This window comes from Salvia splendens, chromosome 17, assembly GCF_004379255.2.
Source record: "Salvia splendens isolate huo1 chromosome 17, SspV2, whole genome shotgun sequence".
NCBI lineage: Eukaryota > Viridiplantae > Streptophyta > Magnoliopsida > Lamiales > Lamiaceae > Salvia > Salvia splendens.
This window is the reverse complement of record NC_056048.1, coordinates 5,713,875-5,775,386: the sequence shown is the minus strand read 5'-3', so window position 1 is coordinate 5,775,386 and position 61,512 is coordinate 5,713,875. Positions and strand designations below refer to the sequence as shown.

The window sequence follows — 61,512 nt, the reverse complement described above, 5'->3', positions numbered from 1 at the left end:
GAATGAATTTGCATTCATTACAACATTTCATCCAATTAATTAGTTTTATTTCAGAAAATAAATCAAATTTCAAAACTAAATAGAACCTCCTCATTTTTGGCAACTCTTCTTTGTCTCAAAACCCTCTCCACCGCTAAACCAACATGCTGCCATTTTTTTCGCCGTTAGCTAAAGTCGTTGCCACCAGCAACCCTCTTTCTTTCTCTTTCCCCGCTTCTAGGCGACTCCCTCAGCACGACTTCTAGGCAACTCCCTCAGCACGACTTCTAGGCTACTTCCTCCTCACGGCTTCTACGTTTGTACGACCACCACCGACATTACTTTCCCATTTAGGGAGCGATGCGCAGTTGCCTCAAAATTTTTTTCTCAATTCCTTGTGTCTACATGTTTGAGACTCTTCCTCGTTTCTGCATGTCCCACCCCTCACTTGAGGAGACCATTCTGGAGTTGAGCCTTATGCGGTTTTGTTGCTCTGTTCACGTCTAACACCCTCACCTCTAATGATTTGTTGAGTCAGGTTTTTGAGCTTATATTTGTAGAGCTTAATTTATTTAGTATTAACTATCGGTCATTATGAATTTGCAACGTCAATTGCCATTATTTTTGTCATTATATTATAATAAAGTCAAAAATAAATTTTGCAACAATACAAAGAATTAGTTTAAACGTTAAAAGCCTGGTTTTGGCTATGGATTGGTTTATGTACATTTTATAGTGATGCAAAAGATATTGCGCTTATTTTCAGTAGTAATTCCCATATTATTTAGTGCAATTAGTCGTTTCCACAATTTTAATTTTGTGGCAGTTATACTTTTTTTATGAATGCCTAGATTAAACAATTTTAATTATTTTATAGCCGTTATATTTTTTAATGGCTGCACTATTGAAATAGTTTTAATTAGTGTATAACGGCTGATAATTGTTGATGGAAGATTTATTAGATTCTTGCCACATATTTATAAATATTTAAATGCATACCCAAAACTTATGAAAATTCTAAAACATGTCAAAACTCGCCAATTATATTAGTATAAATGTGGAAATCGCACATTCTACGTTCAAACCTTCCTACAAAAGAGGCTGCAAAAAGAGCGTAGTTCCATTAATAGAATGGTAATCACGATCACCAATTCAAGCATGGCCTAAACATAGTTAGGATCAAATATTTGGAGCAATGCCAAAAGCAATTACTTGTTAATTTGTGAGAAGCAAAATCTGATGGAGAGTTTATTGAGAGAGCAATGGGAGGTGCAGCACAAGCATGCGCCGGAGGAGGCGCTGCAGCGGTGGAGGGGCCTCTGCGGCGTCGTCAAGAATCACAAGCGTCGCTTCCGATTCACCGCCAACCTCTCCAAACGCTACGAGGCCGCCGCCATGCGCAAAACCAATCACGTAATCCATGTTATCCTTTTTTTCATTCATATTTATTAGGATTTTCTACTGTATATCAGTTTTATCTATCTATTTTCATTCATATAATATTAGGATTGCCGACTACATATTAATTTGATATTGTATATTTTGGGTTACGCCTTGCACATTCCTAAAAAGTTTTGAACTAATTGAGGTTCGACAACACTTATATGTTGCTTCTAACTTCTCTTCATTCTCGGACGTGGGATGAGTTTACAACCCATCCATCTTGAAGTTGAATCTTGGTTTGATTTCAGGAGAAGTTCAGAGTGGCACTTCTCGTATCAAAAGCTGCATTTCAGTTCATACAAGGTTAGGATCGTCGACTGTACATTAGTTTGATTTTGTATTTATTTTAGATCATTGCCAAAATGCCTCAAACTAATTGACGTTTTCAGGCATGCAGCTGAGCGACGACGATTACACCGTCCCCAAACAAGTCAAAGACGCCGGTTTCCAGATCTGTGCAGAGGAGCTCGAATCCATCGTGGAGGGCCATGATCTCAAGAAACTCAAGGAGCACGGCGGCGTCACAGGCGTCGCCGACAAGCTCGCCACAGACTCCACCACCGGCATCCCCAGCGAGGACAGCGACTCCCTCGACCGCCGCCGCAGCGTGTACGGCACCAACACCTTCCAAGAGAGCGAGCCCCAGAGCTTCTGGATGTTCGTCTACGAGGCTCTCCAAGACATGACACTGATGATCCTCGGCGCCTGCGCGCTCCTCTCCCTCGTCGTCGGCATACCAACAGAAGGATGGCCTAAAGGCGCCCACGACGGCGTCGGCATTGCCGCTAGCATATTACTGGTTGTGTTTGTCACAGCCACCAGTGACTACCAGCAGTCCCTGCAGTTTAAAGATTTGGATAAAGAAAAGAAGAAAGTCTCTGTTCAAGTCACCAGAAATGGCTATAGGGAGAAGATGTCTATCTACAGCCTTCTTGCTGGAGATATCGTGCATCTCTCCATTGGTGATCAAGTCCCTGCTGATGGCCTCTTTCTCTCGGGATTCTCCCTCCTGATAGACGAGTCGAGTCTAACCGGAGAAAGCGAGCCGGTTGTGATCAGCCTCGACCGCCCTTTTCTCCTCTCCGGGACAAAGGTTCAAGACGGATCGTGTAAGATGTTAGTGACAACAGTTGGGATGAGGACTCAATGGGGTAAGCTGATGGCGACGTTGAGTGAAGGAGGGAACGATGAGACGCCGTTGCAGGTGAAGCTGAATGGAGTGGCAACCATCATTGGGAAGGTGGGGCTGTTGTTTGCTGTGGTGACATTTGCTGTGCTGGTGCAGAAGATGCTCAGCCATAAATGGGGCGAGCACACGGCGTCAAGATGGTCGGGAGACGATGCTCTTGAGCTGCTGGAGTACTTTGCCATTGCTGTCACTATTGTTGTTGTGGCAGTCCCGGAAGGGCTGCCTCTGGCTGTCACGTTGAGCCTTGCGTTCGCGATGAAGAAGATGATGAACGATAAGGCGCTGGTGCGCCACCTTGCTGCATGTGAGACCATGGGATCAGCCACCAATATCTGCAGTGATAAAACTGGTACACTTACAACGAACCGTATGACTGTGGTGAAGTGTTGCATCTCATTGGCTGTCAAGGATTTGAGCAGTGAAGGAAGTGCTTCCGAATTGCGGTCTCAGCTCCCGGAATCTGTGTTGAAGACTCTGCTTCAATCAATCTTCAATAACACTGGTGGAGAAGTGGTGGTGAGCAGGGACGGGAAGCAGAAGATTCTTGGAACGCCGACAGAGGCAGCTATTCTCGAGTTAGGCCTGGCGTTGGGAGGGGATTTTCAAGCAGAGAGACAAGCATACAAAGTAGTGAAGCTTGAGCCATTCAACTCCACAAAGAAGCGAATGGGGGTGGTGCTGGAACTCCCAGAAGGAGGTCTCAGAGCTCACACGAAAGGTGCCTCGGAGATAGTCTTGGCTGCTTGCAACAAGGCCTTAAACTCAGATGGTGAAGTTGTACCATTGGATGAGATATCTATCAATCGTTTGAAGACAGCAATCGATGAATTTGCAAACGAAGCTCTTAGGACTTTGTGCCTCGCCTATATGGAGCTTGAAAATGGATTCTCTGCTACTGATGACATTCCTGCCTCAGGATACACCTGCATAGGGATCGTGGGGATCAAAGATCCCGTGCGCCCTGGGGTCCCTGAGTCCGTTGCATTGTGTCGTTCAGCTGGAATATGTGTAAGGATGGTTACCGGAGATAATATCAATACTGCCAAAGCTATTGCTAGAGAATGCGGGATACTAACTGACGATGGTATCGCGATAGAAGGTCCAGTTTTTCGCGAACTGAGTTTGGAGGAGTTGCACCAACTCGTTCCCAAGATCCAGGTGATGGCCCGTTCTTCGCCAATGGACAAACATACATTGGTCAAACACCTGAGAACTACGTTTAATGAAGTTGTGGCTGTCACTGGTGATGGAACAAACGATGCTCCTGCACTTCACGAAGCAGATATTGGACTTGCAATGGGCATTGCTGGGACTGAGGTAGTATGAATCCCACTGTTTTCTAAACTCCAATCATTATTTGAGTCTAACAAGTGAATGATTTCAGGTAGCTAAAGAGAGTGCTGATGTTATAATTCTGGATGATAATTTCTCCACGATCGTGACAGTAGCCAAATGGGGGCGCTCGGTCTATGTAAACATTCAAAAGTTCGTGCAGTTCCAGCTCACTGTAAATGTCGTTGCACTGGCCGTCAACTTCTATTCTGCTTGCAAGACAGGTGAATTACACAACACATCTTTTTATACAAAGTCTCTCAAAGATAATTCTTCATCACGCAAATTTCAGGAAGTGCTCCTCTAACAGCTGTTCAGCTCCTGTGGGTGAATATGATAATGGACACACTTGGTGCACTTGCACTTGCAACCGAGCCTCCTAACGACGAACTGATGAAGAGGCCTCCTGTCGGGAGGAAGGGAAACTTCATTAGTAACATCATGTGGAGGAACATATTAGGCCAATCTCTTTATCAGTTCCTTATCATCTGGTTCCTTCAGAAGCATGGAAAGACTTTCTTCTTCCTCCATAAGCACATTGACTCGGACTTGGTACTAAACACGATTATCTTCAACACATTCGTCTTCTGCCAGGTACTTATCTATCTCTTTGATGCTTGTAATTCCATCTTGCATTAGCTGCTTCCAACTTGTGTTTATGTTGCAGCTTTTCAATGAGGTGAACTCAAGAGAAATGGAGAAAATAGACGTGCTCCGAGGCATACTGGACAACTACGTCTTCGTGATAGTGTTAGGCTCCACGTTCTTCTTCCAGATCATTATCATCGAATGCCTCGGGACATTTGCAAGCACGACGCCCCTCACAATCATGCAATGGTTCTTCAGCATTTTTATGGGATTCTTGGGAATGCCTATTGCTGTTCTTTTGAAGAAACATTTTCCTGTCCAGCCTTAGTAAATGGTACATATAAAGATCCTCCATAGAAGCAGCCCATTGCTTAAGCAAAAGAATTAGGTAGGCAATCATAGAATATAATATGTACTCAACTTGCATTCAGATTAGCAAATAGTAGAAATTACTCTACAAGTTTATAATGTACACTTGTATACATTACAACTAGATATCAGTTCACCATGCCATAACTAAATGTCTTTTTTCACCTTTCAGAAACAACAGTGTTTCACATTTTGTACATTATATTGCAGTTATGACATCACACCTAATGTTTTTGGGCTTCACTCTCAATATGTAAATGAACTCTTCAAACAGATAATTAGATCTTTCAAATCATCTTCTGCTACTCAGCCATGATAGTTTATATTACAAAATAATTTCTAGATAAAAAGGCTGCGTAACATAAATTCAAGGGACTATGAAGTATAAGGTCAATAAAAAGGCTATGAAGCATTAATTCAAAGAGAAACAATCTTCTGTAGATAAATATTGATATAGTTGAAATGGAAAAGCTTAATCAAATTCAAATGAGCAAATCTGGATTTTATTGTGTAAAGCATTGTGCATTAGTATATTAAAGCAACTATTGCTATGCAGATATTCTTAATTTATTCAAATTGTACGAGTCGTGGCTACGAATATAAACATATAGAGTTTGATTTCATTCATTGAAATTTATCAAAAAATTGTCTTTGAATTCCTCTGATAATTATGTCACACTAATATTTCAAATTTGTCAATTAAGTTGATATAATTAGAGGTTAGAGGCCAGTATGCTGTACACAATTCATAGACGATATTCTTCCGAGTATTAAGACACGGACAAATATAACTAGCGTCTCACTTTGTGTGATGCATGATCCAATTGATTTTCTATTTGCACTAATTCGAAACTATGAATTCACATTTATGAAATGAGAAACAATATCATTATAACGATTTCTAAACTTACAAATGTGTAAAATAACAATTTATTATACCAACAAAACTCATGTCATCAAATAAGTTTCAAAACTGAAAATTGCACAAAAAACAAACGTCAATTTGAACACTTTTCGATCGCTACTATAAAAAGATCAACCACAAACACATGCCGATTACAATTAAATATTTAATGAAAGAAAAACGGAAGGCATGATTAACGTGTGCAAATCCAACTTAGGATATCCTAATTTACATGTTTCAATTTATTTGCTTAAATCTTAGTAGCTCATTATCGCCATATCAAGACACATAGTTAGTTAGCTTTAGTTTATACGTGCATGAAAACATAGCAATTTATAAATACAAATAAATGAACAGAACAGGAAACTGATGGATTAATTAACATACAGTTTTTTTCAAAACCAACTTCAGATTTTCTATTTTTCATATCTGTGCTTCCTATGAATTGGATCATGCATAAATCGATTTAATTAGATAATAATATTATAAAATTATATACTCTGATTTAAATGTAAAACACAGCTTCAAAACTTATGGCCATGCTTTGTGCTTGAAATTCAAATTGTATCCAATATGCTTTAATTTCTCGTTTTAGTTATCCACCATTTTTAATTAGCAAAGTATTTTGCTTTTTGTAACGCACATTTGTTGGACAGTGCATTAATATTATTGTGCAATCTCATATAAATGTTGACTGTTTTGGTCTATATTGAAATCAAATTCAACAAAAATTTGGGAGGAAATAAAAAAGAATATAATTATGGAAAAATATTGAATATTTGACTGTAAATGGCAAAATAAAGGAACGAAGACCATCATATGAACAAGATTATGAAGCCTATTCCTTGTTTTGACTTCATAATTAAATGCTAACATATACACATATATACTCAACTGAGTATATATACATATTAATCATCCGAGAGTAAATTAATCATTAAGCATACAATCTACTAATAGAGCAAAGTGTATTCGTCTACTACATTCATAAGAAAAAAATATGGCATCTCTTAAATGGTGCATCTTCATATTTTTGTTACTCTTGTCATCAATTTCTTCCATTAGCGCAGCCATAATCGTGGTTGATCAATCGAAGCGCGGTGGTTTCACAACCGTGCAAGCTGCCATTAATTCCGTTCCTCCCGGCAACACCATCTGGACTACCATTGACATCAAACAAGGCATTTATAGGTTAGTAACAATATTCAATTTTCTTTTTAGTTTGTTCTGACAAAAATATCACTCTTATATATGATGTTGATTTGTTGCAGGGAACAAGTGATTATTCCTGAGGATAAGCCATTCATAATCCTGAAAGGAGCAGGAATTAAAAACACCATCATTTCGTGGAATGGTCATGGCGCCATTGACGTAACTGCTACTTTCAGTTCTGAAGCTAACAACACCATAGCCAGAGACATATCGTTCATGGTAATAAACACATGCACCACGTGCTAAAATGAATTAAGTTCATTAATTCCGGTTGGATGATTAGGTTAAGTAATTATTTGGCATGTGCAGAATTCTTACAACTCTCCCCCAAAAAGTAATAGAAATCCGATGGATCAAGCGGTGGCAGCGCGGATTAAAGGCGACAAATCAGCCTTCTACCGTTGTGGATTTTTCGGATTGCAAGACACCTTGTGGGATGTTCAAGGCCGACATTACTACAAAAGTTGCACCATAGAAGGTGCCGTAGATTTCATATTTGGTGCTGCCCAATCCTTATACGAGGTAATTAGTGTTTTCAAGATCTGTTCGAGCAAATTATAATCAGGAGATTTAAGCTAAAACCAATTGAGTAGCTCATAAAACTTATATACTAATAATGTTGGATTGATAATCGATAATATGTAAGTGCATGCTAAAAATGTTGGATATCCGCTTGTAATTAGTGACAGATAATAGTCCGTCGGAAAATCTGTCAGAAAATTGTTTTTTTTTTTAATTTACAATTTCTAAATATTCTAATTGCAAGTATGGTAATTAATTCGCAAAAAGTTGGGCTTATCCCAAATTTAAATACAAAGGCAATACATCGATTGTTTGCAGGGTTGCACCATATCAGTAGTTGCGGGGTCCGTAAACGGACCAGGATTTATCACAGCTCAAGGGAGAGAGAACCCTAATGATAGGAGTGGGTTCGTGTTCAACAACTGCAATATAGTTGGAGATGGGAAAGTGTATCTTGGAAGACCGTGGAGAAGTTATGCTAGAGTCCTCTTTTACAACACACAAATGTCCGATATCATTGTTCCTCAAGGATGGGATGCTTGGAAAAACACTGGCAACGAGTAACCACATTATTTTTCTCATGTTAATTTAGAGTTATTTGCTAGTAAATATTTGAGTTTAAGATCTAATCAACATTCAAATATGTATTTGCAGGAATCAACTATCACTATCTGAGTATAAAAGTAAAGGTCCAGGTTCGATGAGTTCCAGAAGAGTGGGATGGGCGAAGAAGCTAAGTGAAGGAGAGGCTAATAAGTTAGCCACCATTTCCTTCATTGATAATCATGGATGGATTGACAATGTGTTTTAAAATCTCAATTAAATACATACTACTAATACAAGTATTATTTAATGCTTGACTTTTTTTTATATTTTTTTAATTTAATGCTTGATTCGTACGTATATGCATACTCTTGGCCATATATTTTCGTATATGAGATCAATTTTTGTTCTACCTAGTGTACTTATAATTCTTCTTACTTTATGTTTATTTTATATATTTCTTACAATAATTCGGCTATAAATTATGCAAGATACAAAAAGATAAGAACTCTGAATTTAAACTTTATGGAAATGATGAAATTTGTATTGAAGATATTAAAACTGATCTTAATACAATAATTAATGTAACTGACATATCTTTAAAATAGATAAATGATATTGTATATCATGTTTTTCCTAATTCAAATTAATTCATAGAATAAAATTTTTTATAAGAGCAAATTTGGTAGTGTATCCATTATGTTATGCGTAAATTTAGGATAACATCAATTTAACTATAGTAAGATAGTCATGCTAAATTAACTTAACTTAATTAGATATAGTGATACATCTTTATAATTAAAAATTTTCTGAAACAATGTTAAAAGTGTAATGAATACTTATCCCTTTCGAATTAATTTAATCAAATTAATATGCGTAAAGATAAATTAACAAAAATTGTATATACAAAATGCCCTTAAATTTTAAATCGGTTTTTATTTGAATCGGTTTTTTTATTAACTACTCCCTCCGTCCAGCAATAGGAGTCCCAATTCTCCTGGGCACGGGTTTTAAGAAAGTTGTTGGAGTGTGTAATAAATGGTGTGTGATAGTTGAATTTGTGACCCACTTTAATTGTTTTAAACTCTTTTTTGGTGTGTTGCATACAACATGCTGCCATTTTTTTCCCTTGAACAATGCAGCAACGTTTTGCATATGAGGCTGTACATTTAATGTCATACAATATGCTGCACATTTAATTTTATGTAACCTGAATTTAATTTCAGGCTGCAAAAAAAAAGTCACAATTAATGGGAAACTAAATTTAATAAGAACACTCAACATAAAAAAATGCCTTCCATACATAATTGAACAAAGTCAGGTGAAATCACCTCAAAATACAAGGGGGGAAGTGAATTTTTCAAAGTTCCCTCTACAAAGTTTTTGAGGGAAATTTGAGTTCTAACAAGTACAAATCCTATGCTGCTATAAATGCCTCAACTACATTCATTTAAGACACCTCCTAACAACTCAAAATCTGAAATTCTGCCAAAAAAACTCCCAAGAATGAAGTAAATTCGGCTCCCTCAGAAAAATTTCATCATCGGGATGGATATTGGGCAGAGGGGCTGTAATGGAGGCAGCAGAAACTCATAGCATCAGTAGGAAGACAGTCTATAGGCTATGGAAGGCAGCCAAGGAGCAAATGCAAAGGGGAGAACCTGCAATGATGGAAGGAAAGGTTAGAGGATACCATCATGTAGATAGATTAGAGCTTGATCAAGATAAAGTTAGAAACTTATCTACTCTTGAAAGATCTTCCCTGAGAAAAATGGCAGTAAAATTGAATGTGAGTAAGAGCACATTAGGTCAGTGGGTGAAGCAAGGTAAACTACGGCCACATACAAATGCAATCAAACCTGCCCTCACCAATATGAATAAGATAGCAAGAGCTAGATGGAGTCTTAGCCAACTTCAGCCACAGATAACTCAAGGTGGAGTGCAGTTTCAAGGCATGCACAATGTAGTGCATATAGATGAAAAATGGTTCTATATGACCAAGGTTTCAGACAGGTACTACCTTTTGCCGGATGAGGATGAGCCATATAGGTCATGCAAATCCAAGAGATACATCACCAAAGTGATGTTTATGTGTGCTGTCAGTAGACCACAGTTTGATGCCAATGGGCAGGCAACTTATGATGGTAAGGTTGGAATATTCCCCTTCACTGAAGTACTCCCAGCTCAGAGGAAGTCAAAAAACAGAGCAAGAGGGACCATGGAAACCAAAGCCATCAATTCAGTCACAAAGGCAGTGATGAGGGACTGCCTTATCCACAAGGTAATCAACTTTTTTCCTTGCTATCAGACCTTAATTATTCAAAAAAGATCATCATGTAGCTATGTTGTTGTTTTTTATGCCAGATCATACCTGCAATTAAGGCCAAGTGGCCTGTTGGGGCAAGTAAAGACATCTACATTCAGCAAGATAATGCAACCCCACACATAACTGCCATGGATCCAGAGTTTCAGGCTGTTGCCAAATCAGATGGATTTGACATCCAACTGATTTGTCAACCACCTAATTCTCCTGATACTAACATCTTAGACCTGGGATTTTTTAGAGCAATTCAGTCACTGCAGCATGAGAAACCATGCAAGACTGTGGATGAACTAGTGGGGAATGTGTGTAGCTCATTTACAGAACTGTCACCACAAACTCTCAACAAAGTTTTCCTAAGCTTGCAGGCTTGCCTCACTGAAATCCTACACTGCAGAGGTGGAAATGGATACAAGGTCCCACATATCAACAAGGACAGACTGCATAGAAATGGGGGACTCCCCAATGTGCTGGAAGTGGATGAGGATGTTGTGAGAGATGTGTTGCACTACTTGCAAATGCCAGAGAATAATGTTGGGTCAATGTATGATATTGGCCCTCTTTCAAGTGCATTTGGCATCTAGGTCAGCATAGGTGATGTGTATGGAATAGGGTAGTCTGATTTTTTTGGTGTGTTGGTCAGCCCCTATGTTTTTTGGGTTAGGGTTTGATGTTTTTGGTTTTTGGTATACATACATAGTGCAAACCAGATGTAATGCACATGTTCAGGATAATCTAATGGCTCCCTCAGAAAAATTTCATCATAGGGCAGTGTCAAAAAGCCTCCAAACCTGATCAAGGGGTGGCTTTTACAGAGCACATCAACAACCAACCACAAACATAGTCCAACACAGAATGCAGTAACCAACACATATTCCATCAACTTAGGCAACAATTCAGCAACATGAAACCACCTCAGAAAAATGTCATCATAGGCATTGTGAAAAGCCTCCAAACCATATCATGGGGTGGCTATTTCACACACAACAGGAATCACAAACATATCCCAACACAGAATGCAGCAGCCAACAACATATTCCATCAACTTAGGCAACAATTCAGCAACATGAAACCACCTCAGAAAAATGTCATCATAGGCATTGTGAAAAGCCTCCAAACCATATCAAGGGGTGGCTATTTCACACACAATAGGAACCCCAAAGATAGCCCAACACCACAGGAGCAACAAACAACAAATTCCAGCATGTATAACAACAATGCACCATATAGCAGTAGGGTAATCAGACAAACATCACATATTTCATCATATAGGAGTCGAAAGCATAACAAAAGAACCCTAAATACAGCCACCAACAAAAGAACCCTAAATACAGCCGACTACAGAATCTCCAAACCCTAGCCAGGGGGTGATTCTTACACAACTCACCATGTTAGATGAGATCTTTCATGCCGGGTAAGAGAATCAGGAGGATCTCCTTGAACCACTCCTCTTCCTCAACAGGTCGTCTCCGTCTCTTCACTCGCGGAGCTTCAGGGACCAAATTGGAGTCCGGACTCTCGTAACCCGGCGTATCAGGGACAATAAGCTCAGATTCGAGCATGGGATCCGGCGTATCAGGGACAATAAGCTCAGATTCGAGCATGGGATCCGGCGTGCCAGGGACCACGGTGGAACCACCCACCATCGACGGCATACCTTCCAGATCTGGGGTTTCAAGGTACATTGGGGGCTGGGACTCGGTCCAGGGAGGTATGTCGACCGTCGGAGTTTCAGGAACAACCGTAGACATCGAATCATCCGCCTCCCACGAGTAAGTAGGGATAGGCGACAGGTGGGTCGCAATTGGCGTCGGGATCGACCCTTCCGACGGGTCGAACGTCCACTCCGGCGCCGGATTCGGACGAGGCCAACGTGGAAGTTGGATGCGATTTCCGACCGAATCCAACCCATAGATGGGGGATCGGGGTGGAGAGGGTGCATTATCCATGGACGGTCGAATGAGGAAGATGAGGAGGCGGTGATTTGGAGGAGGAAGATGAGGCGTGGATTAGGGTTTCCACGGAGGAAGAGAGTGGAACGCGATTGTGAGTGAGAGAGTGAGAGAAGGAAATCGAGAGACTGAGAGTGTAATTGAGAGAGTGCCGACAATAATTGGTGTATGGGGGGGTGTTTTTTTAATGGCATTTTTGGTAAATTATGAATTGAGGGAGGGTGATTTATTTATCTAAATATGGTAAGTAGAACCGGGACTCCTATTCCCGGACGTCCCAAAACGGAAAAACGGGACTCCTATTGCTGGACGGAGGGAGTATTATTTATATACTAAATTACCCTTTTTATTATATTTGCAAAGTCAAACACTACTAAATCACAACAATTATATATGGTATGAAATTATTAACAATCATGGCAATAAAAACGTTACATTATTTGGGCAAATTTCATAAATTGAACTTCTTGACTTCTTAAAATTTCTATCTAACTAATATAATCATTAATTTAAAGGTGATTCAACTCAAGTCCTCTGCACGAGACATAAGATGTTTGCAGACACAATTTACATCATATTCTTTTGGTCATTATATTTGTTTTGTTAAGCTTTCTATTGTAGGAGTATGAAGCATTTTATTATATTGTAGGAGTATGAAGCATTTTATATATTTTTGTGTAATATTGAGCTTTTAAAAATTCCTTTGCAACTTGAAAAGATACTTCATGAGTAATTTACAAATCTATTTAAGTAAGTTCAAATAGAGTTGACATTACATTTTATTCATGTTCACATTGCTGCTGCCCAAATCCATCACATCGTATGTGGTTTTGAAACTTCCAAGTGTTGCTTGGTAGATGTATGCCGCGTTACGGTAAACTTGAACTCAAGACTTTTGATTTTTGACCTCGGATAATTTACCGCAAGAATAACACACGCACACAAATAAAATACTCCAATGAAGTTGCAAGTGAGAAATGAGTGGACTTATAAATGGGCCAAGCAGGCTTGGTAAATGGGCTCATCTACTTCCAATTAAGAAAACCCAACTACATTTCTAGATTCTTTTTTTTTATTATTAAAAAAGGAACCAAAATCCAATTTATGAACCAGCAAAGGAAAAAGAGGAAGAAAAGAATGGAGAGACAACCTCTCCTCTCTCTCTGCAGCACTACTCTTCCCATTACTCAAAGCTCTGTGTAAGTGCTTACGTTTCCTCCCCATTCAACTTTCTTCTGTTGTTATTCGCTTCATTTTGATCCATTTTGCTTTTTTTTTGTATCTATATCTATATATACACTAATTGCGTTACAAGTAGATTTACTAGATATTCTCCGAAGCAAGTCGATGATCTATATCCTCCTATACTTGTACGTATCGTACGAAATGCAGACGACTTTGATCGTAGTGAATTGAATTAATCGACTGCAGAATCAGCCAATCCGCATTGCTGGATCAATTTCGCTGGATCGCTGCGCTACTAATCGAAGCAACTGAAAACGTAAACAGTTTTGAGAGTAGCGTCATCTGAAATCGGCGTCAATGTCGTGGGGGCTGGGCTGGAAGCGCCCTACGGAAGTCTTCCACCTCACATTGAGCTACGGCCAGGACGCCGACACTATCGATGACGCATCGCCGAGGTCATCGCTGTCGTCACACTCCTTATCGGGCTCATCCCCTTCGTCTCAGGAGGATGCATCCTCCGCCGCCTCCACCGTCGCCGCTCCTGTTGCCAGTACCAACGCCAATCAGGATCAGTTAGGGTTTAAGATCGAACTGGATTGGAACGCCGCCGATGACGAGGATCAAGTGGCGCTCAAGCTGCAATCGCAAGTGATGGTCGCCCTGCCGACGCCGCAGGATTCTGTGGAAGTTGAGCTGACGGAGAGGATGCAAAATGGGGATTCCGTGCTTGATCTGGAGAACAGTGAAGGTGAGCGAATGGAGACTGTGAGTTTAGAGATGAGGGTGGTGAAGAGGAGGGATCCGCTGAAGGGGGTTTTAATGTGGAAAGCGGCGGGATCAGGGCAACAGACTGATGGCGGAATGGGGGTGTTGGTGAAGCTGATGAGGTCGAATTTTGCCAATGGGGCTGCAGATGGGGTGGCTACAGGGTCTGAATGTCCTGATCATTGGCGAAATGTTTCTGTTGTCAGCCTTTGTGGTCTTGGATTATCAGTAAGTGTTTTCTTTGTCAAATACTTAGGATAGTCATGCTTTCTGAGCGACCCGAACGCCAAATTAACAACACAAATTCTGATCATCCCCATAATTTACGCATATTTGTACATAATGAAATTTGATGCATAATGAATTTACGCATCTTACTGCATGATATGTAATGTAACAATGTGTAAGTTTGTTTTTGTTCCAGTGATTATATCTCCGACTTTTTTTAGTCTTCTCCACCTGTTATCTGCTTGTGTCTGGAAATGCTAATGTTTGTGTTTCTTAGTTTTCAAAGTCTATATTCTTGTAGTTTTTGAGAATAGTTTTAACTTTTAATTCTTATACGTCTCTTTGCTTTGCTTACTAGCTCCACTTTCTGGTGAATCCTGGATATTTCCTTTCTCCCTTTTTCATTTTATTTAAATTTGTGAAGATTGATACGAGCACATGTTTATTGCTAGTGGCGGAGTCAGTATGTTTGTATCTCCTTATACACATTTAATTTAGGAATTTTTAAGCCCAGTTATCTTGGAATTCAGTTTTGGATTACTTTTTGTAATCATGTAGGGTGTCTCTTCAAAAGAACTTTGACAATGTAATTGCCTATATTTACTTGAGTTTTATTATATTCAGGCATTGCCCGTTGAGATAACCCGTCTTCCTCTTCTTGAGAAACTTTATCTTGATAACAATAAGCTGTCAGTTTTGCCATCTGAGCTTGGTGAGCTGAAGCACTTGAAAGTTCTTGCTGTAGACTATAACATGCTCGTTTCCGTGCCTGGTAAGAGTTGGATTCTTTTCCTGGTTTCCACCCCTTTATATGATGGAGGATTAATGTTAGCTACCCTAGCAACTAATCTGGATATAAAAATGAATTATTATGTGATACAAGCAATAGCATAACCTAACAGCTTGTTCTAATATCCTTTGTAATCTTTGTTGGGATGCAAGCAGTTGAACTAAGGCAGTGTGCTGGTCTTGTTGAACTGTCCCTGGAACACAACAAGCTGGTTCGCCCTATTCTTGATTTCAGGTCAATTTTTCACCTGTAGCTTTCTTTGCTTAAGGAATACATTTTGGTGCCTATACTTTTAAAGTTCTTTTTTTAATTGGATCTGTTTACTTCTATTTGTAAACATTGAGATTTCACTTTTTTTTATTTTTACTCTCTCTGCAAAAACCTAGTCCCTCTACTTTTATTTATTTTAAAGTTAGTTAGTCCATTATTATTCATGTAGCACAAGGACGTAGTCTTTCACACAAATGAAAGTATAGGGTGTCACTCAAATTTAACATGTAGGCTAGTATAAGGGCTTAGTTTTAACAAATAAATAAAAGTGCACATACCCATTTCCAATACACTTCAAAGCATAGGGACTTGAATCTTTATTATGCATTTTCCATGCTTTAAATATAAAAAATTTCCCTGGTGATATCTTGGATATTTTTCCAAAGCTTAATACTTGTCTTCAGCTCGTTGACAGGGCTATGTCAGAGTTGCGTGTATTGAGACTTTTCGGGAACCCCCTTGAATTTCTTCCTGATATTTTGCCACTGAATGAACTTCGACACTTGTCCCTTGCAAACATTCGGATTGTGGCCGATGAGAACTTGGTAACAGTAAATGTACAGATTGAGGTATGATGATGAACCCTTCAGTAATTAGTACTTAGTAGCCAAACCAAGTGTAAAGGCTCTTAAGTTGAATTATACTTTCTTTTTCTTTTTTTGATTCAGATGGAGAATAGTTCTTATTTTGTTGCATCTCGGCATAAACTGAGTGCCTTCTTTTCTCTCGTATTCCGTTTTTCTTCTTGTCATCACCCTTTGCTGGCATCTGCTCTTGCTAAGATAATGCAAGATGAGGGGAACTGTGTGGTGGTGGGAAAAGACGAAAATGCAGTACGGCAGCTCATAAGTATGATAAGTAGTGAAAACCAGCATGTGGTATGCTTCCGGTTCATAAATAAATGCCGATTTTTGTTGGCTAAAATGTCTTACTTGCATTTTTATTTTTATTTTATTTTTGTAAGGTCGAACAAGCTTGCTCTGCACTTTTAAATCTTGCTTCAGATGGTTCAGTAGCAATGGAACTTATGAAATCTGACATCATGCAACCTATTGAGAGAGTGCTGAAATCCACTGGGTCAAAGGAAGTTATCTCTGTCTTACAAGTTATGGTCAAGTTAGCTTTTACATCAGATATTGTAGCTCAGAAAATGCTGACGAAAGATATTTTGAAGTCACTGAAGTTATTGTGTGCTCACAAGAACCCAGAGGCAAGCTCCACTAGTGTTTCTTTTATGTGTATATTTTCACATCATCTCTTGCCAATGGTTTAGCTCAAAATGAAGGTTTTCTGATTTAGGTCCAAAGGTTAGCGTTGTTTGCTATTGGTAATTTTGCCTTTTGTTTGGAAAACCGACGTGCACTTGTCACATCAGAAAGTCTGCGCGAACTTCTTCTGCGACTAACAGCTGCACCTGAGCCACGTGTATGTAAAGCTGCAGCCCGTGCTCTTGCAATATTAGGTGTGTTCTTGCAAGAATATTTTAATGATCTAACATATTGGGGCAGGGAGTCTTGCATCTCTCACATTTGTCATTGTAGGGGAGAATGAGATTCTGCGCCGTGCTATAAAAGCAAGACAGGTTCCCAAGCGAGGATTGCGCATACTTTCAATGGATGGTGGTGGAATGAAAGGATTGGCGACAGTTAAGATGCTAAGAGAAATCGAGAAGGGCACTGGAAAGCAAATTTATGAGCTTTTTGACCTTATTTGTGGAACATCTACCGGTGGTATGCTTGCTGTTGCTCTTGGAATAAAATTAATGTCCTTGGAAAAGTGTGACGAAATATACAAAGAACTTGGTAACTTTTCTTTTCTTTTTTCTTTTTTTTTCCAGAAGGAGCCTTATTTTTTGCTTTTCTCTTTAGTCTCTCCCGGCCATATTTTATCATTATTATTCTCCTTCTCTCACATAATTACTTTTTCTCTCATTTTTCAAGGTAAACTTGTGTTTGCTGAATCTGTTCATAAGGAAAATGAAGCAGCAACATGGAGAGAAAAACTGGATCAACTTTACAAGAGCTCATCACAGAGCTTCCGTGTTGTAGTTCATGGATCTAAAGTTTGTTATACTGCTGTTCTCTTCTCTTCCCTTCCATTCCTTTAATTTCCAAATCTCGCACAATACGTTTTGTCTATTCAGCCATTGTCTTTTAGTCCAATGAAAAGACACAATAAAGTATGTTATACTGCTGGTTGTCTCTCTTCTGGTACTCCATGCCCCCTATTTGTAGGTTTTATGCTCCATTCATACTTTTGGGGAATGGAAGTGTTGGTGGTGGAATGATTCCCCCACACCAAGCAATCCTCTTTTTTTACTATCATCTAGTGTCTCCCAAACCTCCATACCAATCACCATTCAGAATTCATCATGAGGTTCCATATTAATTGGAATTTTCTTCCAGCACAGTGCAGATCAATTCGAGAAGCTGCTGAAGGAGATGTGTGCTGAAGAGGATGGAGATCTCCTGATAGAGTCAGCTGTTAAAAAGGTTCCCAAAGTTTTTGTTGTGTCTACTCTGGTCAGTGTCGCACCTGCACAGCCATTTGTATTTCGTAATTACCAGGTTTGGTGCTTTCCATTTAGTAGCTGTTAATGGTTCTTCTTCTTGTGTCTGAGGGGATTCTTTTAGTTGCCTTACAATGACAATATCTTCTTAATCCCAGTACCCTGCTGGAACACCAGAGCTTTCTTCTGCAGTTTCTGAGAACTTGATAAGTGGGGTACAAGGAGTTGTGACTACTGGAGCTCAGGTTGGATACAAGAGAAATGCTTTTATTGGAAGTTGCAAGCATCAAGTATGGCTGGCTATAAGAGCGTCATCCGCAGCACCATATTATTTAGATGATTTCTCTGATGGTACTTTCCTTTTTTGTGCCTTCTGGGACATCTATCTTGTCTATTTTCTCCATACTATAGATGGATCTCAACGGAAGCTTTCATTGTCTACATTTTTTTGAACTCTTTATGCTACAGGTATATATCGCTGGCAAGATGGGGCTATTGTAGCTAATAATCCTACAATTTTCGCCATACGAGAAGCACAACTTTTGTGGCCTGATTCTAAAATTGATTGTTTAGTTTCAATTGGCTGTGGGTCTGTTCCAACAAAGGTATCAAAGGACTCTCTATTTCCCTTCAGATACTGATATGGATTCCCCCTCTCCCCCCCTCTTTCCCCAGCCATTGGGATATTGCCTGCTGTTTTCTATGCTTTACTTCTGTCAGATTGGTTGTGTTTTCCTTGTGGTGTTCTAGTTATATTATGATTTGAAGATGTTAACCTTCCCAGCAATTGGTACTCAGTTCTCTGTTTTTCTGCCCTGTTAGGTTCGCAAAGGTGGCTGGCGCTATTTGGACACTGGACAAGTGTTGATTGACAGTGCTTGCTCTGTTGACCGTGTGGAGGAAACTTTAACTACATTGCTTCCTATGCTGCCAGATGTACAATATTTTCGATTCAATCCAGGTAAAGTTTTAACAGAAACTTATAGTGCATTGCTGTGGTAAGATTACTAAGCAAACTTCTATTTCTCGCTAAAGATTTGAAATATGTCATTTGAATAATATACATTTTGACATATATATAGGTCCTCAACTCTTCACCTAAAGTGCAAAAGTTTATTACTCCCTCCGTCCCACTCAAGATGGCCACATTCTTGAGTGGCACGGGATTTTAGGAAGTGTTGTTAGGTGGAATAAAGTAGAGAGGAAAAAGGTAGTAGAATATTTTAATGAGGAGAGAGGAGGATTCCAAAATTGGAAAGTGGCCATCTTGATTGGGACGAATAAAAAAGGAAAGATGGCCATCTTGAATGGGACGGAGGGAACGGAGGGAGTATTAGATAACCAATTCACAGACTCATAATCTTTTTAGTCTCTTCTATTGAGTCAACAAATGTCATGCCATTAGACTCTAAGCTCAATACCAAGGCATAAATCTCTCTCACTGTAACACGAGAACTAATTCCCACTTTATATACTATTGTAGATTGAATATAATCTTGCAATCAAGATATTAGACATCTTATCTTCATATCTTGTTAGTTGTGACAGACAGAAACATGATACTAAGATTTAACAGAAATCAGATCTATATGATGGTTCAGGAAAAATATATATCATGAATCAATTCTGTTACTATCAAAGTAGTTTGTAATTTTCAAGTTGCCACTCTGTGTTTAGAAGGGTACATGAATAGATTGGATAAAACAAATTCCGGACAGGCAGCAGATAAAAGAGATGAAATGTCCTAGGATTTTAAAATTAGAAAGAAAGGTTCCTGATTCATTTCATATACTTTTAATGCTGATGTAACTTTGTTAGTACAAGAAAAACTTAATTTGAAATATTGAGGAGCGTATATAATCAATAATTTAACAAATTGATCCTAGGCCAAAATTGTATAACTAACTTGAATGCATAATTTCTGGCTAATTATGGATCCATTCTTCCTTCTGAGTTTGAAATATCTGAGGAATGCATATATATTTCTTATCGGAGTAGGCTCCACTTATTTTGTTTAATAGTTATCCCTAAGTATGATTGATTGTACAGTTGATGAACGTTGTGACATGGAACTCGATGAGACTGATCCAGCAGTCTGGTTAAAGTTAGAGGGTGCTACAGATGAGTACATTAAGAATAATTCTATGTCATTCAAGGATCTAGCTGAAAGATTGCTCGAGAGTACTCTTGATGATAAATTTTCAGATAGTGTTAAGTCTCAGCAGTTTTTTAGAGCAAATGGTACTAGTCTCCTTTAACTCTGAATCATTCTTTAGTCTATTCCTTAAACTTTTGAGTTCATTCTATAAATGATAGCGATGGTTTTTTTGTATGTGATAGTGTCAAATGACAACACTGCTTGTTTGGGTTGGAGACGCGGTGTACTTCTTATAGAGGCTTCAAATAGTCCAGATTCTGGTAGAGTTTTTCACCATGCACGGACACTTGAGGCATTTTGTGGTAGTAATGGGATAAAATTATCACTTGTCAATGGGACATTTGGGACCATGAAGGCTTCTCCAGGATCTGCACTTCCAACTCTATTTACATCACCTTTGTTTACTGGAAGCTTCCCATCAAGTCCTCTAGTTTACAGTCCTGACATGGGCCCCCAGCCAGTGGGTAGAATTGATTTAGTACCACCTCTGAGCTTAGACGGAGTCCATTCTGCAAAATCAATTGCTTCACCCCCTGAGTCTCCCCCTAAGAGGAGACAGCTTGCTGTGCCTATTCTATCATTGCATGAGAAAATACAAAATTCACCTCAGGTTGGAGTAATTCATTTGGCACTGCAAAATGACACAAGAGGCTCCATTTTATGGTATGTTTATAACCCATCATTGCTTCTTTATAATACAGTTTCATCTTGTTGGATTTATTGTTAAATCTTTTTCTTCTTCTTCTTTTTGAATTAGTTGGCAGAATGATGTATTTGTGGTAGCAGAACCTGGAGAATTAGCAGAGAAGTTTCTGCAGAATGTGAAATACAGCTTGCTATCAATGATGAAGGGAAGGAAGAGGAATTACACATCAATAATTTCCAACATCTCAACTGTTACTGATCTTGTTTCTTGTAGGCCATACTTCCAGATTGGGGGTGTGGTCCACAGATATATAGGGCGCCAAACACAGGTAGATCCACTATTTCTTTGTGTTACATAATTATTTTTCACTTGGATGAAAATTTGATATGTTTGGTATGATATTGCGAAGGTCATGGAAGATGATCAAGAAATTGGTGCTTACATGTTCCGCAGAACTGTTCCTTCCATGCACTTGACTCCAGAAGATGTCCGTTGTATGGTATGTGTACAGATCTTTCTGTTATGGTAGCTTGATAATGAGTAATAAAAATTTATTTTGAGTCGTTTATCTAGGCTGCCATTGTTAACTGGAGTATGATAATACAAACTAAGATAACTTTTAATATTATTATGCACTTATTGATTTATTTTCTTTCTTCTTCACTCCATTGAGCTGGTAAATTAATATTATGTCTTGTTTGATTTCATCCTCTGATGGTAACTTCTAGAAATGTTGGGGTTACTCAAATATTTGAGCTCTCTTGAACCCTTTAAGGCTATAAGATGTTTGATCACTTTGTTGTCAAAAGTTCCTTGGTAAATTTACTTAAAAGTTGTTGGGTCCAATCAAACATTTCAACTCTTGAACTTTAAAAATCAGTTTCATTTTGAACCCTCCTCCATTATCCCTCCTGTTAATGTTAATGTCCTTGAGGTCTGTCCAACAGATGTCACATTTATATCGTTAGAGCATATACCTGGCTAAAACATGTTAAAATCCTGAATTTGGTAGACTCCCTTAGAACATAAACCCTAAATTGAAAATTTGCCAACTTTCTAAAATCTCTTCATTTCGAAAAAAATGAAGGTAATACCTAGAATCGCTTTTGTCAGAAACTTCAACATTGACTAGATGAGGTTTTCCCACAAAGAGTGTATTTCCAAGAACCGTTTTTACAATTGTCCAACACAAGGGGCTCTTGATTGCTGAAAATATGCATAATTCTCTCACATTAATATGTCCAATTGATAAGTACAAGAATGCCATAATGCTGACTTGTGTATCTTGCAGGTTGGATCTTGGAGGGACAGAATTATAATTTTCACAGGGATATATGGTCCTACGCGAGCTTTGACGAAAGCATTCCTTGATTCCGGTGCCAAAGCTGTGATATGCCCTTCTGCTGAGCCTGAAGAATTGCAGCTGACATCATTTTATGGGGCAGGTGAATTTAGTAGTTATGAGAATGGCAAGTTTGAGATTGGATTCGAGGAAGGAGAAGAGGAGGACCCTGAACCCTCCAGTCCAGTAAGTGATTGGGAAGACAGCGACCCTGACAAAAATGGGGTGCAGCCGATGAGTTTATGGGACGACGATGAGAAGGAACTGTGTCAATTTGTGAGCAAGTTGTACGAATCAATGTATGAGGGTGGTGCCAGAGTTGATGTTGCTCTAAAACGTGTGCTTGCGTCACATAGGAGCCTCAGATATTCGTGCCACCTTCCGAGCAATCTGTAGATGGGAGAGGGTACTGTTGCTGTTTGGTGTCCAAGGTATCTACTCCCATCTTTCTTGTAATACTCTGTACTACATAGTCAACTATATTAGAGGAGAATATTATACAAGGAAAACAGACCGCAACTTAGAAGAGAAGAAAAGAGATGAAACAAAAGAGGAAATGCACATTTTTGAGTTATAATACTTATAAAAATTTTTAGAGCTGACTTTTTTGTGATCAAAGTTTACAGGTATGGGTATGCTTAATGTGTGACTTGCGTAGGCAGTATTTGTGGAATATGGTAGTAAAAAAATGGCACAATGTGATTAGATCTTGGTATTACAATTACTACAAAATCCCAAATTTCGATTATACTATTTGAATAGTTACATTTATAAGTTAAATCAAATAATCCAACTAATGAAAAATCAACATCATGCTGAAAGCGCTTGCCAGATATAGGTGTATTATCTTGCCAATTATGTAATGAAACTCAAGAAATGTTGCCACTTTCTCGCCAAGAACAACCCTATTAATAATAATATATGGTGTCTTTCATAAAATTAATGGAAGAAGAAATAGACCATTTTCCTAGTATCTAAGGAGCCCTTCTTTATCTCACTCTTCCTCTATAATATTTTTATCCCACTCTTCTTTAAAATTCTTGAATTTATCATTCACATTCCTGATTTCAAAAATAATAGTTTCATTATCCAACTATAATCTTGATGTGGAATAATTTATATTGCGGTGAATTTGTTGTTAGTTTTCATCGTTATTTTCTCAGAACTGAATTTGTGTGAGTTGTGCAAAATATTGTTAATTTATTACCGAGGAGGTTGCTGGTGCGCTACCATAACTTGGATATGCTGTCGTCTCACACCACACCAATAATTCAATTTCCGATTTTGAGTATGTTTGCGACTGTTATTTTAATGCTCAACTGGTGACAAAAAGTTGAAAGATATGGATATAATGAGTTGGAATTTAAATAGATTAATAGTAGGTTTTGATAATTTGATTCCGCTTCTCTCGGTTGCAATGGATTGAATGAAATATACTCCCTCCGTCCCGCACTACTCGCACGTATTTCCTTTTTGGGCGTCCCAAGTTACTTGCAATCTTTCAATTTTTAGTAAAAATTTTCACCTACAGCCGTCATTTTTGACTTTCCTATACACTCATTCCTTAATCTCCGTGCCGAAAAGGAAATGAGCGAGTAGCTCGGGACGGAGGGAGTATTATACTACTATTGGATCAAGGTCACATGATTAAATGGATATAATATTATAGTCTACCATAACATTATATTGGAAGAGATTAGATATAATGAGTTGGATTACTTGAAACATGCGTGTTGTTGGACCAATAAACTTACACCTATATACGTATAACTAACTCCACCGACCATGGGCGGACCAAGCGTATTGGGGAAGGGGCTTAAGCAGTGAATAATTTTTTATTTTAACTTTTTTTATGAATAGTTTTAAAATTTGTTCAAATTTAGTGTAAATTATAATGTAATAGCCCCTACAAAATATCTAAATTACTAAAAAATATACTTTAAAACAAAAATTTAAAAATTTCAACCCTTATCGATAAATATTTCTGCGTCCGCCACTGCCACCGACGGTCAATTATTATTTTGCTAAACTTCCTTCTTTAGGTTTTAAACTTCAACTTACTCATTTTTATTTTGAAAATACAGCTTGAACTAATTCAATTTTCTAACTGAATAAAGTTTATCTCCATTAACCATTAAAAAGTTTATCTTCATAATTCCAGCTGGTTTGAGGGTAAAATACACAAAAAATAAAAAGGCCACCTATAAAATATTTAATTTCCACTTAAGTATATGCTGATTTATTAGATGGATTACGCTCAACATTAAAAATTCCCATGGTGCAAACTGCATCACAGGAAAATGAGCCAACTTGTAATAATAGTACGGAGTATTAAATATAGTGAAGAAGCTGGAGTTACTCGATTTAGCCAAATATATTGATATCCAATGACCAATCGATATTTATCCTTCCTTGATAGTACTAGATAATTCACATTCCTTAAAATTACAAAACTTTCTAGAAAGAAGTGTTTTCCAAAAAAAAATAATTCAGATGCCGTTTTTGTTTGTGTTACTACTAAAAATTTAATTATGATTAAATAAAAGATAAAATTACCTGAGATATTATTTTAGAAATAAAAAATCCACAAAACGCTAAAGCATAGTTTCAGGGATGACGAATAAAACAACAATTTATAATCGTCATGATTTCATGATAGATGCCAACATTATACTGGACATCTGTATTCTGACGTGGTACCCGAATTCAGTACCCTAAAACAAATTAAAGCCATAGATTGAGAAAACATTAAAAATGGTGGACGTAAAATTACACAACAAATTGATTTCTAGTTTCTACCACATCATTTCAAAACTAAATTTCACAGTCAATCATATTTTATCATTTCTTTTTGAATAATCACTTTTTTTTTATTATTATTATGGATATATGCTACCAGACTGAATACGCTTAAAGCGTCCAATTTATAATCGTCAAATTTGTAGGTTTGTAACCTACTTGATGTATGCACTTTCAATTAGTCTATTTAATCCCAAAAAGGAATCAAATGGGTCACGAAATGATAACAAACCACAAATTTGAAATTTTCTTTTTGGAATCAGTGTGTGATTAATTGAGTTTGAAACCACACGTTTTTTTAAGGGGCAAAACACGGTGTTAATGCCGACTCATTTCCACATCTTTTATAATTATCCATAATCCACAGGCTGTCAATAATACATACACCTTCACTCTATATATGTATAGTATTTATATCGATTTATATTCACAATATTTGATCTTGTTAGTAGATCATAAGAGCTGAATTTCCTCATAATTTGAAGCTAGTTGTGTTATTTCTCTTATGTAGAAGTGAAATGAATTGCAAAAATCAAGAATGTTCATTGCCTCTTCCCCCTTCATTGCCCTCTCGTAAAATAGGATTGTTAACAAGTGGATTGAAGAAGAGGGACCATTGCTTCTGTGCTCACAATGCTGTAAACACTGGTTGGATCGTCTCTTCGATGAGGCCAACCGAGCTGAAAGTTAAATGAAACAAGATTTTTTTAAGGTGATTTGGTGAAATGCAGGGAATGGCTTCTCCAGTCTTCAAATTGAAAGGCCGAGGTCAGAGAGGAAACCGCCATCAATCCTAATTCCCGGGGTTCGCAGTTCGTGTCTTCATCCGATTCCTATATTCATCATGGTATATAACACCATCATTTCTGTTCAATCATAGTTGCTTCAACCATTCTAGTGCAAATATGAAGTCAGTTATAATTATTCAGAGTATTTGTGTGTTAGATGGTTTCATCGTTTCAAACCATTCAGAGTAGTTCTAACCATCTGCGTATGGACGACAACATAAACATACACGCGATTCTTTTTAATGATAGTGGAACAAGAAAAGCAGCTTAGTTATGTGTATACATCTTGCTCACCAAACTGTTTTACTGTTGTAGCTACGAAGAAGAAAAGATGAGGGAATTCGCGATGCATTTGTTGGTGCTGTCACATGCATGCATATATATGCCGTTGGTCAGCTAAAACGTCTATGCGAGCATTGGCTGGAGACTAAACTGATCAACAGTGAGAATATTGTGGTTGTGATATCTTTCAACTTGCTTTGCTCCTCGTCTGAGCATCATCTGCCATCGCTTCATTGTAGCTAACATCAAGGCAGTTCTGTTGGCAATTGAAACATAAAATGAACATAAAAAAATATCCCACATCGGTGTACACAAAGAGCTTAATCCACTATATAAGTCTCATGGGCCTCTCCTCCTATCACCAATTGGTTTTAGGATGGAACCCATGGATTTCTATCATAAACCACAGATGGGTGGCAGGACATGACCGAGGACATCCCGACGGACATCCACAAAAAACAATAAAAAATCAGGACGTCCGTTGTGTCAACGCAATGGCGGACGTCCCAACGGACGTCCCGGAAAGCCGCGGAACTCCGGTGTCCGCAGCGGACGTCCGTATCCGTATGCATGCTGCCTAATGGCGGACGTCCGGCACGCCGGTCCGACGTCCACTGGGACATCCGCCATTGTGGATGCTCTTAGAGACATAATGTCTCCATGCCATAATACCCCTATGTCTCTTTGACATAAGATTAATTCAAATATGGACTAATATACCCTAATTGGATTATACATACCAAATCAAATTAGATATATATCTGTATTGATTTTAGCTAAATTGTAATATTCCGTTTTCGCATTAGATTAGACTTTAATTTTACAAATATTAGGCAGATTTTTATATTTTTTTAAGTAGTAGTAGAAGCTAGTATATTTTATTGCTATATTATTTTTATATCTTAATTATATTAGTAATGTGCTTTGTATAAGTTTGATTTTCTTTCTATTTTTTATACTTTTTATATACCATTAGTTAGTTTGTATTTTAATTTTTATATTATTTAGTGGTTTTAATCTGTTGGTATGTGTTTGAAAGTTCAATTTGTCACTGTATATTCATTTTTAGATATAAGATATACTCGGTATTTTGTATTTTATTGTTTATTTTGTGATTATAATATTGTTAGTTTTACATAATACGACTTGTTTTCTTAATTGTGCTATAAAATAAGTAACCATTTTAATTTTATAATATGTATGACTTTGAAATTGGACATTATGGTGATAATAACTCAATTTTTTAAGTTTAAAAAATAGTAAATAATAAATGAGTTAATAACATATGATTATATTTTTTTTATTAAGATATGACTATAGCGTTTCAAAAATGAAGAATTAAATGAAATTAAATTTGGGATTGAAATCCATGAAATTCCTAAAATCAAAATCACAAACTTAATTTATACCAATATATCATGCTTATATCAAATTTTAATTTATTTCATCATAATGAATTGAACTAAGAACTCTAATATTTTATAAAGCATATGAGAAAATATTTAATATATAAATTTAAAATATAAAATAGATGAGTTTGGAACATGTGATTATTTCTATGGTTGAAGTTTAATTGTAATGTTCTAAAAATGAAAAATTTAAAGAAATTTAAATTTTAGAAAGTAAAGAATTTAAAATAAAATTCTAAAATTCTCAAAATCAATACCGTAGACTCAATTAGTATTAATATACTAGTATTATCAAATTATATTTTTTTTCATGATATAGTGAATTGATCTAATAACACTAATATTTTATTACAAAAGAGATAAAATATGAACTATATCGCTTTAAATTATCACATAATAATTTTTTGGTTGAAGTTTGACAAATTAAGAATTTAAGAATTTTGAAAGGAAAGAATTAAAAATAAATCATGAAATTCTTAAAATCGAAACCATTAAATCAGTATTATTATGTAGTATATCAATTTATAATTTGTTTGAATGGAGCACATTTAATTGATTAGCCGTTGCCGTTGCCGTTGCATTCAAGCCTTTTCATCCTGAAACTTGAATGTTTCCTGAAACTGGTTTCGCGCAATTCGTATTTGAGACCTTCATTTCTAACCCTTTCCTCGTTGATTCTGTCATCATTGGCTGCTATTCATCAGTCTGCATCGGATTTGAGTGCAATTCCAACTGCGGCGTTTCATCATACACCTTCAGGTCATACATCTTTGCCTTCTCTACAAATTACATTACTCTATGTTGTGATTTTTGCTTCGGATTGATTGAACATTTTGAACTGATAAATTTGCATGGCAGTAAATTTTCTATGCATCTGGTTTCCAGATCAATATTTATGTATTTAATGAAATGAAATGAAAAAGTCTGTTTCATCTGAAGCCCTAGAAAACAAATTAACAAAGCCTTTGTTTGCTGTAGTTTCGCTATATATTGCACTTATATATCGTTCAAAAATTCTGCTGCTTGTTGAGTTCTTTCGGCCTGTAGATTCTGTAAATTTCGACCTAGTTTTCGCAGTATCATGGTCTACCAAGCTAGTTGGGCTGTGGTATGTACATGATGCTTGTTCCGGCACTCATTTTACTACTTCATAAGCATCCCTTGATCAAGTGTTGCAGTTCTTTATTAAGGCGCCCATTGATGGATCGATTAACAGGTGCTAAGTTACATGCTATCTTCCCCCGGACTTGTGTCTGGACGCATGTGATATCTATTGAGTACCAGCAACGATGCAGTTGCTGGCATCCGGAATGATCTCCCGGCCCCAACTGTTGCTCTATCATGCATCTTCCCAACATCTTTGCACACATTATCCAGTATAGACAGAAAGTCTCGCACGACCATGAAAATCCTGAAAGGATGAGCCTCCTCTTTCGCAGCATTTCCATGAAAATACTCTGTTACCTCTTTCACCAGCGACAGAGCTTTCCTTTCTTCGTCCTTAATTCTTGTGATTTCCTCAGTAGCCTCTTTAAGAAACTCTTTCATTGAATCAAAGAATTTTCCTTGGGTGCTTTGCCTCTCGTATTGCATGACTAATCTGACCTTTTGGAGTCCCATATCAAGCTTAGAGACGTAGCTGCTCAGTACGTCCGAGTCCATTCCTGCTGCATTTTTGACACTGGCAATCTCTTTGCTTAGCCCGGACACAATGTGCAGTCCTTGCTTCTTGAACTCCTCTTCCTTGGACTTGATATTCATTTTAGTTTCACTTACTGGATCTGAATCTGTGCCTTCTGACCTGATTATCTCTTGGACAACAAAGTGAAGTAAGGTCGTCTTTCCATCTGTTCCTTTTACGTCTACTAGCTTTAGCAATGTATCCAATTTGAAGGCTCTCGCATCACCACGATTTGTGCCATCGTTCATGCGGTTCCCTGTCCGTAGAACAGCTTCAAGCAGCTTTAGGAACATGCGGCTATTCTTCAATTCTTTACTTGCTTCCTGCATAGTGAAATGAGCCATGTGTTGGAAGATTTTACATCTATTGTACACATTCATTTAAAAATTTCTAGCTTGATGACTACCGTCAATGCATATAGTTGATTGATTTACTAATTCAATAACTTGTGACTGCAATAGCCAAATATAATATTCTCTTACCTCTAGTGTTTGAAAAGACTTTCTCAAGTATGCTACTTCTGTGTGGAAGTTGGCTCTATAAAGCATGGCTTCCACTCTTTTAAAGGCAAATGGAATATCAAGAATTGCCTTGAGGAATCGCTCTGCTGACCCCAATTTCGAGCATTCACCCTTGTAGTCTTTAAGTTTTATCTCTTCCTCCTTGGTTGGTGCCATCTTTACCAAAGTCTCCAAGAGCTCAGGACCCAATCCCTCTGGATTTCCTGCAGTACCAAAATAACATTTACTGGTGTATAACGATGAATTCTAAAGTTCCATGATTTGAGTATCTTTCAGCTGGATTTTGGTAGTCATATCATTCACCATGCTGTATGCTTAGTATTCTACTACAAATATACATACCACACCACTGTGTCCCAAATATCAACAAATAGCCAGTTGGACATTTTAATTGCTTAAATCTTTACTATGTTACTGATGTTTAAAGTAGTACTAACATACTTGTTATCCATCAAAGTGTTTGTCTTTGATGCGATATGGTCTCCCAGATTACGTTAAGAGGGGGTGACATTATGAACCATTCTCCCCAGCTGCTTAGGTTTGTCTTGTTTCAAATCTCCTATTTAATTCAGTTTCTCTTTTTGGACTTCAATTTTAGTATAATGTTAACAGAGAATCATAAATACTACTAACATGTTTAGTATGTTAGTATGACAGAGTGTATTTTTCTCTGTAAAGCATCAGGTGTCATATGTATATTTTATGATGCCTTTTTATTTTCTAGCGAGTGATGATGAAGGTTCTGTGAGATCGACTAAGATCCGCTTGCAGGAAAGGTGTAGCTATGAATTGCTTTATAGAAAGATTCACTAGTCATGCATATTATATTCACTAAGGGAACATTTTCTTGGAGTGATAGGATTGACTATTTGAAGGATATGATAGTACTACAAGATCAAAATTAATTACCTCAAAGTAAACAGTAGATTAACTTGGATTATTTTTTATTAATCATTCTATCACTCGAAGTAAACACCCCCTAAAGAATGATACTATGAATTTCTTGTAATAATGACTATGCATTTAATTTTAAATTGAGAATGCTCTCATTCAGATGCATATATCCTCAATTCTGTCTTTCTTTACTATAAACTAACGTTTTTTTATTTCCCACCTAACTGTATCACTTCTTATTGAGACAACTATTTTATCAAATCCATGTGTATAACACTATAACTTCAGAGAGACGAATGAGTGTTGCATACCATCTAGAAGTGCTTCAGCAACCTCTTCTTTTGTGACATTCAATGCGCGTAATAGGATTGCGATGTTCTGGGACTTCTTCGGATCCAACACTCTGATCTCCTGCTCCGTAGCTGACTTTTTAGTAGCATCTTTTGCAACTGAATTTGCAGAATTGAATCCGAAAAGCGACTCCATGGCATCCTCATCCAACCTGCAGTACACAATCCACATGAGTATCGTTCTACACATACAAGAAAAGCATATTTCCACTTACTGGAAGGAGCTGGAGTTCAACTGGTCCCAAACTGTGGCTCGGTCTGAGCTGGCTCGTACTTTGTCCCAATGCAGAGGCTTCAGTTTTGGTTTAGATCCACTCTTGTCCTCTATATCTACTTCCTCTGTCAAACTAACACCTTTAGTAGGACTCTGGTTTGATTTGGGGCTAGTATTGTTTGACTGTAGTTTTATCACTTTATTGGAAAATGGTGGTGGTGTATATTGTTGTACATCTCCAAATTTTTTGGGGATAGATGACAGCTGTGGTGGCAGCGATGGAGGACGAGGACGAGGCGGCGGCGGTGGGGGTGGAGCTGGAGCTGGGATTACAGATGTCTGCTGATCATCATCGCTTATTGATCGGAGCCGAGCCATATCTGGAGGTGGTGGAGGTCGTGCAAATTTGGTCCTTTTGGGAGTGAATGATATTGATTTGCTGGGCTGCAATGAAGAATTTTGCGGCGGTGGTGGCGGAGAAGGCGGCACTGACTGCTTGATGGAGGGGATTATCACCGGCTTTTTATCTGGAGATGAGGCTGAGAGGCGAGATTTAGGTGAAGTTCTCTTGGAATGAGCAACTCGATTAGTTTGGCTAATGCTGTTAGTCCAGTAGCTGTGGCGGGAGCTAGGCGACTCGTTGCTCATCGATGACCCTTGTGGAGTGTAGAAGTTGGTGTCGTGGCTCTCGTCGTCAGAGGACGACATCGGTGGCGGCGAATTGATGCTAGGAGGCTGCGGCAGTGGCGGCTTCGTCAATGGCGGCAGCGGCTGCAGGTCTGGACTTGGCCGATAACGACTAGATCGCTTCCCCGAGTTCAGTTTCCGGTAGGGCGAGGCGGCCACATCATTCGCCTCGTTAGCTATGCTTGTGGCAGACGGTTCCACTGTGCCAATGTACAAGAAATTCGATGGCGGCATTCTTGATTCCTCATTCATCCTATGCGAATTCCCTCCAACAAGCTTCTGCGACTCATCCATACGCTTGATGCGGCACTTGTAGAGAAGGAACACCACTGCCGACAGCATCGCCAGCGACAGCATCGCAGACGAGACTGCGATGGCGAGTTTCTTGATCGAATTGGTCTGCCGGGGGACAGGTGGGGTTGCCGCAGCAGTGCTGGTGGTGGTGGTGGATGGCGTTTGCTGGCCATGATCCACCGGGGGTCCATTCGGAAGCTCGTGGAAGAAGGGATGGTCTTGGTTCGGAGCTGCAGGCGGAGACGGAGGAGGCGGAGGCGGCGGAGATGAAGTGTATGGAAAGAGTGGTTGATGTAGAATCCTTCTGTTGTTTTTCTCCTCTTCACCAATGAATTTGGAGTGTGCAACAAATGATAGGGTCAAGAAAATGCTAATGATACAATTAGCCTTCATCGTGTGATCTCTCTTATGTTGTTTTCTCTCACCTTATTCATCTCTTGTCTTTGTTCCTAAATTCAGAGAGAGAGAGAGAGAGGCTGTAAACTGTAAAGGGTAGCTTGGGAGTGCTGCAAGATCTAGATGCTGTTTAGTCAGCACTTTTCCGTATAAATATTCCGAGTATTTCACAGTTTTACGACTGAAAGCTGTAATTCGTTATTGACAAGTAGAATAATTTTGTTTTGTAAAGTTGAGTTATAAATTTATAATACTCCTCCCTTACCCCGCAAGAATATGTATTACCTCCGTCTCAATCAAGTGAGTCTTATTCTTTTAATATTCCAACTATAATAAATCATATTTTTTCATATAAAATAAAACATGTAAACATTGTTACTACATTTTATTCCTAACACCTAATTTACTTTCTCTTATCTAGTGGCGGACACAGAAATTATTAATGGCAGAGGTTTAATCATTTCTTTTTTTACTTTAATTGATACATTTTACTCCTTCCATCCCACAATAAGAGTCACATTTTGTCATTTCGATGCATCCCACAAGAAGAGCCACATTTCACTTTTACGTAAGTTGGTCTCACATTTCACTAATTCACTTCACTCACATTCATTAATATGAACTCCATCATTCATTAATATTATTTAAACTATTTTTATTCTTTCTTACTTTGCTAATTATGTTTTAAAGCTTATGTCATTTTCAAGTAGCTTATTTTTATGAGATGGAAGTATTAGATATATGGTATTTATGAAAATGATACTATATATTAATGGAGAAAATCACATGGGGCTATGGATGGAATGATCCCTTTTTATTTTTTGTGCTTTTAGAAATAAATGGAGGATGATGACTGCGTAGTGCTTGGGCTAAGGGACCACGTTCCCCTCTCTCTTTTTTGTCTAAAATATCTTTTCTTCTCATTTGATGCTTTTCGTGCTTGCCAAGGCCGACACTTTTTTCCTTGTTGATGCCGTTTTTATCACATTTCATTTTCCTCTTTTCTCTTTTTATTATTTTAAATATTCTCCTACTTTTTCATCGATTTTCACATCCATCTCCAGCTCATCTACACATAATAAACTTTAAAGTATGAATGTTTTTTTCTTAAATGTCCGGTATATTTCATAATGACAGTTTAATATTTTATTTTAATGTTTTAAATTTTTTATACATATGATGGACCTATTTCATCTAACACAATGGCCAATGGACACTATTGGAAACCAATAGCTTATGCTGTTTTTTTTATCCGAATAGGTTAAATGATATTTTGATCACACATTGTCAAAAAGATGTCGCTGTATATGAAATTGCAATCAGACTGAAGGTGACATGTGGCGAAATGTATTATCTTTTTCATTTCCTTTAATTTCACAGTTGAATGATTAATTTCTCATTTCAATCTTGACAACAACATTTTTATTGAGAACTGACTACAAAAATATCATCTCGCTTAGGCCATCCACAATAGGAATAGCCCAGCAATAGCCCAACCATAGCCTAGCCACTGCCACATCATCAACACTAAAAATTCTCCTACCACATCATAAATAGCCCAGCCATAGCCTAGCCACATCATAAATAGCCCAGCCATAGCCTAGCCACATCACTAATAACAATTATATAAAATGACATAATTAACAATCACACAATATACGGAATTTAATTTACGAGACATATACGGGAAACATTAATAATACTATCCACATCACTATTAACAAATATATACAAAATGAAATAATTAATAATCTCACAATATACGGAATTAAATTTACGCCACAAAAACGAGAAAATTCACTAATATTAATAAAATTTACAAAGTACATTAATTAAAAAAAATTACATAATTAAAAAAAAACTAACATCGTGCAGCCCTCCGCGCCCATAACTCTTCAATTAAATCCTTTTGGAGTCGAATATGAGCCTCCGTTTGGCGCATGTCGGCATGTGCTTGGAGGCGGCCGTCTTCATCGTGGGGTACCCCACTCCGTACGTTAGGGGCGGCTACGCCGTGGCTTGGACCAGCTTCATTATCGTCGTAGGCCCAATCAGTCAGTTGTCCACCTTCATCTTCGACAATCATGTTGTGCATGATTATACAGGCGTACATTATATCAGCAATGCAGTCGACGTGCCACAAACGCGTTGGCCCCTTAACTGCCGCCCATCGAGCCTGGAGCACACCAAATGCGCGTTCCACGTCCTTGCGCGCCGACTCCTGCCGTGCCGCAAAGTAGGCCTTCTTCTCATCTCCTGGGCATCGGATCGTCTTCACAAAGACGGGCCACCTAGGGTATATCCTTGTAGCCAGTAGTGTACATCCCCTTCCAGGCGGCGGGGCAGTTCTTCCACTCCCAATGCATACAATCTATGCTGCCTAACATCCCTGGGAACCCATGTTGTTCCCCGTGCATCCGCAGCAGATCCCGGCAGTCATCGGGGTAGGGCTTCGAAGGTACTGATCACCGAATATTTCAATCACGCCCTGACAGAAATACTTCATACACTCCAGGGCAGTCGTCTCACCGATGCGGAGGTACTCGTCCCACATGTCTGCAGCGCCTCCGTAGGCCAACTGCCGGATTGCCGCAGTGCACTTTTGAATAGGAGTGTGGCCGGGTCTGCCAGCCGCATCGTGCCTAAAGCGGAAATACAGATATCGTTGCTCCAATCCGTTAACAATACGCATAAACAGGGACCTGCGCATCCTAAAACGGCGCCTGAAAAGGTTGGCGTTGAACCACGGCTCCTGTGCGAAGTAGTCTTCGTATAGGCGCTGATGTGTAGCTACGTGATCACGATCAATCACCGCTCAGCGGTGTACCACTGGTCGAGGTCGAGGTACCGCCGGCTGCAAGGCCCTCTGCATCCATTGATCAATCTCACGGTTCGTATAGGCCTCTAGTGCTTCGTTCATTATACGCTCGTACTCCTCAGCATCCCCACCACTCCCACCACTACCACCGGCGTTACTCATTTCTAGGTGTTGATCTTGTACAGAAATTAAGATAGAGAGTACTCGTTAATACAAGTGGTGCGAATGAAAATGACGGGCAAGTCGCGTACATATAGTGTTTCGGAAACAAAAAAAAATTAAAAATTCGCGCTAGGCGATCGGGACGCTGCAATAGCGCCTAGCGGATCGCCTAGCGCACCGCCTAGTGCTAGGCGGTTTTTTTCCGCGAAATCGGCTAGGCGGCTGCAATAGTTCGCCTAGCGCACCGCCTAGCGCCGGCACTCGGCTAGGCGGTGCGCTAGGCGCTATTGTGGATACTCTTAGCAATAGTAGTATAAATTTTTTACACGATGGAAACAATTTCTGCTGTACAATGAGGAGGATAGGAGAGTAAGGTTTACTCGAGCAAAAACTACTACATTCGTCCGCCATTTAATGCCTCATTTTTTTCTTTTTTGTTCGTCCCTTAATAAATGTCTCATTTCATTTTTAACATTTTTGGCAAGTGGTTCTCACGTTACACTAACGCACTCAACTCACATTTTATTATAAAATCAATAGAAATAAGTAGGATCCACATTCCACTAACTTTTTCTATTACTTTCTTTAGAAAGTCAAACAATTTCTTAAAACTCAAGCTGGTAAAAAATAGGACATCTATTGATGGAAGAGAAAGTACAAAAGTAGAAATGAAGGATGTGGTCCGACAGGATTACTGTAGTCTATATACCCTTAACGAAGATGTTTTACTTTTAAAGTACTCCCCCCATCACAACTAAGTTGAGACATAACTTCTGGGCACAAAGATTATGAAATTATGTTGAAAAATAGGAGGGATGAATAAAATATGAAAGATGAAGAGAGAGTAAAGTAGGTGATAGAATATAAGTAAAAGTGATTGGATATTTTGTTTTTAGTCAAAAAGGGAAATGACTCAACTTAGTTGGGACATAAAAAAATGGAATACCACTCAACTTAGTTGGAACGAAGGGAGTAAGATTTAATTCTTTCGTCCCACTATAAGAGTCACATTTAACTTTTACCATAAATGGTAAGTACATTCCACTAACTTACTTCACCCACATTCTATTGTAAATTCAATATAAAAAAGTTGAATTCATATTCAACTAACTTTTTCAACACACTATTCTTTACATTTCTTAAAACTCGTGCTCACACATAATGTGACTCTTATTGTTGGACGAATGGAGTATTTTTTAACTTCGAAATTGGAAAGGAAAGTGTGAGATCTTAACTCTAGGCCTATTGCGTGCAAACTAAATTCTGCATCTAAATAAATGGGCATAGTAAATAATGGAGTTAGGATTTCATTGTTGAAGTGTCAATGTATTATTATTGTCGTTAAAAGTAGCATCAAAGTCGAGTCGATCAATGAAACGTACTTATAACATATTAGACTTGGTCATGCTAACCTAAGAAGGATTCAAGAGATGAACGATCTAGAAATAGATCCTATTGATACATGGGAATCCTATTTGGAAGGCAAGATGATCAAAGATCCTTCAAGGTCAAATGGAATAAGCAATAGGTTCAAGAAAGTACCAGAGAACATTCATATTGATGTATGTGGTCCAATGTCAAATCAAACTAGAGATGATAAAATGTAATTCATCACCTTCATTGATGATTGCACTAAATACAGATATGTTTATTTGATGTGTCACAAGTCAGAATCATTTGAGAAATTCAAGGAATTCATGGTACTTGTGATGAATATTCCTGGTAAGACTATCAAGTACTATCTATGATTTGATCATGGGGGCAGTATTTTAGTGAAGAGTTTTTGAACTACTCGTTAGTAACAAGAATCTAATCCCAATTGATTGCGCCAATACGCCCCAACATAAAGGCGTATCCAAGAGAAAAAATTGAAAACTTTAGAAATAGTAAGATCTATAATGAGTTTTACGAGTATCAGGTATCTATTATTGACTCAACTTATTTTAACACAAGTGATACCCGCAAGTGTACGGGGCTAGTGTAGCAATTAGTAAGCAATAGTATCGTATCCCACAGAGATAATTTTGTATCAACTTAACTACCACGAACAAAAATCAACTACTATCTAGACAAGACAATCAAGAAAAGTTTGGTTTGTTCTAACAACTAATAAAAGCATATAGTAAGCAAGTAACAATTAAGAACAAGGAAACACGATGTGAAAAGGATGTGAACAGATAATATGGAGAAAATTGCAGAACTCAAGGATCCGATGCACAATTCCAAGCTCTTATCCAATCGATTCGCCTAACCTTTTGGTGTCTCTATAGTTACTAAGCCGACCACAATTATAGATTAAACTCCCTCCCGAGGTGAGAAACCTGTAGATTAGGTGCTAGGATCGAAGTCCCCTTCTAATCCTACACTCCTAACTCCCAAAAGCTCAATTAGGTCAATGACCTCACTCAAAACCTCAACTCTCCCGAGTTCTATTGTATTAAGGTGTGCATTATTCTTATTTCCTGATTAATTATTTCATCTCCCGATTAATCTAATTAATCCTACACAAGCAATTGGTGATCAAGCAATGGAAAGGAAGAAACCCAAGAATAATCAAATAACTACAATAGCAAGGCAAGAACAAAATCAATCGGATAAAAACTATGAAATCAGTGCATCATCACCAAGAATTCTACAAGAGATGTTTAGCTATATCTCTCTCATCCGGCTGGGTGGAATTATAGGGTAATAATTCACCCGGCCGCGTGAGATTTTTTTGGACAGCGCAGCTTTCGTAGATCGGCCATATCTCTCTCATCCGAACTCCGATTGGGGCGTGTGAGGTAACCACGCGAAGCTCTTTCGATGATGAAGACAATGGTCATCACAAAATAGGATTTGGACCCCATCTTGATATGCAGATTAACGTTTGAAGCAGACCCCAGCCTCGTCTTGGCTCATTTTGACCCTTTTTTACCTATTTTAACTTCAAACACTAGATAAACTCATCAAAACATATTTATAGTGAAATATGGACATAAACTCTAAGATAATGCAATGAAAGCACACAAAAGATCATGTTTAATGTCCAATAAAACAGTTAAAATCCGAGTTTATCAACTCCCCCAAACTTAATCACTTGTTTGTCCTCAAACAAGAGACAGAAGACAACTAAATAAAAACTCGTGCATATAAGTCGGATATCATAATTGCCTCAGTATAGAAAAATGTATCATGTATCAACGACTTCACACAAGCACATCAAACTGATCATTGTTTCGAGTTACTTTCACGTATGCAACCTTGTCAAATTGCCTCTCACAAGATATGTATATGTATGTGTAATCACTCACTCTCAAAAGTATATAGGCAAGAAATAGCTTTCAGATCAATCAAGTATGCATAGTTTACCATAAACTTGCTCGAAATCTAACATCTCCTCTACTATGTTGTGACTATAGTTCAAGGATCTGAAAGGTCTTGCATTTTGGTTGTAATGTAGGCTTTTTGGTTAGGTGAGGAATATTTGGCTAAAGTGACTCATAATCCCGAAGAACTACAATACTTCAACTCTTAATCATATCAACTCCTCAGTAGTCTAATAGACTCTTCCCATATACCAATTTTCCTCCAAACTTGGCTTTTTCCGTACTTCTAGACTTCGTCTAGCTTATAACTCCTCTAGGCTTTGCCTAACTTATACCACCAAATTATTCTTTTTTTTTTCTTTTTACAACTCCTTTTTCAATAATCAGGTATACATCCATCTTCCCAAGATTTTCAACTCAACTCTTTTACCAAATCACAACTCTTCCCCCATTGATTAGCTATCAAAGAAAAAGGTTTTTAGGCTCAAACTTGGCTAGCAAGGAATTCTCATATAATTTGTATTTTAGGGTGAAGGTCTTAATAGGCTAGAATGGATGGCCTAACGTCACTTCCTATCTTTATATTCACTATGTAGACTCAAGGAAGATCGCGAGCAAGTTCTAGAAACATATAACATATTGACGATAAATCACACATTTTAAAAAAATAGGCTCAAATCTCACCAAGTATAGACAATGGACAAGGCAACGAGCAATTCACTTTGATCAGCTCACAATAGAACATACAAGCATGCTTAGAAGTATCGACAAGTTTTCGAAGAATTTTAAGCATCATAAGCAACTCATCCAACACATATGCCAGAATTTAACTCAATTGTTCTCCACCCCCATTCAAGTTCATCCAAGGGAGGTTATTCATCCTCAACTAAAAATCCTAAAAAAAATTAAAAATCGATTGAAAAAAAAAATAATAAAAACAGTAAACTTCACCATCCACCATATCACCCCCCAAACTTATTCAAAGCTACGCAAAGAAATAAGTTTGAAACGTTGGTGGAGAGGTGATGCTTACTTAGCAACCACACCAAAAGAAATACATAAAGCAATAAAAGATACATTCCATGGGTTGCCTCCCATGGTAGCGCAACTTTTTACCGTCGTATGCCCGACGTCTCTAAATATCAACCGAGATCCCCTTTCTTCCCAGAGTTGCCTCCAGATGATCGCTTGGCTCCTCCTCCATGAGGAAATAGATCGTTCCAAGTCTTGGTGAGCCACCACTTTTCAAGCTCTCTCGGGATAGGCTCCTTCAGTGTTGGAGTAGTTGTCTTTCTTCCCTTGGCAGCAGTTGGTATTTTACCCCCATCCTAGGGGGTTCAGTAATGATCACCGAGTGCACCGGTGAAGGGCAACTATGGTCTGCATCGATCCACGCTATTGGCTTCGAGTTAGTGGAAGCCATCATCTCCATGTGAAGATCATAAAAGTCCTTCTGCTTCACTTTTCTGACTGCACTCGATCCTCCTTCTTCAGTAATCACTTGGTGCTTCAGACGCACCACTTTGCACTCCTCATTTCTTCCATCCATGCTTCTCGGTTTGTGGGAAAACGTCTGACTTTCTTCTCCCATGAAGATTGTCAACTCTCCATTTTTCACGTTTATATTTGCCTCAGCAGTGGCGAGGAAGGGACGTCCTAGCAGTAGGGGGACTCCCTTGTCTTCTTCCATGTCCAAGACCATAAAATCGATGGGAAAAATAAATTCCCCGACCTTAATCAGTAGGTCTTCCACGATGCCCTCTGGATACACGACAGATCTGTCTGCCATCTGTAGTGTGGCTGAGGTGGGCTTCAAAGTACCGATGTTCAGTTGCTTGAACACTGATAGTGGCATAAGATTAATACTCGTGCCTAGATCGCAGAGAGCATTCTCCACCTTATAGCCCCTAATGAGGCAGTCGACAGTGAAACTTCCAGGATCCTTCAGCTTGGCAGGCAGTTTCCTTTGCAGCAGAGCACTGCAATTTTCAGTTAGATTAATAGTGTCTACCTGTCCCCAACTGGTCTTCTGGGCTATCACCTCCTTCAGAAACTTCCCATACTTCGGCATCTGCTGTAGTGCCTCAATCAGTGGGATGTTAATGTGCACTTTTCTGAATATGTCAAGAAACCTAGAGAAGTGATCATCTAGTTTCTTCTTCTGCACGCGCTGTGGAAATGGGATCTTAACCTCAGCAGGGGGTGCAGGTATCACGGTGCTTGCCTTGGGAGGCGGCACCTCTTCCACTGGTTCTTCTTCTTCCACCACCTCTTCTACAACTGTCTCCTCTTAAGAGATTTTCTCATTCTCTGCAGGCATGGTTGGGCCTTCATAGCTCTTTCCACTTCTCAGAATGATGGCTTTGCAATCCTTACAGTCTTTAGGATTTACAACCGTTTGTGAAGGGAATTGGCCTGGTTGATGCTGAATACCCACAGCCTGTGAAATCTGGCTCATCTGGTTATCGATGCTGTTCATGTGAATATTCAAGTCATTCACATTAGCTTCAACCTGCACTAGCCTTTTGTTGGAGTCTTTCATGCACTCTCTCGTTTGTTTCATAAAAGCCATTAACACATCTTTCAGCTCATCCTTCTTCGGTTCTATGATTTGGCCATCTGATACCTGGAATCCGGGTGGTGGTTGCAAGGCATTATTTGGGTTCCCGTAGGACAAGTTGGGATGCACCTTGTTCCCATAGTGGTTGTAATTGCCTCCTCCTTGATTGGGGCGGTAATTGTTGAAATTTCTGTTATTGCCACCTTGGTGAACGTAGTTTACATCTTCGATTCCTTGTTGCATCTCAGTCCCAACTTGCCTTGTTCCCATATACCCAAGCTTGTCAGTTAGGAAGTCCAGCTGCTTGGACATTGTATCCATCCTATCAAAATCGGAGGTGGATGCCACCCTATAGGATTTGCTTCTATCGTTCCTCCATCCCTCATCATTTGAAGCCACTCTCTCAATCACCTCAAGTGCTTCAGCTTCTCCCAACTTCAAGAGAGATCCTCCGGCGCTCATGTTCAATTCACGCATTGCCTCCAGCGTGCCTCCCCTGTAGAAGGTTAGGATTTGTTGCCCCGGGCTTAACCCGTGGTTGGGGCATCTTCTCATCAACTGCTTGAACCTTTTCCAGGCCTCCAGAATGTTCTTGAAGTTGCATCTTATATTGAATGACCTCTGCTTGGCGTTTGAGCGCCTCGCTAGGTGGATAGTATTTCTCCAAGAACAGCTCCATCATTGCATCCCATGTGGGTACAGAGTTAGGACTCATGCTGTCATACCAGTCCCTTGCATCGTCTTTCAAGGAGAATGGGAATAATCTGAGGCGGACTTGCTCATCTGTGACCCCGTTCGCCTTCACTGTGTTGCTGATTTGTATGAACTTGGTGAGGTGCTTGTTCGCATCTTCTGAGCATGTTCCACCAAATGCGTTTGCTTCTGCTATGTCTATCAACCCCGGTCTCAATTCAAAGCTGTTGGCCGCTATCCCCGCATTGTTAACTGGTGGATTAGTAACTTGTCTGTAGGCAAACTGATTTTGTACGGGCACTGGCCTCACGTTCTGCTCATCCAATTGCCTCTGCATGTTGGCCAACTGCAGACGGAGTTAACGAATGACAGGATCCTCGTTGTTGTTCTCATGATTATCCTCATTGTTGTTCTCCCTCAGTTCTCCATTAGAATTGGAGAATGAGGCTCGTACTGTATAGGTGACGGAAGTGGAGATGGACTAGGTGATGGAGTTCTCTGGATAGGAGAAGGTAGACGCCTATGAACGGGTGAAGAAACCCGAATCCTTTGATTTAACCTTCTCTGCGCGTTCCTCCTTCTGTTGGATGCTTCGATCTCGGGATCGATAGGCTCTAAAGGTGGACCTTTAGAACGCGTGTGCATACAACCTGAACAAGGAAACACATCTGTTAGAGAACTCAAAATAAAAAGTACAAATAAAGCGAGTAAAATCTAGACTAGTAATCTCAATTATTATCACGATATTAAGCTATAATGACACACAATTGTCCCCGGCAACGGCGCCAAAAACTTGACTCAACTTATTTTAACACAAGTGATACCCGCAAGTGTACGGGGCTAGTGTAGCAATTAGTAAGTAAGAGTATCGTATCCCACAAAGACAATTTTGTATCAACTTAACTACCACGAACAAAAATCAACTACTATCTAGACAAGACAATCAAGAAAAGTTTGGTTTGTTCTAACAACTAATAAAAGCATATAGTAAGCAAGTAACAATTAAGAACAAGGAAACACGGTGTGAAAAGGATGTGAACAGATAATATGGAGAAAATTGTAGAACTCAAGGATCCGATGCACAATTCCAAGCTCTTATCCAATCGATTCACCTTACCTTTTGGTGTCTCTAGAGTTACTAAGCCGACCACAATTATAGATTAAACCCCCCCAGGTGAGAAACCTGTAGATTAGGTGCTAGGATCGAAGTCCCCTTCTAATCCTACACTCCTAACTCCCAAAAGCCCAATTAGGTCAATGACCTCACTCAAAACCTCAACTCTCCCAAGTTCTATTATATTAAGGTGTGCATTATTCTTATTTCCATATTAATTATTTCATCTCCCGATCAATCTAATTAATCCTACACAAGCAATTGGTGATCAAGCAATTGAAAGGAAGAAACCCAAGAATAATCAAATAACTACAATAGCAAGGCAAGAACAAAATCAATCGGATAAAAACTATGAAATCAGTGCATCATCACCAAGAATTCTACAAGAGATGTTTAGCTACTCATGTTCTTCATAAAAAACATGTTTGAAACAAAAGATTCTACGAAATACATGAAGAAAAGATTAAGATACTCCTGTAAGAATGAATCTACTGAATGGCAACTTCAATCTTCCGATTGGAAATCTTCAATATTCAATTCTCTCTCTCAAAGTGTTCTTCAGGGTGTGTGAGTGTTGGAGGCGGTAGGTGTAGAATGCTTGAACCCTAGGCTTTTTCTCCATTTAATCCCCCTCAAAAAATTGCATTTTTGGCATAAAAATACGCCAAAACAACGTACCCGGCCGGTTGGAATTATAAAGGGTAAAAATCACCCGGCCGGGTGATGATTTTCGACCAGTTTCTGACGAATTTGCGACACCCGGCTGGGTGGAATTATAGGGTAATAATTCACCCGGCCGCGTGAGATTTTTTTGGACAGCGCGGCTTTCGTAGATCAGCCATATCTCTCTCATCCGAACTTCGATTGGGGCGTGTGAGGTACCCACGCGAAGCTCTTTCGATGATAAAGACAATGGTCATCTCAAAATAGGATTTGGACCCCATCTTGATAGGCAGATTAACGTTTGAAGCAGCCCCAAGCCTCGTCTTGGCTCATTTTGACCCTTTTTTACCTATTTTAACTTCAAACACTAGATAAACTCATCAAAGCATATTTATAGTGAAATATGGACATAAACTCTAAGATAATGCAATGAAAGCACACAAAAGATCATGTTTAATGTCCAATAAAACAGTTAAAATCCGAGTTTATCAATTATCTATGTGGGTGGTCGGGTTGGATCGAGTATTCTTGATACCTATTTGACACCCCTAAATTATGATAGTATAAATAGCATATATAGTTTATTCAACATAGTATAAGAGCATAGTTTATTTAAGAAATTGATAAAGATTAAAGTGGAGAGAGAATAAAATAGGAAATAAAATAAAGTATGAGTGAGAATGTTAGAGTAAAATAGAAGAGAATAAAGTATTTTGTTAAAAAATAAAACTGTTGAACTACATTAGGACGTAGAAAAGAATATAACTCAGCTACTTTGGAATGAGTGAAGCATGATATATTTGACCATATCTGCATCTAGTCTTTTACTTCCTCCATACGCCGTTGATTGTTCCAATTTGCCATTTTCATCCATCCATAAATAATTATCCCATTTATTTTTTTTACTATTTTTTATAATAAAACTAATATTTCAATAACTTTTTCAAACTCATTTTTTATTATTACATTTCTTCAAATATGAAAATGATCTTAGGTTGATAGAAGGAGAAAGTATTTAATCTTCCCACTAGTCGAAGTGTCAAACACAATAACACAACATGTCACAGCAGAGCGAAGCGATGTTGGAAGTTACTCACACTACTTCAAGGACGTAAATTAAAATAAACTTGAAAGAATATCTTGTCTTTAGCATTAATTCCAAATACTATTCGATATTCATTATGCATTAAGCAAGGTTAGCACCCAACTTTAACTTTCCTATATATCCTTCTTAACTGTAAAATGTTTATCCTTAACAATAATATATTAAATAAAAGTGCAAAATAAATATTATAAAATAATCATAGGTCCAAATAATAGTGCAAATTAAAATAGAGATTTTGTTCCGATTCTTAAACTCGCAATTACAAATTTTTACAATCACATTATTGGGTTGGACAACAAGATTTGCTTGTTAGATACGTACCATTAAATAAGAATTATAAAGGGTCATGATTCACAATTCTATACGTAATTCCTACTCTATGCATAAGTATGTGCTAAAACATTATATGTTGACTACATCACACCCCAAAACTAAAAGAAGTGAAAATTCGACAATAATCCTAAATCACTTCTATTACAGGTGAAGTATTGCTCACGACAGTACTTTATATACAGTGAAATAAAAGAATAGAAAAGGCAAAATTTATGTTGTTGGAAATGTCCTCAAATTTTTTTGTGCTGAAATCATAAACTAAATTTTAAGGTTATTCCACCGACACTCTTTCCCTTCCTTTTTCTTTAGTCTTTTCTTTTAAATTTTATTTAAAACTACATACTATGATTGATGATTATGGTTACATTCAATCTAAGAAGGTACACGTTCGAAGCCTTGATGACTTGATCCCCTATAAAGTTCAATTTGGAAATTGGCGAAGCCATAACTTAAAGAGTCCAATTTGGACCTAAACCTATATTCATAGTTATTCGGTTCTTTGGATCCGATGAACTACAAACATTCAGAACTCAAGATCTTCAGACATTTGGACATTCGAAAGTGCATACCTAATTACCTATACTTCTTTCGGAATATTATGTCATGTGTATCATATTTACCACATTAAAAAATAAAGCCAACTTCATTGTAAAATGTAGCTATAAAACAGAGTTTTGTCTCACATTAGAAAAATAGTACTACTAGAAAGCGTAGTAAAATGACTCTATAGAACCATCAAACACATACTTCTAACGGTATATGCCTAACTTTTAACTATGAGTCCTTGTATATTTTAAGTGCTATTATTTTTTAAAATAATAATAACATACCGTGTATTTTTTAAATAGCTTTGTGGCCGCCGTAACCTTTAGAGCATCCGCAGCGGTGGCGAAAGACGCCACCGCCGTCCGCGCCGTTGGCAAGGCGCAGGACCGCCGCCGCTGCAGCCGCGCCGCTGGCACGGCGCTGCTCGATGTATCGAGCACGTCCGTGCCAGCGGACGCACACGTGGCGCGCTCCCATTCGTCAACGGCATAGCCGTTGTGTTTAAACTTTTTTTTATTTTTTTTTAAAAATCGGTATTTAATTATAAATAATGCTAAAAAATAAAAAAAAAATATTTTCCAAATCCCAAAAATATGGCCGTTTTTTTCCCGTTTTTTCTGAATTTTTTTGATTTTTTTTTTATTTTTTTTTCCCCAAAATCATCTATAAATACACACATTCATCATCCATTTATCACATCAAATCATCTCTCATTCATCTCTCATTCATAATTCTCATACAAACTATCAACACATTCATCCCCCACTCAAAATCTCAAATGGATTTCACCCATATTATGGCGGAAGCGGAACGCGAAGAACAAGAATACTACGAACAACATCGTGCCGCTTACGAAGCATATGTCGCGGCGAATACCCCTGCTCCTCCTCCTCAACGAACCAGATCAAATCGACGGTACATCCATCGTGACCGGGAGGGAGCCCACGAAAGGCTCGTTGCCGACTACTTTGCCGACCAGCCGCGGTTTCCGCTTTGTCCATGTGGGGTGGATCGGCGGAGCACCGCTTTGTCTCACATGGTGTTGTGGACCGTGGACAACCTAAGGCACTTTTCAGTCAGGACAGATGGATATCACTTGTGCAATATTGTGCCCTAAGTCTACCCTAAAACACATATTCCAAGCTCAGAATTTGCCGAGACATATTATTGTTACAATGATGTAAGGCAGGTACAATTTGAATGTTGATATATTTGAAAAATAGCGGTAAACAACATCTTACTAGTATAGGAGTACATATTTGTGTTATGTTTTGGGATCTTGGCTTTATACACAGTTCCCAAATAGTATGTCTTTCCCTCTACAGTTCCCCAAATCTCCTTTGCATTCTTTTTCTATCGTCTCGTCTCGTCTCGTCTCGTCTCACTCTCTTTTTACCGCCCCATCACTTTTTTCATTACCACTCCCTTTACTTTATGCATGCAGTAACTAATTGAAATATCCAACTTTTTACCATTCCAAATTTACTTTTCACCCCTTCGTACCTGCAAATAAAGGACAGCGTTGAATGTCAGACCCTCTCAGACACACCAATACAGAGAGAGGGAGGGTTTTCCTCAAGCTGTTCTCCACCCATCTTCACTCTCCGGCAGCCCAGCAAATGAACATGGCTGTCGTGCTCTCTCTCTTCTTCTCCCTCCTATGCTTCACCGGTAAGAATCTTTTTCACATTGTCTCTTCATTCTCAAACTAACTCATATTCCCCTCCTCTGCAGCTAAGTCTCAATAGCCCCCCTCCGCCGCCGTCCACGTGGAAGCCCACCACCTCAAGAACGTCTCAGCCAGCGTCCTCGCTGCAGAATACTGACTGCGAACCTACGTTCTTCCCCACTACCCCTCCACCAACATCACCACCATTGTCGTTGGCTGCAACGTGCTATGCCGCAGAGACCAGCACCACAACTTCGGTTTGCTTCTTCCAGCTGTCAAGAACCTCCACCACTCCCTCACTAGATGGGCTCTTCACCACCAAATCAAACCCGCTGCCGCCTTCTCCTCCGACTGTCTGGATCCACTCTCCGAATCTTACCGAGATGACGTGGCACAGACCTACATCGAACCCTTGCTTACCTTCTTGGAAGGAGTCAAGTCCCCTTATGTTGTGTATCCGCCACAACCAGCTTTGGAGAAATCCCACTCCAACGCCATGAAAAATCTTGGGGTTTCTATGATTATGAGCAATGTTATAAGGAGACAGCTCTCTCACATTGATATAAGCAAGAGCAAGGTGAAGAATCCGAATCCATTCCCGCCGCGCCCGTCGCCTTCGATCCCGACATTCGCTCTGCCTCCGCTGGTGGGAACCATCCCGCCGCAGCCGAACTACCACGTGCCGGCTCCGTACATTGCGCCGATGGCGAGCCCTCCGTACGGGAAGCATTTGCCCGCGTTCGACCCGGCTCGCTTGGTGGGAGTGGTGCCGGCGCCACTCCCACCACACGCGCGCGTGGCGAAGCCTAGTGTGCCGGCTGAGACGCTGCAGGAGGCGCTGGATTACTCGTGCGGGGAAGGAGATGTCAACTGTGATGCCATTAAGGAAGATGGGAACTGCTATTACCCCGACTCGGTGGTGGCTCATGCCTCGTATGCCTTCAATAGCTACTGGCAGAAGACGAAGGCCAATGGTGGCACTTGTGGCTTCGGCAGCACGGCTATGATCATCACCTCTGATCTGAGTAACCATCTCAATCCTGTTTGAGCACATAAATGAATTAGTAAAGTATAAAGATTCAGACTAATTACCTGCATATGATTCTGTTATTGCAGGTTATGGTCACTGCAGATTCGCCCTTACCTAGTGAAGTGGAGATAGAGCTGCGGGTTTCTTCTGTCTTGGAGCTGCAGACTTTTGGTGACAACTTTTGCAGTATTTAGTTGAATTAATTATCAGTAATCATAGAACTTAGGATTGCTTTGATATTCTGTGTGATATATGTGTAATCTTGTTCTGTACTTGATTATTACTACTATTTATTATGTGCTTTATTTTGCCTCTGTTCAGCTTCAAGTAGTTTTAAATTTTATGAGCAACATAGTTTAGTAAGTACCTTACAATCATGCATTACATTATTATTACTATGATGAAGTAGGGAGCAAAGTTGAAAAAAGCAAAAGCAAGTTCAAATTATTGTCTTGTTAGAAAAGTGATAAAGCACACAGCCGTAGTTTCATCTACTTTGCTATATATTTTAACAGCCTAAGAAATGGAACTGAGATTGCTCGCTTTTAAATGCAAAGAAACAAGCTTATAAACCCAGTTAAGCTGACACTACATTGAAGGAGTTCAGCATATCAAGGAGGTTCATGATTGTTCTTCCTTGTTAGCCACAACCAATGCTCCAGCTTCACTAGGTTCTTCGTTCTCGTTCTCTTTCACATCGGCACTAATCTTCTGCAGAAAGCCCATTTTGTGAGTTAGGTGTGAAGTTCAAATGAGTAGCATGAACTAACAATAGTGCCTTCCAAGAGCTACTCTCAATATGCAAGTAGAGCATTTGAATTCAATTCAAATATCCATATACCATTTCTAAACCTATTAAGCTAGAAAAGCTTTGTAGCATATGCAAGTAGAGCATTTGAACTTAACATATTCTCAAGAATCCTTTACTTGACTGAATGTTTAGAGAAGGTAGTAGGGACACATTTATCGTTCTGCCAAAGTTCATTTGCTGAATGTTTCCCTCATATAATTATCAAACTGCAATCATATCATATTCTGATTTAGGTTCTTGAATATAAATCAAGAAAGTGCTTAATGGGAGAATGCATAATCTTAACGAGCATGATACCAAAAACATTAGAGATATCAACTGGCATACAATTTGCACTCGTAACACGGATAATTTATGCAAGAAAGAACAAAAGATGCAACTCATAGTACTTTCTTTCACTCCAACACCATCACCACACATGATTTTCTAAGTCAAATTCAGTTCCATATGCAATAAAAGCAATCCGGAAACCTAAGTAATGCAGAACTTACAGGAACATTTAACTAAACCAAGGTACAAAGATCCTTACGAATCAATACTGTTCACAAAATAATACTCCAATGCAAAGGGAAACAAGAACATACCTTCTCTTGAGCAGTCATAAACTCATAATACTTGCGCATTAACATTTCTTCCTCTACCTACATACATTTAAAAATTAGTATTTAAGTGAGCACCTCCTCTACAATTAATAGCACCAAAACTTAAATAACAAATAATTTCATTAATCACATGCGAATTAGTGCCAATTGTGTATAATATGTGAATGCAATGACTCACGAGAGGCAAAGTTTGAAATCAAGATGAATAAGAGTACCTGCATTCCGCGTAGTTCATGAGACATCGACCTGTATGCTTCCATCAAAAGCTCCTTTTGCTTCTCCAAATGCCTGCCAATTGTTAAGCAACCAAATAAGAGTAAGTTTTTTAGCATAGCAAGAAAAAGTTAGGTGAAGCAAAATGGTTGATCAGGCAAAGAAGATATACTTGAGAACGTTTCCTGAGTGCTTAGGATCCATGTTGATGTAGTGATTCAAAACACAAGCTCCTGAAGAAACTACCATTGCATCAGCAATTACAATTATTAGTGGTGATCCGCTCCGTTTATATTTACAGAGGGAAAAAGGTGAAACTGAAAAAAAAAATACTTAATAGGATGAAGTGTGAGAAGTTATAATCGAAGAAGACAATAAATTTTCACATAAATTTGAGCAATAGCCAGTTCGAGCAGTCGAGGCTCCGTTTGAAACGGTGGAGAGGAATTAGGGCGAGTGATTCTGATTTCTGAAATTTGGGGGTTAGGGAAGGAGGGGAGAGTCTGAATTATGTAATGTAAAAGTATATATCACAACTAAATCAAAACACAAACAACCTTACACGCCGAGCCGCCGCCGCCGCCGTTGCGAATTGTTGGTTGTTACGGTTGCGATTCAATTATTCTTCTTTTGATTTAATACAGAAATAGTCACCGATAAAAGAAGGGTCCGTACAGTGTTAAATGCTCCACCGTTGAACAGTAGCGGACGGATGAAAGATCCCAAAATTAATTTTTAATACGGAGTACTAAATTTTAATTCTATATTATTATTTAAATTATATTAGTGATGTATTCGTAATTAAAATTTTCAAAGAATAATACTCCTATACAATTAAAGTAGACAAGGAAAAAAAAATCAAAATAAGATTTGATCTAAAACTTAATATCTATTTAATCAGAACCACCACTTTAAGTGAAGCATCAATAATCAAACTAGAGGTGACCATGGTCTCGAAACTGTCGGTTCCGGTTTTAAAAATTGCCGAACCGGAACCGAACCGCCAGGGTATTTCGCGGTTACAGTTACAGTTCTAGAGCCGTCGGTTTTTACGGGTTTTCACGATTTCGAAGCACCGGTTTTTTGCGGTTCCGGTTTGGTTTCACGGTTTTCCAGTGATTTTTCGCGGTTCAGGCATTGTTTCGGTTTGAAAATTTTTGAACATGAACCGAACCACGGTTCAAAAATCGACGGTTTCGGTTCGGGTAAATTCTCACGGTTTCGGTTCGGAACCGTAACCGGCGGTTTCGGTTCGGAACCGTAGCCGAGGTGTGCATACGACGATGCGCGAGAGGATCGAAACAAGACACACAATGCGCGATACTAAAACCCACATTGAGCTACAAGAAGACCTAATCAAACACATTTGAGCAAAATTCGGCCAGGAGTAGTGGTTTTTTTAATTTTATGAATTTAATTATGTAATTTTAATTTTTAGGACTTTAATTATGAAATTTTTAATTTTTAGGATTTTAATTAAGTAATTTTTAATTTTTTGGGTATTTTTAAAGCATTTTAATATTGTGGAAATGTTTTTATTTAAATTGAATAATAGAATGGTGGGACCCTTGAGCATTTCCTTGCGGAAGAGCATGAATGTGAGTGTTGTTCTCTTGCCAAAGAGCAGAGAATAAAAAATGAATAAAAATGGATCCGGGCCCACATTCATGCTTTTTGGAAAGAGCATGAATAATGATGCTCTTAGAAGTGAATTTTTTAGCCGAAGAGCATGGATGTGGATGCTCTTAAAAGTGAATTTTTTCTTAAAGGGAACACATTCATTTGATCTTGATCCTTGTGGATCGAAAGTGAAACTAGACTAGATCTGTGCGGTTCTCCACTTTTCCTAATAATAAATATAAATGGCCTTGGATTTCACTAATCACTCCAGAGTGACCCACGCTACTAACAACACGATGTGTTTTTTATCTTTAATTTTTTTCTTTGCGCATCATCTATTTGGGTCATACTATGTTTAGCGAGTCAATCCCTTCATTATTCGATAATATCACAACTGGTTATGTTTTTTTACATGTTTTTAAGTAGTTATGAGTTTTTTTAGGAGCAACCAATGACAAAAGGCATGCTTTTGGGATGAGAGTGAAGGACACTTAGCATTATTGGATGATTTTTGGTTTCATTTATGTGAGAGCTGACGCAATTATTAGATTGAGATATGCTAGCCATTTCACAAATAAGAGATGTTATTTTAGGAAAATTGCAGAATTTAGGAATCTAAATATAGTGGAGAACATAGTACTATGTTGGTGCATCTTTGCACGTGCAGTCACTCTTCGATTGCTCAAATGAAGAGCATCTTTTGGATATTCTTTAAGACAATCTCAATTCTCAAAGCTGATCCTCAACATATGCCCATTTTACAAGGACCGTTTAAACCGTTTAAAAATTGACGGAATTGTTAGTGTATGACCAATTGTGATCCGAGTTGAAATGTTCAGTATGCAAAAATTCAAAAGATAAAGTATAAGACCAAAATCATAAAATTGACATATGTTCAGGACCAGTTTTGGCCTATAGTCATTCTTGTTCCTGGACTGACATTGTTTGAGGTGGTCGGAACTCTCTAACATGAAAAAAATTCGAACGTTTGCGTTATTCTTTGAATGGCTGGATTCAAGTTGCATGCAAAAAATTACCACAATCCACAAATGACAATTCTTCATAGTATATAGTGAAATACCTAACCATACCGAATTAAATGGCGATGTATATATGATTGCAACATAAGCTATATACATAAAAAAGATTCTTAACTTATAAAAGTAAAAATTAAAAAAATTCCACATATGATATTATAGTTAAATTGAGAGTAAGTCAAGAGCTTACACACGTGACCTCCTACACGATCCTTCCACATATGATATTCTAGGGGTGAAAAATTGTTGAACCAAATTTATTCTAATGTAATCAATTAAATTACTCCATGGCTTTTTCACTACATGTGACCTGCTAAAAAAAAGATATTTCAGGGGTGAAAAGTTAATCAACTTCAGTAGTAGTATATTTTATCGCTTACACTCAAAAATACATTTTTCTTAATCCATATAGCCAAAAATGCAATTTATAAAAGGAATATCATATTCCTATTCACATGAAAAAACATCGATATTTTCCATCAATTGGCGATGTTATCTGATCTGATTTCTTCGCTTACATGTACATTTAACTGTTGATGCCATTATTATCAAAGTAGGAGAGATAAAAGATGGCTGGTCGTTTTCGATTTCAATATTTCAATAGAAAATAGAGTAGTATAGTAAGAAACATTTGACTAAACTCCAAAAAATATGAAAAAAGAAAAGTATAAAAGCATGAATGGGGCAACAATAGTGTCAGTTTGGCGTGCCTAACACTGTGCACTTTATATATACTATTTCTTTATTCATTGAAAAAGATTATAGTAGTATATATACATACTATAGTAGTAGTAGTAATTTTCAACTTTGGAATTCAAGCACTTTACCATCTTGGAAGAAATGGGAAGTGATCTAAAGTGATGCTGATTTTCCCAAGGTAAAAATAATTTAGATAGTTTAGCATAAATATGAGGGAAAGGCGAATAAAAAGTGGAGAGGAGAGAAAGAGGCAGCAGTGGTGCTGATTCTCAAGGGATACATGAGTGTGGGAACATTCTGAGCTTGGCTTTTTGCGATAACATTATGTTACCAACTACTCATCTTCTTTTATTTTTTTCATTTGTTTTTCTGCTCTCTCTTTCCTTGTTTTTTTTGTTCCTCTAAATTCTTTACACTTTCCTACCAATTGCGCGTTACTTCAGCCATTCTTGATTAGGTGAGTATGTGTTACGTGTTCAAGTTTCTGATTCAACTTTGTTGTGCTATTTTGTAATATTAAAAATGTGATCTTGATTTTGCTACTATCACTAGCTGAGTATTCTCATTGGTTGTGATGCGTTTTTGATTTGGGAAATTGAAGTTTTTTATGTAGCAAGGTGAACAAACAAGTATGTTGGTTGGTGTGATTTTGGTATATATGTTTCCATTAGCCTCCAAATCTAGTTGATGCTTGTTGTCTGAGATTTTGGTGGTGCTCCACACTCGTACCAAGATTTCTGTTGGCTTTGACTGGTGCTTCAGACTTGATTGATTGTAGCAAATCTTTGTTTGGGGAATGTGGATTTTTTAGTTTTTTGACTTTTAATCTATAAGTTTGAGATATGAGTGAGAGAAGAAGCAATTAGGCATTCTCTGTTACTGAGAGCTATAGATTTGGGAGAGCTTTATCTTCTTCCACACCTTTCTCTTTGCTACTTCCTTCTGAGTTGAGGAGTGATAACTTGTTTTGGTTTTAACCTACCTGCAGCCGGAGATATATATCGAAACGATGAAGTTTATGAAGCTGGGATCCAAACCTGATCAGTTTCAGAATGATGGGGACAATATCAGGTTAACCATTAACTTTTTTCATCTGTTTTAGTTATAGTTCCACCTGCATTATTTCATTACATAGTATATGTTGTTTCATGTGTATTGAAATGGATAGATTAGTCTAATAGTTTTGATGTTTCTCCAAAGTTAAAAAAATTGTTCTATCTTCCTGGGGTGACGTGTCATGTATTTTTAGTTCGATTATCCCACGTTATCTTCTCCTATCGATTGTTTTGGTAACCAAAAAAGCCATTTGTTTAGTAGCATATCTCCTTATGCTATAAGATGAGATGATATGCTTATTATTGTATAAATTTGCAGTATAAGAGTTACTAAAAATGGACTGTTCCAAATTTTCCTTTCAGATATGTAGCTACAGAGTTGGCCACTGATCTCATCATAAATGTTGGTGATATCAAATTTTATCTTCACAAGGTATACACATTTTGTTGCTCAACATATTCCTCTACTACAATTGTTTAAAAACTATAAAATCCGTCAATATTTATTGCTATGCTTCTATGTTAGAAAGTGGTGAAGTATATCTTCTTGTTGCAGTTTCCTCTTCTCTCCAAGAGTTCTCACCTTCAGAGGCTCGTTGGTAGTGTAACCGAAGAAAAGGATGAGATACGCATAGACGACATTCCGGGAGGACCTACCGCGCTCGAAATATGTGCCAAGTTCTGCTATGGCATGGTCGCCACGCTCAACGCTTACAACGTGGTGGCAGCGCGTTGTGCAGCAGAGTATCTAGAAATGTACGAGACCGTCGAGAAGGGGAATCTCATATACAAGATCGACGTCTTCCTCAGCTCCAGCATCTTCCGAAGCTGGAAAGATTCCATAATTGTTCTTCACACCACAAGGTCTCATCTCCCCTGGTCCGAGGAGCTGAAGATCGTCAGCCACTGTCTCGATTCCATAGCTTCCAAAGCTTCTATCGACCCTTCCAGAGTTGATTGGTCGTATACCTATAACCGGAAGAAGCTTCTGCCCGAGAACGATCCTCTGTGGAACGGTGTGATGAAGCAGCAACCCGTGCCTCAAGATTGGTGGGTGGAGGAGCTTTGTGAGCTTCATATTTCTCTATACAAACGGGTGATTTCAACGATACGAGCTAAAGGGAGAGTTTCTGCTGATGTGATCGGAGAGGCGTTGCAAGTTTATATCACGAGAAGGCTCCCCGGCTTCAGCAAAGGCACTATACGAGGCAGAGATACACTCAAGTACCGATACTTCGTTGAAACCATCATGGAGTTGCTGCCGATAGAGATAAGCTCTGTGCCGTGTGGTTTCGTGCTCAAATTACTGCAAGCATCGTTCGTATTGGGATGTGGAGAGCCGGGGAGAAGGGAGCTGATGCAGAAAATCGCACAGCAGCTCGGGGAGGCAACCGTGGCTGATTTTCTGATCCGTGCGCCTAATGGTGAGGCGGCCCTTTATAACATAGACATAGTGTATGACTTGGTTGAGCAGTTTGTGATGCAAGAGCATACCAACTGCTCTCTCGGTCCCGAGTTCTATGCTGCCAAGGCCAATGTGGCCACGTTGGTCGACAGTTATCTGGCTGAAGCTGCTCGAGACTCCTCGTTGCATATATCCAGATTTCTCGATCTAGCAACTATGGTCTCGAGCTTTCCAAGACTGACGCATGACAGAATCTACCGTGCCATCGACATGTACCTAAAGGTCCGTCTCTATACAAACACCGTGTTTGTAATCTATTCGTTTTCGTTGTTTCTAAAACGAGCTGTGCTCAATTGCTGCAGGAGCATCCGGAGTTGAGTAAGAGCGAGAAGAAGAAGATGTGCGGGTTGATGGATTGCAGGAAGCTATCGGGTGAGGCGTGCGCGCACGCCGTTCAAAACGAGAGGCTCCCTCTGCGAGTTGTTATGCAGGTACTCTTCTTCGAGCATAGCCGAGCAGCAGCTGGAGGGGGCAGTGATCACACAATGCCGGACCTGCCCGGGTCTATTAGGGGTTTACTTCCGGGAGGGACGTATGGGAGCTCGAGATCTGCTACTACGAACACAGACGATGACTGGGATGGTGATCGGACATCGTAGGAGCTGAAGTCGCTGAAGGTGGAGCTGGCTTCTCAGAGGCTGAAAGGCGGGGCAGAGAAGGCCGGAGCGAAGAAGATGTGGTCGAACGAGAACAGCAGTTCGGACACGTCGGGAAGCCTGGAGCAGAGTAGATGTACACCTTCAAGAAGTAGGAGACGCCCCTAGTCCTAGAATTGTTAATAAACTTGTAAGATTATCTTTGACTTGTTAGAGAATTCTAAAGCCAGATATCAGGAAATTTTGAAAGACTTGGAAGATTGTGAATGATGATATAGCAAGTCTTGGCTTGGGCTAAAGTTTTGCTGTATTAAGGTTTCAGTTTTGCCTTCTGGAGTTTCAAAGATGGAAAATCAGTTAGTGAGAGTGTGCAGTAGTAGTCTTGTTATATTCTTCAAATTCAAATTTATTATAAGTGTGAGGTAGAAATAAAATTTAAAAATGTTTATTACATCTAACATTTTTGTTAAAGAAAAGAAATACCCCTACAAAATAGATTAAATTTGTACTCCTAGGCCTCGAAGATTGTTTTGGGTCGAAAATGGATATGTGTGGGCTAGGCAGACCTCAACTTGTCCCACAATAGAGCTAAGCCCACTAATAAATCTTAGTACTAGTATTTGATTAGTGGGCTTACAATATGACTACAACGCAGACAATGTTAAATAAATGTGTCTTATTTGATTATTTGTTATATCAAGGCTTAAAATTCAGTTATATGATTATAGATTGGCTAATATTTTTCAGCTGGTTACTTTTAATGCCCTTATTTGGACTAGACTTCTCCTCAATGGTTGAGGATCAATTTTTATCATGGATCTGTGTTAAGATCTTGATAGTAAGAACATGAAATAAACGGTTCTTGAATACTAATTTGATAATAAAGCTTGAAATCTGTATTTTGACAGTGAAGATTTGGTTATAATGACAAACTTTTATGTATTTTTCTGTTTGGTTTGTGGAACTATGAGCTTTGATCAATCATAAATTATAGATTAAAGGCCAAAACTGGTCCTGAACATATGCTCATTTTATGATTTTGATCCCATACTTTATTTTTTGAATTTTTGCGTCCTGAACATTTCAACTCGGATTACAATTGGTCCTACACTAACAATTCCGTCAATTTTGAAACGGTTTTAACCTGATTTTGACCGATTTTTAAACGGTTTTAACCCGAATGGGATTGTTAAAACCATCAAAATCGGGTTAAAACCGTTTAAAAATTGATGAAATTGTTAGTGTAGGACCAATTGTGATCCTAGTTGAAATGTTCAGGATGCAAAAATTCAAAAGATAAAGTATATGACCAAAATCGTAAAATGGACATATGTTCAGGACCAGTTTTAGCCTTTACTCTAAATTATATGTATTTTTTATATATATAAACAGGTGTGTGATTTATCTGGTTCAAAATAATTTTGTTATTTGGGCAATTATTTAGGACTTAGGAGTATTTAAATTAGATCATATGGTAATGTTTTAGGTATTAGAAGGAAAGGGAAAAATAAGTAATCATAAAAAAAAGACACGATAATAAATTAATAAGTGTTTCATTTTTTTTAGATATTCATAATAAGTGGATCGGTTAAGAGACGCCATAAATTTTGGACAAGTTTTGCATCATTTTCACATCAAAATAAATGTATATCGATTTAAGACTGATCGAGCAAAGTTAATTTAACATACTAGATCAAATAAGAACAAAATAATGTACTGTATTTTGATTAATTTCAACTATATTAATTTTCAATGAGAACCCCTTCATTAATAGTCAGTAAGATTTGCAAAGCATGTATTACATAAAATATATTAATACCAAAAAAGTATTGAAAATGATTGTGGGTTTATTTTGCCTGCCACTTCATTATGATGTTTGGATGAAAGTAAATAAATTATTAGTCGGAGATATTTTAATTGAATAGCAAAACTCCTCATTCATTCGACGGACAGTTACACTTGATTACGATAATATTTTAAAGTGAAGTTAGCTCACTTTTTCGTTAACAAAAAAAAAATCACACGCAGTTTTAATTAAGAAGTCAAATTAATAAACGATTTAGGTCGGCATTTGCACCTAAAGGAATGGACTTTTGAACGTGTTATGGAACACACACAAGCAAAAGGAACTATACTTTTGACTTTAATAGTGTTGCAATTTTCGAATAATTTCCTCGTAACCTAAACCACCTACTTAGCTAGCTAATTATAATCTCAAATTAACATATTAGAAAATAACTTTTTGGTGGCCCTATCTTTCCGACCACATTATTAACAATCTCCGAATCGTTTGTCTTTAATATTCTTGTTATTATACTGATTTATAATTTTTCTTATTGAGGTTTATCATGCTTATATTAGAAACATTACAATGGAATTTGGAAGACCATATCATACTACATTCGTCCACGAAATAGTCTCGTTTTTTCAGTTTAGTCTTCCATCAAAATAAGTTTATATCTACTTTTAATGAGTTTTTCTCTCTAATAAGGTATGTCAATTTCTGTGACTTTTTTTTGTGAACGGAGATAGCATGAACTACGTTACTCTGATGGATACTATCATTGATTTGATTAGCTTGAGTTAGGTTAAGATTTGGGACGTGTTATTGTAGCAATTAGCAGTCAAAATATGCCTAACCCACTCTAAAATAAGAAATGGGTAAAATACAAACCACAATGGAAGAAATAGTGTTATCGAGTTAAGATTAATAGTTTATGTTAAAATATTTGTTGATGATGCAGTGTATTTGCAGAATTAGCGTAAAAAGGCGTGACTAATCTAATTGCGGTATTCAATTAGGCACAAATTAAGACTCAAGCAGTTTAATTAATCGAATCACTTTGCTCGATGCATCTGCCATCTATCATACATTATCCAACTCCAAGATAATCTTTTTACACATGAACAAACACAATAGGCCTTTCTGTTATATTAAGGCTTTTGCATGCACCAAAACCATTACTGTATGTTTTTTTAGTAGAACAAACACATACTTCAAATAAATGACGAAATAATTGTAGAAATCATGGTATTAAATATGCCCGGTCAATGGATTTTGACCAAATAATAAATGTGACGAGACATTTAATTTTGTGAAATTAAATGACATAGCGTCGATCTACATTTTACGTAGATAAATATAGTATATTCACTTTCTCAAAACCGATTTCCGGTGAGTGAGAAATAGTGGATTAAAGTTAGGCATAATTAGCTTTTAATTAAAGCTTGGAGTTGGAGCTTAGGGAATAATTAACTAGTGTTAATTATCCCACATTGGAGGATTAACGCATCTTTTAATGTGTATAAATTAAGTGACTTTATGTTACTTAATAATTATAGTGGACCAAGATGGGTGAAAGAGCCCACACGCGAGCACACGCGCTCGCGGCCGCGGGCCGCGGGCCCGAGCCCGATCTTGGACTTGGATCTTGGCAATGGTTTTTGGGCTTGGGGCTTGGCCCAAACTATTCTTTTTGGCTCGGTTGACCCTGCATGGTGGCTTGGCCTATAAATAGGCTAGCCATACCACTGCATTAGGACACACAATTCCAAGCATTCTCTGCATCATAAGCTCTCTCCCTCTCTGCATTGTCTTTCTGTCGAAGCTCTGCCCTCTCCTCCATCCAGTTCGCCGGAGCTCTACTGATTGCGGTGCTGCATCAAAAGAGACGTAGTCGTTTTACCTTTGGGGACGAAACGCCAAACCGAAGAGCACTACCGGGGCGTATCTCGTCTTGCGGGAAGAGGCCTCCTCGACTCGGCTAAACATTCACGGTTTATTTGTTTCATTGTAATTCAGTTCAGTTTCGTTTCTTGTATTCCTTCTTTTGGGTTGTATTACGCCCGACTTTTATCTCTTGTAATCCAGAAACCAACAATAATATTATGAATTTAAAAATTTCTGAAGTTCGATAAATCCAAAATACTCCATAACTCATAAGCCATAATTAAGGATAACATAAGTAGACACTGCTAAATAATAGTTCCCCAGTCCTTAACAGTTTTGGTCCCAATTCTAATTAGATCATTTAATAATAATAATATTATTATTATTTTGAGAGGTCGGAGATGGAGATGGAGATGGAGATGGAGATGGATGGAAAGTTGTTCAGACAAACCAATAATAAGGCGCATATTTGGAGTGTTGAGACAACATTATTTTATCACTAAATTTGTGCAATGTAGGCCACTTACCTCAACTTACTCTTGTCGCCATAACTCGTCCACCACCATCTATATTGTACTGTTTCGGTACTTCCTTGAATTACATTTTATGTTTAAATACTCCACATCTATTGATTTGGTTGCTCATTTCTAAGTATAATGCTAATCTAATTTTATCATACATGCATGATTCTTGCGATTGGCTCCTAGCTCGTTGTAAAAAAATGTAAAATATCGCAAAGAAACGAAAAGTGTTGTTATTTTACAATTTAAATTGAGGAGAGTGTGTAATTTGGCTTCACTATACCATTAGTTAGAAGGTTCTACGATTTCATGATTATATAACCCACAAATATTGAAACATTATGCGTGTGCTGATCCATATCTCAGCCATTTTAACTGAAGTACATGACTAACGTTTCCACTTCGATTTCACATCATCATATTACCTTTGAATTTCACCAAACTCGTGCAAACACACTAGCTATGATACATGTGCTTCGCTTAGACTATGTTTATCAGCAACTATTCAATCCAACCTAATCATAATACTTTTTTAATATTTAATTAATGGCTCTCTCTTTCACATCCTCAATATTTTTCAACCCGACCATATATATTTTTGGTCATTTATCAATGACCATTCAACCATCTTATTATATAATCTTTTTGTTTATTATTATTA

At 38.3% G+C, this 61,512-nt stretch overlaps 8 protein-coding genes across 11 annotated transcripts; 6 read left to right on the top strand and 2 right to left on the bottom strand.

The window, feature by feature from the left end:
* The first annotated feature begins 1,218 nt into the window (after positions 1 to 1,218).
* On the top strand, positions 1,219 to 4,967 carry LOC121773825 (calcium-transporting ATPase 2, plasma membrane-type-like). Its single transcript, XM_042170743.1, has 6 exons — positions 1,219 to 1,392; positions 1,671 to 1,725; positions 1,812 to 3,928; positions 3,996 to 4,167; positions 4,236 to 4,537; positions 4,611 to 4,967. Exons 1-6 carry the CDS (start codon positions 1,219 to 1,221, stop codon positions 4,857 to 4,859), a joined length of 3,069 nt encoding a protein of 1,022 aa, XP_042026677.1. The 3' UTR covers positions 4,860 to 4,967.
* Positions 4,968 to 6,804: 1,837 nt separating this feature from the next.
* Positions 6,805 to 8,349, top strand: LOC121774217 (probable pectinesterase 29). Its single transcript, XM_042171129.1, has 5 exons — positions 6,805 to 6,995; positions 7,076 to 7,235; positions 7,326 to 7,538; positions 7,857 to 8,098; positions 8,193 to 8,349. Exons 1-5 carry the CDS (start codon positions 6,805 to 6,807, stop codon positions 8,347 to 8,349), a joined length of 963 nt encoding a protein of 320 aa, XP_042027063.1.
* A 1,305-nt stretch (positions 8,350 to 9,654) lies between these two features.
* Positions 9,655 to 10,985, top strand: LOC121774216. Its single transcript, XM_042171128.1, has 2 exons — positions 9,655 to 10,362; positions 10,446 to 10,985. Exons 1-2 carry the CDS (start codon positions 9,655 to 9,657, stop codon positions 10,983 to 10,985), a joined length of 1,248 nt encoding a protein of 415 aa, XP_042027062.1.
* Positions 10,986 to 13,465: 2,480 nt separating this feature from the next.
* On the top strand, positions 13,466 to 22,864 carry LOC121774614 (phospholipase A I-like). 3 transcript variants are annotated; one of them, XM_042171477.1, is made up of 19 exons: positions 13,466 to 13,552; positions 13,746 to 14,531; positions 15,156 to 15,303; positions 15,477 to 15,555; positions 16,007 to 16,160; positions 16,260 to 16,469; positions 16,556 to 16,801; positions 16,891 to 17,053; positions 17,133 to 17,393; positions 17,532 to 17,653; positions 17,997 to 18,158; positions 18,259 to 18,451; positions 18,569 to 18,705; positions 18,923 to 19,061; positions 20,150 to 20,341; positions 20,441 to 20,921; positions 21,016 to 21,232; positions 21,314 to 21,403; positions 22,196 to 22,864. In XM_042171477.1, exons 2-19 carry the CDS (start codon positions 13,896 to 13,898, stop codon positions 22,640 to 22,642), a joined length of 4,077 nt encoding a protein of 1,358 aa, XP_042027411.1. In that variant the 5' UTR covers positions 13,466 to 13,552; positions 13,746 to 13,895; the 3' UTR covers positions 22,643 to 22,864. The 3 variants fall into 3 exon arrangements, with proteins under 3 accessions (XP_042027411.1, XP_042027412.1, XP_042027410.1); XM_042171478.1 differs by having other exon boundaries at positions 13,468 to 13,552; positions 13,785 to 14,531; XM_042171476.1 differs by having other exon boundaries at positions 13,485 to 13,552; positions 13,672 to 14,531.
* Positions 22,865 to 28,402: 5,538 nt separating this feature from the next.
* Positions 28,403 to 32,785, bottom strand: LOC121774922 (formin-like protein 6). The gene is made up of 4 exons (XM_042171828.1): positions 31,186 to 32,785; positions 30,932 to 31,122; positions 29,688 to 29,929; positions 28,403 to 29,528 (listed from the first exon to the last, which is right to left on the bottom strand). The coding sequence occupies exons 1-4, from the start codon at positions 32,556 to 32,558 to the stop codon at positions 28,749 to 28,751; spliced, it is 2,586 nt and encodes an 861-aa protein (XP_042027762.1). The 5' UTR covers positions 32,559 to 32,785; the 3' UTR covers positions 28,403 to 28,748.
* A 7,334-nt stretch (positions 32,786 to 40,119) lies between these two features.
* Positions 40,120 to 41,871, bottom strand: LOC121774215. Its single transcript, XM_042171127.1, has 2 exons — positions 41,226 to 41,871; positions 40,120 to 41,129 (listed from the first exon to the last, which is right to left on the bottom strand). Exons 1-2 carry the CDS (start codon positions 41,869 to 41,871, stop codon positions 40,120 to 40,122), a joined length of 1,656 nt encoding a protein of 551 aa, XP_042027061.1.
* A 5,141-nt stretch (positions 41,872 to 47,012) lies between these two features.
* On the top strand, positions 47,013 to 48,882 carry LOC121773481 (major pollen allergen Ole e 10-like). 2 transcript variants are annotated; one of them, XM_042170350.1, is made up of 3 exons: positions 47,013 to 47,534; positions 47,598 to 48,557; positions 48,649 to 48,882. In XM_042170350.1, the coding sequence occupies exons 2-3, from the start codon at positions 48,029 to 48,031 to the stop codon at positions 48,678 to 48,680; spliced, it is 561 nt and encodes a 186-aa protein (XP_042026284.1). In that variant the 5' UTR covers positions 47,013 to 47,534; positions 47,598 to 48,028; the 3' UTR covers positions 48,681 to 48,882. The 2 variants fall into 2 exon arrangements, with proteins under 2 accessions (XP_042026284.1, XP_042026285.1); XM_042170351.1 differs by having other exon boundaries at positions 47,013 to 48,557.
* Positions 48,883 to 53,768: 4,886 nt separating this feature from the next.
* LOC121774159 (BTB/POZ domain-containing protein NPY3-like) lies at positions 53,769 to 56,981 on the top strand. The gene is made up of 5 exons (XM_042171071.1): positions 53,769 to 54,001; positions 54,533 to 54,615; positions 54,963 to 55,032; positions 55,156 to 56,286; positions 56,367 to 56,981. Exons 2-5 carry the CDS (start codon positions 54,554 to 54,556, stop codon positions 56,661 to 56,663), a joined length of 1,560 nt encoding a protein of 519 aa, XP_042027005.1. The 5' UTR covers positions 53,769 to 54,001; positions 54,533 to 54,553; the 3' UTR covers positions 56,664 to 56,981.
* Positions 56,982 to 61,512: the final 4,531 nt, after the last annotated feature.

Bases quoted from the DNA above. Each gene is read 5' to 3' on its own strand.
- LOC121773825 (XM_042170743.1), top strand. From the start codon at position 1,219: ATGGAGAGTTTATTGAGAGAGCAATGGGAGGTGCAGCACAAGCATGCG. The intron at 1,393-1,670 runs GTAATCCATGTT...GTTTGATTTCAG, and splicing joins CCATGCGCAAAACCAATCAC to GAGAAGTTCAGAGTGGCACT. The intron at 1,726-1,811 runs GTTAGGATCGTC...TGACGTTTTCAG, and splicing joins TGCATTTCAGTTCATACAAG to GCATGCAGCTGAGCGACGAC.
- LOC121774217 (XM_042171129.1), top strand. From the start codon at position 6,805: ATGGCATCTCTTAAATGGTGCATCTTCATATTTTTGTTACTCTTGTCA. The intron at 7,236-7,325 runs GTAATAAACACA...TGGCATGTGCAG, and splicing joins CCAGAGACATATCGTTCATG to AATTCTTACAACTCTCCCCC. The intron at 8,099-8,192 runs GTAACCACATTA...ATGTATTTGCAG, and splicing joins TGGAAAAACACTGGCAACGA to GAATCAACTATCACTATCTG.
- LOC121774216 (XM_042171128.1), top strand. From the start codon at position 9,655: ATGGAGGCAGCAGAAACTCATAGCATCAGTAGGAAGACAGTCTATAGG. The intron at 10,363-10,445 runs GTAATCAACTTT...TTTTTATGCCAG, and splicing joins GGGACTGCCTTATCCACAAG to ATCATACCTGCAATTAAGGC.
- LOC121774614 (XM_042171477.1), top strand. From the start codon at position 13,896: ATGTCGTGGGGGCTGGGCTGGAAGCGCCCTACGGAAGTCTTCCACCTC. The intron at 18,159-18,258 runs GTTTGGTGCTTT...TCTTAATCCCAG, and splicing joins TTGTATTTCGTAATTACCAG to TACCCTGCTGGAACACCAGA. The intron at 21,404-22,195 runs GTATGTGTACAG...TGTATCTTGCAG, and splicing joins CAGAAGATGTCCGTTGTATG to GTTGGATCTTGGAGGGACAG.
- LOC121774922 (XM_042171828.1), bottom strand. From the start codon at position 32,558: ATGAAGGCTAATTGTATCATTAGCATTTTCTTGACCCTATCATTTGTT. The intron at 29,930-30,931 runs GTATGCAACACT...TTGGTACTGCAG, and splicing joins TGCTGAAGCACTTCTAGATG to GAAATCCAGAGGGATTGGGT. The intron at 29,529-29,687 runs GTAAGAGAATAT...TTCACTATGCAG, and splicing joins AGTCTTTTCAAACACTAGAG to GAAGCAAGTAAAGAATTGAA.
- LOC121774215 (XM_042171127.1), bottom strand. From the start codon at position 41,871: ATGAGCGCCGGAGGATCTCTCTTGAAGTTGGGAGAAGCTGAAGCACTT. The intron at 41,130-41,225 runs GTAAGGATTGCA...AAGAGGAGACAG, and splicing joins GGTTGTAAATCCTAAAGACT to TTGTAGAAGAGGTGGTGGAA.
- LOC121773481 (XM_042170350.1), top strand. From the start codon at position 48,029: ATGAAAAATCTTGGGGTTTCTATGATTATGAGCAATGTTATAAGGAGA. The intron at 48,558-48,648 runs GTAACCATCTCA...CTGTTATTGCAG, and splicing joins GATCATCACCTCTGATCTGA to GTTATGGTCACTGCAGATTC.
- LOC121774159 (XM_042171071.1), top strand. From the start codon at position 54,554: ATGAAGTTTATGAAGCTGGGATCCAAACCTGATCAGTTTCAGAATGAT. The intron at 54,616-54,962 runs GTTAACCATTAA...TTTTCCTTTCAG, and splicing joins AATGATGGGGACAATATCAG to ATATGTAGCTACAGAGTTGG. The intron at 55,033-55,155 runs GTATACACATTT...TTCTTGTTGCAG, and splicing joins TCAAATTTTATCTTCACAAG to TTTCCTCTTCTCTCCAAGAG.